This window comes from Salvelinus alpinus, chromosome 9 (assembly GCF_045679555.1).
Source record: "Salvelinus alpinus chromosome 9, SLU_Salpinus.1, whole genome shotgun sequence".
NCBI lineage: Eukaryota > Metazoa > Chordata > Actinopteri > Salmoniformes > Salmonidae > Salvelinus > Salvelinus alpinus.
This window is the reverse complement of record NC_092094.1, coordinates 35,709,641-35,781,729: the sequence shown is the minus strand read 5'-3', so window position 1 is coordinate 35,781,729 and position 72,089 is coordinate 35,709,641. Positions and strand designations below refer to the sequence as shown.

Here is a 72,089-nt window from a genome sequence, read left to right as displayed (position 1 = left end):
AAGGACTCACTGAGATGGAGGAAATGTGTTTGATGAGTTATGAGATGAGAATAAAATACTGGTGCCAAAGTATCATTCTTATTATCCTGAAGACAGGACAATTTAGCTTTTTATCATGCTGCCCGCCTGAGAATTTCTGTGTGTGTGTGTGTGCGTGTAAGTGTGCATGTGTGTGTGTGTGTGTGTACGTGTGTACATGTGCATGTGCGTGAGCGATTTAGGGGAAACATTTTACTTGCAAGTTCTGTAAGTAATTATTATGTCCCAGATTCCACTAATTTTCATATTGTGTTTAAGATTAAGAGTCTTATCTTAATTGCGATCACACATTTCTGGAGAAGAGAGAACACCAGAGTACAGTCTCATTCTGTCGACTTTGTTCAGATGATTCACATCACAGACGTCTGTGTAATGGTGTCTGTGGTGGGGTAGAGGGGGGCTAACTGCTTGGTTGCTCAAACGTGTTAGTAACATTATAACCATTCATAGGCCTGCAGTTGGACTGAATGACGTGTATTTCTATTACTATGTTGGTGGGCACGCTGCAGGTAACCATAGATAGTGGCATGATGACTTATTAAAAAAAGCAAACCTGCGGCTTGGCTTTTCTCATTACCTATTCCATTCCCAACCCATAAAGCCTATGGGGTTAGTGACAAAACTCCTGCCATGTAATTCTCTCTCCCAGCCTGCTTTCATCAGGCGATTTGGTGGAGAAATATGAAGCCGATTTTATCTCACTTTATGAATTCACAAAAGGCCCCTAGAGTGCCCCTGTGGAAGACATACCCCCATCACTGCCATGTGCCACCACTATCACTGATCAACTGCAATTGATAACGACGCCTCTCCTTTTTAATGATTTGACAGGCATCAGACGCCAGTCCTGCAGACACGCTAGGCTTTTTTAATATACTTTTCTTCATGTCATTGCCTGTTTACACCAAGGAGTTCAGAAGAATCAACATATCTGCTCCCATCTCCCTCTCTGAATGTGATATATATATATATATATATATTAAAACCTGGCATCGCGGCATGGTCTGTGATGTCAATGTGTTGCTATTCCTACTCATAATAAACCTTTTAATGCATGTACATTACTATTATATTCCATCTGCTAAATGCTCAGTGTTATTATAAACAGCTTGAGATAGCATTATATTCTCAATGTGTTTAGATGGTTTTCTGGACCGCAAAACACTCATTTCTCAATATTGTGTTTTTGACTTTCTTCACAGTTCAAGTAAGACACATTGAACTTTATGAAACAGTCTATTTATCAAATAACCAATCTTATATGTAGAATCCCTAAATATACTGAAAGATATATCAATATATATAATTTGACAATACACTAATATTGGGCAGTGCAATTACTATTTTCTTACAAATGGAATAACCACAGAATAACCTACATAACGACTCAGTAAGGTTTGTTGTTTCTTAGTAAAATGCAACAAACCAGAAGGTAACAATACAGTATTATGAATTTGTGAAGTTCGGCTAAAAACAGAACGTGTGCTATCAGTTTTTGTTTAAGTTGTGATTTTGACAAGATAGTGTAATCATATTTCCTCCATCGCAATTCATGACTCTCATCTGATTTAATTATGTGGTACCTGTCACTTTTAATGTACTCAGTCATATAACAGAGATTACTTTCTTTCCAATGTTTCACCTTTAGTGTCATATAGAAACACTTTCATCATATATATATATATATATATATATATATATATATATATATATATATATATATATATATATATATATATATATGTATGATATATATATAAATATATATGATATATATAGGTACCAAATTAATCGAAATTTCAGTTGCCTCAAAAAAGCTTCACTAAATCCGACTCCAGCAGTCACCTTGTTCCTCTTCATATCAATAATGCAAAGGCATCTGTACCCCTCGGAACAACATTGAATTCACAGAAAATGAGAATCCCAACTCAGAAATAGCACAAAATGATAACACCATGTATCATTAAATAACTGCTGGAACAACATTCATTATTTATTCAATATTAGTGTCTTGTGTTGTGTTGTTTTATGGACTTCAATGACTCTCAGATATGCGTGAGAAAGACAGACAGAGAGTACACTGCTGTAATTTACCAACCTGAGTAGGTGAATGATAATAAAAACAACAATAGTTATATTATTATTATTATTAATAATAATAATGTTAAAAATAAAAGAACATAACACTTTACTGTCATCCTTTTGCTTTCTAGCACACTCTGTGCAGCCCCCCCTTCCCCCCGGGATTCCAGTTCACAGGGTCTGGGTTTGATCAATGCTCCATGGAGCGATGCCTCCCTTTATCCTAATTAGATTTCCTTCATTAAAAAGTTTGATGATTGCACTTGATTTGGTTGCTTCTCTTTAAATATATCTACAAATATTACCTCTTGTTAACTCTTTATGGTTCTGCACAGCAATATGATTTCATATTCACCAATTTCATCTTCATACTGAACATATTATCTGCAATAAACATTGTCATCATGATTATTTTCTTAGTCTGTTGGTTCCAAATAACTCATTTAGTTGTAAAGCAGCTTCATCTATTTTGCCTATTCATTATTCTTTCCTATCATATATCTAAATACAAATCTTCATTTTATAACTGACAGCTTATTACCTCTGAGCACATGCTGATACATTTAATTCCAATGAGTTAGCTTCCATTTTCGGATCCCATTACCCACTAATATTGCATCATGGGGGAGAAGACCACTTAGCTGATATAGCATTTTAAAACAGAAAAAAAATGTTTTTTGTGTTGTTAAATTTACTTATGATAGGAAAGACAAGACAATAACTGTTTTAGAAAACAACTAACTTTATTTTCCCCTTATGAAATCTTACTTGAATAATTAACTATATGTAATTATTTACGTTTAATATTATGATTAGTAGTAGTAGTAAGAGTATTAGTAGTAATGGTAGTAATAGTAGTAATAGCAGTAGTATCATTGTCGATGTAAGTTAGTTAGTTAGTTATTTAAAGAGTGAAGTAAATGACATAACATAAACAAATCATAAACCAATCCATATAACACCAGGAACAACATAGGCTCCAGAGATATTGACATGACCCTTTTCAGCACAGACATGAGTCATCCTCCTTTTTTCACCATCTTCCTCATTATTGTTTAGTCTTTGATGCATTTGTCAGTTTGAGTGCCTATGTATTTCAGGTCTAAACCACCCAGCTTGAATGCACTCATAAAATGTCTAACAACTCTTTGGAATTAGCTGCACAGAGAGCACAAAAGTCCTGCTGCGTGGCAATGCTCTGGAATCCCGTGGTGAAGAGGCTTTCTATGATGGAAAGATGGAAGTGAAGTTGTCTGAAGTGGAGGCGATGCTGCCATGTAGAATGCCTTCAGTGGTGATAATGTTATTGTGGCCAACATTCCTACTGTAATGGTGAACAATAAACCTAAAATGAATAAGCCTCCTTAAGCATACACCCCCCATGAAAGCAACATTAGTGCACTGTTCGGTCTCTATTTTGATATTAAAGAAATAAAGGAACTGAACACTCTTATTATTTGCGTTGATGTTGCCCTGAATAGCACTCAATTAACAATGTGGCTAATGAGCCCATTAAGGATGAAAGGCTTCTCAACAGGTATGAGAAGCACTGAGTACTGCTGCAAAAATATCACAGTGCTCTTTCACAACTGCTTCACAAGCAAAGCCTCTGTGCTAATATCATGTGGAGAGCAGAATTAAATAAACATTTTACCAGACAATTTTCAGATGTATGGACGTACAGCATACCAAGACAATACAATATAAGGACGGCATCAATGCAAACTGAAAAGAGATGTTTGACCATTATGTCAAAGTACACATGATATACAAAATATGTTTTAAGTGAATTGAGATTAGGCCTACCTTACGTTATATAAGCTTACTTTTGAAAGTAAGAGTCTATCATAATTTAATTCCAAACGTGATAAAAATTATCAGGGGACAGAATTATAAAATGGATACCTGGGTAAATTACAATTGTATGTGTAACTTCTACTTTTTTTTTAACCTCTGATAGTCTGCTCACAAAACCACTGCCATTGATTTTCATTTTTGATGATAGCTGCTTGGACTTGTCTATTGCTGAATGTGGGAGACCAGTCTGATTACGAAAATGTGAGTGGAATGCATCATTTTAAACACCCGACCCCAGCACTTCAGCTAGAACACATCTCACTGTGAATGATGTCGCGCTGTGGTCCACAGGCAGCCTTACTCCTGGACCCGTTCCAGATTCTCTAGTGGTGGTGTGACTCAGTCTCTGCCGGGCAACATAAAAGCTTCTGTTTTTTGAGGGGTGGTTTTACACCCTCAAGTTGACCACAGAAATATTCAGACATCTAAGATATGTTCCGAACAAACAGTGCACGAAGGAGTGTAAGAACATTACTTTGTTCATTTCATTGTAGGGTTCTATGTAAAAAAAATAAAAAAAATAACTATAACTATATATATATATATATACTCCCTCACAATATTTTTGCAATCATTAACAAATCAGTGGACTACACATACATTTTTCACCAATTAAAGATATCAGCACAACACTGTAGTGTTTCTACACTAAAGAAGCCAAAGCCTTGTTACTTACTACATGCTGTTTCTGCATTCTCACTGTGAGGCAAGCGGCAAAATGTATTCTGAAAATGAATACATTCTGTTTGGAAAAGCAACAAAGTAATTTAAATGGCATTCCAAATCCTGCACCGTAGACACTAAAATGACAATAAATAAATAAATTGATACAACAGGATATTGAATGAATTTATCTAGATGTGAAAACCTGCTCGTCTAAAGAAGTTTTAGAATGTTATCAGTAGTTTCAGCTCAAGAATGGCTTGAGGTGTTTTGAGTGTGAATCCGTCTAAAGCTGCCAACACTGACATACACAGCATATGCTAAATACAGATAAGAGTATTTTTAATAGATCTCCAAAAAAAGTCCATCCAAATAGCTCAATGAATGTGCTTTGAATGTAGATGATAAATTGGCTTAAGCTGAATGTAGTGTCCCATGCAACATTGTGCTGTTGGGTGAGCCCATCACAAACTAGGCTCCCAGTTAAGACCGCATCCATGGTAGGGATTAGAGAAAAGCCTTAAAGATCAGCTTCATGCCTTCATGGAGTTTTGATCATAAATTGTCATCTGCTACCAAAATGGTAGACATCACTCCTAAACAAAGGAATGAGAATAAACGGTGCAAAACTGTGTTATTGCTTATTATTCAATTGATTATATAATACTTTTTTTATTCCATATTAACTTGTTTGAGGAATTCTATATATTTGCATTCTTTTGGCACTATGTAAACTCCAAAACATTGGTCTGTTAATTTAATTCAGAATGTCATTTCCAATTGTTCCTAGCTATGGTTTTCAACTGAATTTACAGAAGTAGGCACTGCTTACACTACCAGAATGGTCTTATAGTTGTAGTCCTCTCCCTCTCTTCAGTTTCTTTCTAAAGAGTTTTCAGCCAGTGTATGGCTGGGAGGGGATGAGAAGGGCAGCTAAGCCTCTTTTAAGCTTCCCAAGCCTCTTAGAGATCTGAAGCAGCAGCTTCTGTTGCTATACAGGAGGGAAAAGAAGCAAGTCATCTTTGTGCTACAAAATGGCTTCGCTCTCAGACATGTTCATTAAAATGATTCTACAGTATGTACATACTACATAACCAGGCTGGCATGGATGTCTTCTAGTATGCCTGGACAAATCATCTGTTTCAACCAATGAGGCTTTTAGACACAATAGGAGGGCCAATTCCAGTTGGTGCAGATTTTAATGTATATTACATGGGATACAGGTGATTTGTCTTAATGACAGTTGCAACAGCGTTGTTGATACCCTAAAGCAACACAATCATTCTCCCTGAACCCCATTATGCTGTTACTGAATATGCTTAGAACTGAAGACCTGTCAATAGCTACACAAATACATGCTGAAACAATGGGCTTTATGTCAGGGGAACACAATGTTGTTTTGGGGTTTCAAATAGGGTTTAGAACATGGTAGTCCCGACATAGTCCAGCTAATGTTTATTGTCAACAATCTCACCAAAGTTATACTGTGTAGTAACTTTTTGTAGTCTCAAATCACTTAAATAAGCTTCTTAAGAGGAAATAAGAATTTCTTTCTCATCCCTGAACTGTCCACCTCTCTCAGAGGTATTTAGAGTGAAAATCCTATCACTTCTCCAAACATGGGACACCGTGGTAGATTTCTTGGCTCATTATAGATGTCCGGAAAAAAACACTCCATCCCAGCTTAGCGTCTTTCAAGCAAAACATTTCAATACCAGAAAAAAGAGGTAGTAATATGGTTAACAGGATGCCCAGGGCAATATTTCTGAATGCTCAACTCTGCATGGTACCCATAGGCTACTCATCCATTTCTGATGGTTAATTGAAGTCCATTAAACTGAAGTCTCCATCAGAGCTGGTGTGCCAAAGCTGTTGTTTTACATTTTTGGACAGCAAATGTTTTCTTTGATGTCCTGTAATTTCTGGGTGGGCAATGTGGGCAATACGATTAGGGAGAATGGCTTCTGGCATTATCGTTGCTGTTATCTACCAAAGGGGTAGGGCAACGTGATTGGTGCACATGTCATACCAGATAGCAGCAACATCTGGTGCAGACAATGAGATTTATCTGAGGTTTGGACTGATTAAAAGGTATGACTGTTGTTATCCCACCACCTTCCACCGTAGGCTATGCTGTGTCTCTGTGTGGGTGGCTGTCAAGGTTAGGATCTCATAGTGAAAGCTTTTGGAATTCATAGATGAAAGTACATTTCCTAAGGGGGAAAGGTTTAATCATATTTTACTTTAATATAACAAACTGTTGATGATATTCATATCATACATACATACATACATACATTTACATCTACCTTTAGATGTTATAAACCATGTATATCTATGGCATTTCCAAAGCTGTAGTACTGTATGCTGTAATTGTTCATATTTTCCCACATTTCATTATGTAGTTAATTTTTTAAAACAATGAACATCTATGTAATCTTAGTTCAAATAAATCCAATATTGACTTGCCTTATAACCCTAATATTATCTGCCAATGAAATACAATCGTGGCTTGTAATTTATTCAGTAATATGGAGATGTCTTCAGTTCCAGCTAAATGTGTCATGAGGGCATCTCTTCTCTGCCCCCACCTCTTAATAAGGCAGCTCTGCAGGCCTCTACTGTAATATATTTTACCAATAAAGCAGCTCCAGAGCCAGCATGGCCTTTTGACCACCACTGAGAACATGGAAAGCAGTAGGCAGTCTGCTAACTAGGCCTTCTCTCTAATATGAGATACCTGTCCCCTGGCTTTGCAGAGGCTGGCTTAGCTCTTGGTATTTTCATTTGGGCCTGCCAAGATGCGACACCCCTGCTTTAATCTTGTGTTTGACGTTAAGCACTGTGTTCATGAAAAGCTTCAGTGAACTTCAACCTATGGGTGGTGCTGTCATACAAAAATGATGTGGTGGGGGAGTGGAACTGCCTCCTCTGTCCTTGACCTCCCCTATTGGCCAGCCAAAGCCTTTCCCCTGCCCTTTTTTAATCAGGCCACACATTGACAGGTGGGACCCTTCCATTTTAGGGTTGAATAAGACATCTTACTAACTGGGGGTGTGGGGGAGTTCCAAACACAGAAGTCCAGAGAAGAATATACTGTTAGATTGTTAATCCTGTTATTGTGTACTTGTTTATTGTGGAGTGACAGTTTTTGGTTAAATATGACTTTCTAATAGGGGTATGTACAATATGATTAGTCTTATAGTTCTACATATTTAGTTTTGTTCGTCAAAAGTAGTCATTTGCGACACAACTTGACCAGTACTAATTCTACTAGTCATTTGGGTTCCACATTTTGTGACAGTGTTGGCACAACCACTAGTCTATTAACAGTATAGTCACGTTAGTGGGGCGGTATGAAAACTTGAAAATAGAGAGGATGACATTAATTAAATTAGATAATTGAATTTATTCATTTTAGCAGGGTCCACTCCACATAATGACTCTGATGGGATAGTTTTAGTAGTAGGGTGATAAACTTACTCATAAAGACACACAAACATACATATGTATAAGAATGTCAATGGAAGCAGGTGTAGAACATGGTCTGATAGTCTATTTTTGTAAATAAACATATTGGTAGAGATTGGTGCACTGATGCTGAAATGTTGGATGCCCATCCATTTAGATGCTTCAGGTACGGATACCTTCTTGCTATCGTTTATGATGATGTGGGGGACAGAAAACAAGCCTCTTCTCCCTAATCATTTAGCTCAGTTTCTATGTGATCTGTTTGATGCAGTAAAACCAATTGTTCCCCATAGCATCAATGTTTGTCTATTACCATACTCTCTAGTAATGATAGGCTGTCCTCTGGCAGATTATAGTGCTCTGTCTCAAAGTAACAAAGAGTAGAATCTCTCTATGTGACCTGGTCTGGACTGTAATCAGAATATATTACATTGATGAAGGAGTCATTCCTCTCAAACTTCCTCTCAAATCATCTCTTTTTTTGTGGGACACAGTAATGCATTATTGTTAAAGTTGAATGGTTGCCAACTATTTCTCAAATTGCTATGCTATTTCAATGCAATCAACGTTGTGTTCGAAATGTAAAATAATGTTTATATATTATATTTGATATTATATTTATTCAAAAATCATCCTAAATATATTTGAAATCATATACCGAATATATATTATTCTGCTTACATTATAATATTTGATCCCCCCCATATTAGCGTCACATGGACGACTAAATGGTCAATTGTAAGCCCTGAGGACCAGCCAGTAGACATCCATTTGATATAGGAAATATGTTAGGCCTTTGTACATGTTATACATGAAGGAAATATACAATTTCAAGCATGAGCTGCAGTGCACTACAGACAAATCCGGGGGTTACATGTTATTACCAGGATGACAGGTGTTTTTCAAAGAAAGTACCTACAATTGTATCCCCTCCTGTAGTTGAGTTATTCATTGAAATGGGAACAAAAACCCTGAGAAGGCCTTACCAAGAAAAACTTCCAAAAGGACTAATTCAAGGTAGAAAGGAGTTGGAGCACTCAACAATTGTACAGTATGTGAACCGGTGACTGGCATTTCAACGTCCAGCTGACATCTTCTTCATAGTGACCTGCTCCTATTTATAGCCTAGTGGCCCATTGAGACACAACAATGTAAGAAAATAATAATGATAATATGTTTCAAGGTAAATGACAAATTATAGCACAAAATAATACTTGCTAATAATAAGAGAAATAGTGTGTCTTGTTAATCATAGGGCATGTCAAATATACATACCACAGGTGATATTTTCGGTGTCTGTGAATTTGGAGACACAGAGACCCAAAGAATCTATGCAACAACATGATATAAACGAGGACAGTGAAAAATAATAATGTAGTCCCTTAGGATCCATAGTGTCTAAGGAGTACTGACAGAATTCCTCTCTTTCCTTTAGTTTACGTACGATGTCACCTCCTCTTGGTGAAAAGAATGTCTCTCCTATTAACATATTGACCACCATCAAAAACACAAAACGGCAACTCCAATGAAAAGCCTCAAGATAAAGTAAACTAGCCTGACCCTCATTACATGCTACAGATGTAGTGTTGTACAACTATTTGATCATGTCTTTGTGCTTGAGTGAAAACTGCATGCTCGGTGGCACAAAGTGTTTCTCTGAGCTGACTAATTGAATAGACTTACCAATTTTATTAAGGTTTAATATAGCAATTGGCATTTACAGGTTGACCCCAATCATTCAAATGTGTTTTGTATCTAATTACCTACAGTGAAATTTGATTACCAGAAAATATGGTGAATATCAAGCGATTTCTTGCTCTGTGAAATATCAGTCTCTATAGTTAGAGTTGAAAAAAGATTACATGAGACTTTAGTCAAAACAAAAGCCTCTAGCTACTAATGAGAGTGGTTAGCGATTCTAATTTATGGAAATGTTATTAATTGACACCTATCTTTCATTTGTACCATTTGGTGGTGAAGTAATTAAAAACAACAATGAGAATCCCAGCAGTGGAAAAGCAAACAAGATCAAAGGAGGCAAAGCAGGCAGGAGAAAGTCCCTTATCCTGATCTGGGCCTTGCCATGGGCAACAGGGCCTCATTAAAGTCAGAAACACTCTGTTGATCACCAATTAACCTGATTTGTTTCCCTTCTGATTAAGGCTTTCTAGAACACTGGCTTTCCTCTGCTCCTGAATGACAAGGTTTATGGACAATGTGTGGCTCTATGTTAGCAAATAGAACATAAATCCATGGTAATCTGTGTCTTGTATGATACAACAACTTTGTAATGTGGCTGCAATTACTTTTGATTTGATTTCAGGCCAATGACACTTGAGCCTTTGTAGAGCGAGAGAGAGAGCAGCCTTTTGAACATAACAGGGGTAGACACCATAGCTTCTATCATCTGACCTGAATCAGAGCATTAGAAATAGATATGGAGAGATCAATCGCACTCTCTGGTGTCCCATCCTTCAGGATATTGACCTATCCTTGTGGAAGACCCTCCATTTGGAACAGCACAGCAAAGATGTTAGAAAGGAAGCAGAGAAGCACTTACTTCCTGCTAATAACATTCAATGGCAATGAGTAATGGCTGTTCAAATCACTGAAATATACTACACGATGGTCAGGATGAAATTAAATGACAGTGTCCTCAGTCCCATGTTTCATAAGCTGAAATAAAAGATCCCTGAAATTTTCCATATGCACAAAAAGCATATTTCTCTCACATTTTGTGCACACATTTGTTTACATCCCTGTTAGTGAGCATTTTTCCTTTGCCAAGATAATCCATCCACCTGACAGGTGTGGCATATCAAGAAGCTGATTAAACAGCATGATCATTACACAGGTCCACCTTGTGCTGGGGACAATAAAAAGCCAATCTAAAAATGTGCAGTTTTGTCACACAATGTCACACAGTGTCACAGATGTTTCAAGTTTTAAGGGAGTGTGCAATTGGCAAGCTGGCTGCAGGAATGTCCACCAGAGCTGTTGCCAGATAATTGAATGTTAATTTCTCTACCATAAGCCACCTCCAATGTCGTTTTAGAGAATTTGGCATGTACATCCAACCGGCATCACAATCGCAGACCATATGGCGTTGTGTGGGCATGTGGTTTGCTGACGTCAATGTTGTGAACAGAGTGCCCCATGGTGGTAGTGGGGTTACGGTATGGGCAGGCATAAGCTACGGACAAAGAACACAATTGCATTTTAACGATAGCAATTTGAATGCACAGAGATACCGTGACGAGATCCTGAGGCCCATTGTTGTGCCATTCATCTGCCGCCATCACCTCATGTTTCTGCATGATAATACACGGCCCCATGTCGGAAGGATCTGTTCACAATCCCTGGAAGCTGAAAATGTTCCAGTTCTTCCATGGCCTGCATACTCACCAGACATGTCACCCATTGAGCATGTTTGGGATGCTCTCAATCAACGTGTACAACAGCATGTTCTAGTTCCCGCCAAAATCCAGCAACTTCGCACAGCCATTGAAGAGGAGTGGGACAACATTCCACAGGCCACAATCAACAGTCTGATCAACTCTATCTGTAGGAGATGTGTCACATTGCATGAGGAAAATGGTGTTCACACCAGATACTGACTGGTTTTCTGATCCACACCCATACTTTTTTTTAAAGATAGCAACAGATGCATATCTGTATTCCCAGTCATGCAACATCCATAGATTAGGCCCTAATGAATTAATTTCAGTGGACTGATTTCCTTATTTGAATTGTAACTCAGTAAAATATTTTTCATTGTGCATGTTGCATTTATATTTTTGTTCAGTACACAATAGTCTTTTACATAAGATGACCTGACAGGTGAACTGTTATGGCATCTTTACAGAGATTTGAAAGCTATATGTTTTCTGATGCAGTCTTTCAAAGTAAATGCATCTTAATCATACACAAATTATACACTATACTTGCTCTTTTAATAATAATAAATCCATCAGCTCGGTATTCGCTTTGTGTTACATATTCATACTCTAAATTGCTTTTAATCACCACTTTCCACAAATAATTATGGGATTTGCCAGGCGTGAGGTAAGTTTTAAGAATACTATGTGGTAGATTAATGACTTGAATAGAATCCACCTTCCTGGACCCTTTTCCAAGCCTGCAATTTGTAGCTTTGGATGATGGAAGTGATACAATGTGGTTTTGTGCATTGATTTGATTTGGAGAAAAGTTTTGCTTTATACCAAAGTAGCATGGGTAAAGTGATGATTACCTGTGTAGCAAGTACCAGAAGGTTGTATATCTTAAACTGTTGTTTTTATAAACATTTTACATTTTAGTCATTTAGCAGACGCATAACTATAACATAATATCCAGAGCGACTTACAGTAGAGTGCATACATTTTATTTAAAAAAATTACATACTGAGACAAGGATATCCCTACCGGCCAAGAGCAGACGCTCTTATCCAGAGCGATTTACAGTAGAGTGCATACATTTTATTACATTTTTACATACTGAGACAAGGATATCCCTACCGGCCAAACCCTCCCTACCGGCCAAACCCTCCCTAACCCGGACGACGCTATGCCAATTGTGCGTCGCCCCACGGATCTCCCGGTTGCGGCCGGCTGCGACAGAGCCTGGGCGCGAACCCAGCCCAGCCTGGGCGCGAACCCAGAGACTCTGGTGGCGCAGCTAGCACTGCGATGCAGTGCCCTAGACCACTGCGCCTAGACCACTGCGCCACCCATAAAGCCACACATTTTTTACAAGTAGCCTATAAAGGAATTGTAAACACAATGTGCTGTTCACAGTCATAGTTAGACTTTTTTTGCTTGGTACCTAAGTGGCAAGGTCATGTAATATAAGGTTATGTAAGTGTACACATGTTGTAGAGTCTAGTAGTCCTCTAAAGTCTGTTGGGAGGTAATGAATGCATTGCCAGCTCTATATTTGATACATAAATGTAGTCTTTGATATGATGAGTTATGCCATCCCCAGTGCTCCAGGTCTTCACTGGGTTTACTATAAACTAATGAGTTTATAATAAAGTCTGATATTCACAACTCTGGTTTACACTGCTGACCATGATTAAAACTGAAGTATCTACCGAGATAATTTACTGTAAACTTTGAAGTTAAGAATATGCTTCAGGCCAGACAATATTTTTCACTAAACCGAGTTGCAAACAAATATAAACTAAGCGTATAAAAGCTATATGGAGAACAAATAAAGTACTGGGACAACAAATAAGACGGCCAATCCTAGCAGAGGATGTGAGGGGTGAAGGTTATATAAAATGAGAGATTAGCTGCTCATCACAATATTGGTGGGTTATAAACCGCCTGCAATGAAAGCAAATCCTGGCTCTGGGTCGATAAGGGTTTGACTGCATTTCAAATTAATTTTCCTCAGTTTAGAGAACCACTCCTATCTCACTATTGATCACACTGTTAATCCATAACCAAGCTCATCCCTTCCCCATGGAACAAGCAGGAAAATAAAATAGATCATTGGGTAGGAACTCTTGACTTTAAAAATAAGTGGGACAGAGTTAGGAGTGATTAGAGCTCATTGTTTAAGAATATACTCCCATACCATTGCTACTGTGAGTCAGTCAGTCATTTGCACATTTTGACCTTGATTTACCATGGCAGACCAGAAAATCCTGTGGATTTTCAGAGTAGGTTTGTTTGTGCTTGTTTGTGTAGTGGTATTCTATTCATCCACTTAAACATTTTAACTCTGTAACTGTATGAGTGCTTGGTGTTTTTATGTGTGTGAGTGCACCAACACACTATCACAGCTTATTGTGAAATAGACACCAATTACTTATTCGAAATTCGTGACAGGCACACGAAAAAGTCCACTTTTTCATGTGCGTTACACGATTTTCATCACAACACATTTTGTGTGTATCTGACGATTTTCTTTCTTCATAACACATTCCTGTACATTACAGAAATTCCAATTTGTTGTGGCTAACGTTAGCTAGGCTAGCTAGGTGGCTGACATTAGCTAGGCTAGGTGTTAAGGTGAGGGGTTATGTAACGGTGGTCCTCCTCCTCTTCAATCGAAAAGGAGGAGTAGTGATGGAACCAAGGCGCAGCGGGTTGTGAACACATAATTTATTAAAGAAAACACGAAAACACGAACTTGACTAAAACTAACAAAACAACAAACGGTGTAGACAGACCTGGACGACGAACTCACATAAACACGAAGAACGCACGAACAGGGAAAATAGCCTACACATAAATGACATGAACAAATAAACCGAACAGTCCCGTATGGTGCGACAAAACACTGACACGGAAGACAACCACCCACAACGAACACTGTGAAACAACCTACCTAAATATGACTCTCAATTAGAGGAACGCCAAACACCTGCCTCTAATTGAGAGCCATACCAGGCAACCCTTAAACCAACATAGAAACAGACAACATAGAATGCCCACCCAAACTCACGTCCTGACCAACTAACACATACAACAAACTAACAGAAATAGGTCAGGAACGTGACATAACCCCCCCCCTAAGGTGCGAACTCCGGGCGCACCAGCACAAAGTTCAGGGGAGGGTCTGGGTGGGCATCTGACCACGGTGGTGGCTCAGGCTGAGGGCGAGGTCCCCACCCCACCATAATCAATCCCCGCTTCTTTATCCCCCTCACAATGCCCACCCTCCAAATAACCCCACCTAAATTAAGGGGCATCATCAGGATAAGGAGCAGCACCGGAATGAGGGGCAACACCGGAATGAGGGGCAACACCAGAATGAGGGGCAACACCAGAATGAGGGGCAACACCAGAATGACTGGCGGATCCTGGCTGGCTGGCTCTGGACGCTCTTGGCTGGCTGACGGCTCTGGACGGTCATGGCTGGCTGACGGCTCTGGACGGTCATGGCTGGCTGACGGCTCTGGACGGTCATGGCTGGCTGACGGCTCTGGACGGTCATGGCTGGCTGACGGCTCTGGACGGTCATGGCTGGCTGACGGCTCTGGACGGTCATGGCTGGCTGACGGCTCTGGACGGTCATGGCTGGCTGACGGCTCTGGACGGTCATGGCTGGCGGAAGGCTCTGGCTGATCCGGTCTGGCGGAAGGCTCTGGCTGATCCGGTCTGGCGGAAGGCTCTGGCTGATCCGGTCTGGCGGAAGGCTCTGGCTGATCCGGTCTGGCGGAAGGCTCTGGCTGATCCGGTCTGGCGGAAGGCTCTGGCTGATCCGGTCTGGCGGAAGGCTCTGGCTGATCCGGTCTGGCGGAAGGCTCTAGCGGCTCCTGTCTGGCGGACGGCTCTAGCGGCTCCTGTCTGGCGGACGGCTCTAGCGGCTCATGGCAGACGGGCGGCTTTGCAGGCTCATGGCAGACGGGCGGCTTTACAGGCTCATGGCAGACGGACAGTTCAGACGGCGTATGGCAGACGGGCAGTTCAGGCGCTGCTGGGCAGACGGGCAGTTCAGGCGCCGCTGGGCAGACGGGCAGTTCAGGCGCCGCTGGGCAGACGGGCAGTTCAGGCGCCGCTGGGCAGACGGGCAGTTCAGGCGCCGCTGGGCAGACGGGCAGTTCAGACGGCGTATGGCAGACGGACAGTTCAGACGGCGTATGGCAGACGGACAGTTCAGGCGCCGCTGGGCAGACGGGCAGTTCAGGCACCGCTGGGCAGACGGCAGACTCTGGCCGGCTGAGACGCACTATAGGCCTGGTACGTGGTGTCGGAACTGGAGGCACCGGACTGGAGACACGCACTTCAAGCCTAGTGCGGGGAGCAGGGACAGGGCACACTGGACTCTCAAAGCGTGCTATATTCCTGTACCGGCACTGGTGGCACCGGGCTGAGTGCACGCACATCAGGACGAGTACGGGGAGAAGGAACAGTGTGTACAGGGCTCTGGAGACGCACAGGAGGCTTAGTGCGTGTTGTCGGAACTGGAGGCACCGAACTGGATACACGCACCATAGGAAAAGTGCGTGGAGGAGGAACAGGGCTCTGGAAACTGGTGGGCACTGGTGGTACTGGGCTGGGGCGGGGAGGTAGCGCCGGAAATACCGGACCGTGCAGGCGTACTGGCTCTCTTGAGCATTGAGCCTGCCCAACCTTACCTGGTTGAATGCTCCCGGTCGCCCGACCAGTGCGGGGAGGTGGAATAACCCGCACCGGGCTATGTAGGCGAACCGGGGAAACCATGCGTAAGGCAGGTGCCATGTATGCCGGCCCGAGGAGACGCACTGGAGACCAGACGCGTTGAGCCGGCCTCATGACACCTGGCTCAATGCCCAGTCTAGCCCTACCAGTGCGGGGAGGTGGAATAACCCGCACCGGGCTATGCACACGTACAGGAGACACCGTGCGCTCTACTGCGTAACACGGTGTCTGCCCGTACTCCCGCTCTCCACGGTTAGCCTGGGAAGTGGGCGCAGGTCTCCTACCTGCCCTTAGCCCACTACCTCTTAACCCCCCCCCAATAAATTTTTGGGTGTTACTCACGGGCTTTTCGGGCTTCCGTGCTAGACGCGTCCCCTCATAACTCCGGTTCTTCACTCCGGTAGCCTCTGCTCTCCTCAGTGCCTCCAGCTGTTCCCATGGGAGGCGATCCCTTCCAGCCAGGATCTCCTCCCATGTGTAGCAACCTTTACCGTCCAATACATCGTCCCAAGTCCATTCCTCCTTCTTGCGATGTCCCTTACTCCGTTTACACCGCTGCTTGATTCTGGATTGGTGGGTGGTTCTGTAACGGTGGTCCTCCTCCTCTTCAATCGAAAAGGAGGAGTAGTGATGGAACCAAGGCGCAGCGGGTTGTGAACACATAATTTATTAAAGAAAACACGAAAACACGAACTTGACTAAAACTAACAAAACAACAAACGGTGTAGACAGACCTGGACGACGAACTCACATAAACACGAAGAACGCACGAACAGGGAAAATAGCCTACACATAAATGACATGAACAAATAAACCGAACAGTCCCGTATGGTGCGACAAAACACTGACACGGAAGACAACCACCCACAACGAACACTGTGAAACAACCTACCTAAATATGACTCTCAATTAGAGGAACGCCAAACACCTGCCTCTAATTGAGAGCCATACCAGGCAACCCTTAAACCAACATAGAAACAGACAACATAGAATGCCCACCCAAACTCACGTCCTGACCAACTAACACATACAACAAACTAACAGAAATAGGTCAGGAACGTGACAGGTTAAGGTTAAGGTTTAGGGGTTAGAGTTAATGGTTAAGGTTAGGGTTAGGTAACATGCTAGCTAAGCACTTAAAAGGTTAAGGTTTAGGGGTTAGAGTTAATGATTAAGGTTAGGGTTAGGTAACATGCTAGCTAAGTACTTAAAAGGTTAAGGTTAGGGTTAGGATTTAGGTTAAAGGGTTAAGGTTAGGGTTATGAATTATGAGTTAGGTTAAAGGCTTAAGGTTAGGGTTAGGGTAGGGGTTAGCTAACATGCTAAATGGTTACAAAGTAGCTAAAAAGTAGTAAGTAGTTGAAAAGTTGCTAATTAGCTAAAATGCTAAAGTTGTCCGTGATGAGATTCAAACACACAACCTTTGGGTTGCTAGACGTTCATGTTATACACCCAACCATTTCCCCCAACCAACCTCCCTGCTATTATTTCTGTTTTAAGTGACCTGATTGTAATTCACTTTATATGAAAGTGTGTACTGCACACAAAAATATAATTCAGAATAATCTGTGATACTGGGTTGGAGTGCACGTGTGAGGTGAGAATCCATTGAACGGTATGATTTTCCCGAATGACAGCAACAGCTCCTCACCTCTCTCTGTCTTTTCTGTTTTTATTTTCCAACTGAGTCACCTCTGTGGATGAAATTTAGCCCTGACCTTTCACCTCTGGGGTTCAACATTTGTCTCCAGTCCAATGACCACAAACAACTCCTGGATTGCTGTAAATGTCAGTGCAGTGGTGTCTCCGCCCTCTCCCATATGAACCATAGGGCTGCGCTCAACCTGCACAAATGGAAGGCTTTCATGACACCCCTTTTTTCAGGACTGTCTGATTTCTTGTCAATTGTCCTGTTGCTCCTATTTAAAATACATTATTAAATCAAGCACTAACATAAGAAATTACAGCATTAGGTTTTCCATATATTTTTATTGAAGACATTTTAAATAGTGCTGGACTAACAACTTCTGGTTCAGAGATATTTTTCTTTACATTTACCAAAATTGGACCTAGTGAGTATCTCTCTCAACTCGAAGCATTTCCATCTCACGTTATGTATGTCAGTGAGCTCCTGATGAATGTAGGATTGATCCCTGAGAATTACCCATCTAAACAGTGCACCTGATAATGGTTTTAAAAGATGCATCTATTATGGGATAGTATTTCATTTTCAGAAGAAATTGGTCCTAATGAGGGTTTCTCTGCAAGCCCCCTTCTCCTCCCCTCTCCCTGGGTCTCCCGGGGTTGCTGTCTCTGCGTTAAGACTCCATTGTTGCCTACTGGCGGATAATGTCCTTATTAATTGTACCTCTTTGTAAGGTGTCAGCTGCAGCCTCAGATTGAGATGGATGGTTCCTCTGGAGTCTGCTCCCTGGCACTCCACAGCCACCCTATCTTTAGACAGCGCACAGGTGCATGGTTTCTCAGCCAACGTTCCCACAGCACTCACATAATAAAAGTGTGACAAAAATATGGAAAATAAATGTTCATGCTAAATAGATAGAGAAAAGAACATACAAGTCATTTATAAGACTACATGCCTACATTTTAGACAATGTTCTGTGTCATCCAGCTACAGTTGATGAGTCAGACAATGAACTAGCTAGCACCACGAGTAGTTGTTAGTTATTTAACTATTATAGTGTTTAATAATAAATCTTTGGATTGCACAAATTCATGGATTGCACAAATTGTGTTCACTCTTTCTGTTGCCTTTTTCACACATGACAAAGGGTCAGTGACATTTCCGATACCAATAGAAGGAAAAGGAAAGAATGGATGGAGTATGAGGACTTGTATAGCAAATTTGTCCTTTATTACCAGGGCAAAAAAAGTATATATATTTACTTGTTGCTTTTAAGATGGTAGTAAAAACTGGTATTAATGAAATATATTTGTATTGATTATTTTAGTTTGTTGAGAAAATACCAGTTAATTAAGTGGGTTGAAGCCTCCGTGAGATCAGCGGCATTAACATCAAATCCTTTCCCCCTCATTAAAGGAAACAGAGTCAATTTAATTAATGCATATTAATCCCCGCCGATGCTCATTTTAGCGTTAAAAAAAAACATAGCATGGCTGGTTGGACTTCAAAATCGTTCATTTCAAACATGCAAGTTTGAGCGTTGCCTGAATTTGTCGGCGCCACACACAGGGGCCTCAATGTGAAACATTTGGTCAGCCTTTTGGATGATCGTCTGCTGAGCTAATTAAACAGGGGGCTTAATCAGAGCTTCTACTCCTCAGACGTCACCAGTGATACAGGAAGCTAAGGGATTCTGATTCACCTGTGGAGGGTGAGTTAAGAGGAAGGGTGGGTGGCAAAATAACTCTCGCTGACGAAATGTGCCACACAATGTTGGTTAACACTTTCTATGTACGAAGGCAATGTTTATTTAACAATAAAGAAACTTTTTTATTTAATTCCATTGTCATCCAAGAGCTGAATCTCCTCTCTAGCTCAGTTTGCTCCTCAATTCATGCACCTTCGTTGGAAGTGAGTTAGCGGCAGTGATCTCTTCCTTATGAAGCCAATGTGAGCGTTATGAGCATTGTAATAGTAAAACATAGTGCCATCATTAAGGCTTCATAATAACTCACAGCTATCTTTCCTGACTACTCTTTCAAAAGTATGATGTCAAACAGTTTGCCTTGTTAATCTTATTCTCTTGCTTGGAATGAGGTGTAAGGTTGTGTCAGGGCTATTCTGCTTGCCCTGGTCTGTGTTTCATGAATGGGGCCCTTTTTGGATAGCCAAACCCAACACATTATTTTCTCTGGTGACATATGGAAGCAAACAGACCTTCTAGATGGCAAACAAGACCAGGGCTATCTTTAAAGAGCAGTGATATGCACGAACTAGGCTAAAGAGCAAATTTTGATACTCTCTTGTATCGTTATCTTGCTGATATCAAGTCTGTGAATGATCAACAAAACATTGACGTCAAGTGAAAATGAAAAGGTAGCTACCTAAAGCGTGCTTTGAAAGGATATCTGCCCTCACTGCCCTTTTCTTAATTCCTTTTCAGTTTATTTGATTATTAATTGTTGAAAGTAGTTAAAGCACTTGCTTGAGTTGGAATTTTTAACAATGGATGAATGTGCACCTGATGAGGTAAAAAGAAATAACCACAATACTGAAATATTTTGCAACTTTGAAATAGTCATTGTACATCTCTACAAATACACACGCCTCCAACACAATCATCAAGTTTGCAGACGACACAACCATAGTAGGCCCGATCAATACGGAAGTGGTCAGATGACGCGGATGCTAAACTACAGGACTATTTTGCTATCACAGACTGTAATATGTTCCGGGATTCATTCAATGGCATTGCAGAGTACACCACCTCATTCATCGGCTTCATCAATAAGTGCATCGATAACATCGTCCACACAGTGACTGTACGTACATATCCCAACCAGAAGCCATGGATTACAGACAACATCCACATCGAGCTAAAGGCTAGAGCTGCCGCTTTCAAGGAGCGGGAGACTAATCTGTACGCTTATAAGAAATCCCGCTATGGCCTCAGTCGAACCATCAAACAAGCAACGCATCAATACAGGATTAAGATTGAATCGTACTACACCAGCTCTGACGCTCGTCGGATGTGGCAGGGCTTGAAAACGATTACGGATTACAAAGGGAAACCCAGACGCAAGCTCCTCAGTGACATGAGCCTACCAGACAAGCTTTATGCCTTGTTATGTTCGTTTCGAGGCAAGCAATACTGAAGCATGCACGAGAGCACCAGCTGTTCTGGATGACTGTGTGATAACGCTCTCGGTAGCCGATGTGAACAAAACCTTTAAACAGGTCAACATTCACAAAGCCGCTGGGCCAGACGGATTACCAAGACGTGTACTCAAAGCATGCGCGGACCAACTGTCAAGTGACTTCACTGACATGTTCAACCTCTCCCTGACTGAGTCTGTAATACCTACATGTTTCAAGCAGATCACCATAGTCCCTGTGGCCTAGGAAGCGAAGATAACCTGCCAAAATGATTACCACCCCGCGGCACTCACATTGGTAGCCATGAAGTGCTTTGAAAGGCTGGTCATGGCTCACATCAACAGCATCCTCCCGAACACCCTAGACCCTCTCCAATTCGCATACCGCCCCAACAAATTCACAGATGACGATCTCAATTGCACTCCACACTGCCCTTTCTCACCTGGACAAAAGGAACACCTATGTGAGAATGCTGTTCATTGACCACAGCTCAGCGTTCAACACCATAGTGCCCACGAAGCTCATCACTAAGCCAAAGACTCTGGGACTAAACACTTCCCTCTGCAACTGGATCCTGGACATCCTGACGGGCTGCCCCCAGGTGGTAAGAGTAGACAACAACACGTCTGCCACACTGATCCTCAACACTGGGGCCCCTCAGGAGTGTGTACTTTGTCCCCTCCAGTATTCCAGTTCACTCACTACTGCGTGGCCAAACACAACTCCAACACCATCATTTTAAGTTTGCTGACGACACAACAGTGGTAGGCCTGATCACTGACAACGATGAGACAGCCTATAGGGAGGAGGTCAGAGAACTGGCAGTGTGATGCCAGGACAACATCCTTTTTTAAATAACATTTTTAAATTTCACCTTTATTTAACCAGGTAGGCCAGTTGAGAACAAGTTCTCATGTACAACTGCGACCTGGCCAAGGGAAAGCAAAGCAGTGCGACACAAACAACACAGAGTTACACATGGGATAAACAAACGTACAGTCAACAACACAATATAAAAATCTATATACGGAGTGTGCAAATGTAGTAAGATTAGGTAGGTAAGGCAATAAATATGCAATAGTGGCAAAATAATTACAATTTAGCAATTAAACACTGGAATGATAGATGTGCAGAAGATGAATGTGTGAGTAGAGATACTGGGGTGCAAAGGAGCAACAAAAAAAATAACAATATGGGGATGAGGTAGTTGGGTGGGCTATTTACAGATGGGCTGTGTACAGGTGCATTGATCAGTAAGCTGCTCTGACAGTTGATGCTTAAAGGTAGTGAGGGAGATATAAGACTCCAGCTTCAGTGATTTTTGCAATTCGTCCCAGTCATTGGCAGCAGAGAACTGGAAGGAAAGGTGGCCAAGGGAGGAGTTGGCTTTGGGGATGACCAGTGAGATATACCTGCTGGAGCGCATACTACTGGTGGGTGCTGCTATGGTGACCAGTGAGCTGAGGTAAGGTGGGGCTTTACGTAGCAAAGACTTATAGATGACCTGGAGCCAGGGGTTTGGCGACGAATATGAAGCGAGGGCCAGCCAACTTGAGCATACAGGTCACAGTGGTGAGTAGTATATGGGGCTTTGGTGACAAAACGGATGGCACTGTGATAGACTACATCCAATTTGCTGAGTAAAGTGTTGGAGGCTATTTTGTAAATTACATCGCCAAAGTCGAGGATCGGTAGGATGGTCAGTTTTACGAGGGTATGTTTACCGCTTGAGTGAAGGATGCTTTGTTGCGAAATAGGAAGCCGATTCTAGATCTAATTTGGGATTGGAGATGCTTAATGCGAGTCTGGAAGGAGAGTTTACAGTCTAACCAGTCACCTAGGTATTTGTAGTTGTCCACATATTCTAAGTCAGAACCGTTCAGAGTAGTGATGCTGGACGGGCGTGCAGGTGCGGGCAGCGATCGGTTGAAGAGCATGCATTTAGGTATACTTGCATTTAAGAGCAGTTGGAGGCCACGGAAGGAGTGTTGTATGGCATTGAAGCTTGTCTGGAGGTTTGTTAACACGGTGTCCAAAGAAAGGCCAGAAGTATACAGCACCTCTCTCTCAATGTGAGCAAGACATAGGAGCTGATCGTGGACTACAGGAAAAGACGGGCGGAACAGGCCCCCATTAACATTGATAGAGCTGTAGTGGATCGGGTCGAGAGTTTCAAGTTCCTTGGTGTCCACATCACCAATGAACTATCATGGTCCAAACATACCAAGACAGTTGTGAAGAGGGCATGACAAAACCTTTTCCCCCTCAGGAGGCTGAAAAGATTGGCATGGGTCCCCAGATCCTCAAAAGGTTCTACAGCTGCACCATCGAGAGCATCCTGACTGGTTGCATTACCGCCTGGTATGGCAACTGCTCGGCATCTGACCGTAAGCCGCTACAGAGGGTGGTGCGAACGGCCCAGTACATCACTGGGGCCAAGCTTCCTGCCATCCAGGACCTATACAATAGGCGGTGTCAGAGGAAAGCCCATAAAATTGTCAGAGACTCCAGTCACCCAAGTTATAGACTGTTTTCTCTGCTACCGCACGGCAAGCGGTATCGGAGCACCAAGTCTAGGACCAAAGGCTCCTCAACAGCTTCTACCCCCAAGCCATAAGACTGCTGAACAATTAATAAAATTGCCACCGGACAATTTACATTGACACCCCCCCTCCCTCCAGTCACTTCACCCCCACCTACATGTACAAATAACTTCAACTAACCTGTACCCCCACACACTGACTCGGTACCGGTGCCCCCTGTATATAGCTTAGTTATTGTTATTCTTATTGTTTTACTTTTCATTATTACTTTTTATTTTAGTCTACTTGGTAAATATTTTCTTAACTCTTCTTGAACTGCACTGTTGGTTAAGGGCTTGTAAGTAAGCATTTCACGGTAAAAGTCAACACTTGTTGTATTCGGTGCATGTGACAAATAAAGTTTGATTTGATTTAATTACCAACAATGACGAGACAGCCTACAGGGAGGAGGTGAGGGCCCTGGTGGAGTGGTGCCAGGAAAATAACCTCTTCAACAAAACAAAGGAGCTGATCGTGGACTTCAGGAGACAGCAGAGGGAGCACGCCCCTATCCACATTGATGGGACCGCAGTGGAGAAGGTGGAAAGCTTCAAGTTCCTCGCGGTACACATCCCTGTCACGATCGTCGTACGAGAGAGACCAAGGCGCAGCGTGGTATGCGTACATTCTCTTTAATGAATGAACACAGAACAAAACAACAAAATCAACGAACGAAACGTGAAGCTATACAAATAGTGCAAACAGGCAACTAAACATAGACAAGATCCCACAAACACAAAAGGGAAATGGCTACCTACAAATGATCCCCAATCAGAGACAACGATAAACATCTGCCTCTGATTGGGAACCATATCAGGCCACCATAGACATACAAATTCACCTAGATAACCCACCCAAGTCACCATCACGCCCCAACCAACACAGAGAAAAACAGCTTACTATGTTCAGGGCGTGACAATCACTGACGATCTGAAATGGTCCACCCACACAGACAGTGTGGTGAAGAAGTCACAACAGCGCCTCTTGAACCTCAGGAGGCTGAAGAAATTTGGCTTGGTCCCTAAGACCCTCACAAACTTTTACAGATGCACAATTGAGACCATCCTGTCGGGCTGTATCACCACCTGGTATGGCAAACTGCACTGCCCGCAACCGCAGGGCTCTCCAGAGGGTGGTGCGGTTTGCCCAACACATCACCGGGAGCACATTGCCTGCCCTCCAGGACATCTACAGCACCCGATGTCACAGAAAGGCCAAAAAGATCATCAAGAGCATCAACCACCCGAGCCACAGCATGTTCATCCCGCTATCATCCAGAAGGCGCGGTCAGTACAGGTGCATCAAAGCTGGGACCGAGAGACTGAAAAACAGCTTCTATCTCAAGGCCATCAGACTGTTAAATAGCCATCACTAGCCGGCTACCACCCGGTTACTCAACCCTGCACCTTAGAGGCTGCTGCCCTATATACATAGACATGGAAGCACTGGTCACTTTAACAATGGAACACTAGTCCCTTTAATAATCTTTACATAATGCTTTACTCGTTTCATATATACTGTATTCTATTCTACTGTATTTTAGTCAATGCAATTCCGACATTGCTCATTCTAATATTTATATATTTCTTAATTCCATTATTTTACTTTTAGATTTGTGCGTATTGTTGTAAATTGTCAGATATTACTGCACTGTTGGAGCTAGGAACACAAGCATTTCGCTACACCTGCAATAACATCTGCTAAATATGTGTATGTGACCAATACAATTTGATTTGATTTTGATTTGATACTGTTAGGATCCTGACTAAAAAACAAGAAGTCAGCCCACATCCTCGATATCCTCCCATAACTGCCGTAGCACCTGATGTAGCATTATGTAGCAAGGTGATGGAAAAGGTGTTTTACTAACTAAATAGTCATATTTTGATAGATTACTATTGACCAGTTGGTACTGAGAGATATTCATGAATATACCAATGCCTTTGAAGCCTGGATTGTGCAATTGTTGATGTCAGTCGGGGCTCGCTCTGGCAAAATGTATCCCAAATAAAACATATGTATTCTGCATCAAACAAAACATAAAATCATGCAACAACATCAGTGTTATTTCCCCTGTGAATGACACATAGGTTTTATTGATCACATGTCTTACAATGTCTGCCACATACTCTCTCTTCTGGTGCTTTTATGTTTATTACTATGAAATAAATATAGGCCTACACAGGTGTGCCCCTCATCAGCAATTTTCCTCACTCCTGCACTTGGTACCTGGTCATTGCAAAAAGAAAAAGCATATTGCTCAAAGACATCTTTCTGCTATCATACCCATCAAAGATACTCAGTTTGATGCATATTCCATGAGTGAATTTATCAGTGTGTAATGCACTCTGCTTTTTAAGTGCTTTTGCTAGCATATTTGGTGGAATAAACATACATGGTGAACTGCACTGATAGGATGTAGAGAAGTGGAGGAGCCTTAGTGCAGGAAGAGGAAATCCCTCCCTTTAAGAAAGGCGCTGCACTTTTTGTGATGTGTCAATTGTTTTTTCCCTCTTGAAGTGTAGATGGAATGTTTGAATTCCAGTATTACTGTAGAGCCTGCTGAGTTAAATTATGGTCCATGGGCCATGAGGTGGGAGTAATCAATAAGAATACACAGGGCAGTGTGTAATGTGTCTGCTCCTAGCAGCAGGGACACTGTCCCCCCTGCTCTGTCCCCCAGCAGGTTAGATAAATATGATACTGAAACAGGGCACACTGGATTATATGATATCAATGCAGAATCAGGAAAGTGCTATTACACTCCCTTGCCTACTGTGAGCACTATTGACAAGGTTGGCTTTGAACATGATGATGGTGTATTAGACCCTGACTCTCTCTCTCTTGCTCTCTTTCTCTCTCTCTCTCTCTCGCTCTCTAATGTGATATGTGGGCAATGTGGGAACCATACTGAAGAAGTGAGTATAAAAACCGAGAACCAATAATGGAGAAACAGCTTTAGTAGGCATACAGTAGAAAATGACTATTTTCATATCAAAGTATACATGGATCAGGGTTTATAAACTTCAGAATGACAACTTTAGGATTTTTGATTGAACTTTAGGTACCTAAAATATTATCTGGGGAAGACATATATTCCCACTGTAGACCTATTGTTTTCACTTTGATAATTTGCTATAGGAATGATTGTGTTTAATTGAGATTTACAGATATTCTTACAAAATGTCACCACGGAAGATGAGCTTTTAACTGACAGGACTTTGTGATCAGCTATTTGGATTTCAAGAATGACATAGATTGTGCTCTGACACGTACATCTTGATAAATGGATGACCCAGTGAAAAGACTCAATTAGCCAGTTTACTGATCATGCTTGGCAACTTCCAAGCTGGCCATACAGTAACCTCATATCACTGAGCCACTCACGTTATTGATTACCTCACTTTCTTAGCCACTGAAAGGGTTCAAACATGACATGTGTGAAGGGCTATTATCAGTGACCACTTCAGATAACCTGATACAACCCGATACAACCTTTTCAGGAGGTTGTAACCTCCATGCCCCCTCTGGCCATCATTATTTAACATCTCTCTCCCTCTCTCTCTCTCCTTCTCCCTCCCCACTCTCTCTGTCGTTGTCATTCCTGTCTTATTTAAGTGTAAATGAAATGCAGATCAGGCAGAAACTTTTTACCTTTGATGTTTGTGAGCTGCTCCACAGCTCTAACCTGTGTAGTCACCTACAGGTCTCTCTGGGGGCTTGTTGGACAGAAAGGAGTCTGACTAGATAGGGTTAGCAGTGTCTTGTTTGTGTAATGTTGGGACTTTAGATACAAATAACCCCTGAACCTCAGCTGCAGAGCTCAAACAGTGTTGCGGGTTGTGTGGACTGATGTAACAAAGCGCACTGGAGACCAGAGAAGGCCCTGATGGCCCGAGGCCTGCCATATCTACACTGTGTGACACCATCACATCACCTTGCCTTTATCACACTGCATGAGTATATTATCTTCTTTTTTTCTGTTTTCAAAGCTTGTTTCGCTTAATGGTGAAAGTGATTAATTTGTTATTTGATATTTTCAGTATATAGCACTATCATGTAATGGCTGTAAAATAATATAAAATACATGATTTATAAATTGTTATACTGCATATACCCCTTCTATTTATTTTAAGTTAAGAATGGCCTGTACAAAGTCTCTCAATGCAGGTATTAGTAAAAGTGAGTGAGTGGTATTTTCGCTCTTTCCACAAAAGATTAATCAGAACCCTATTTGCATAAGGTCAGAGCCTAGCTCCTGATGGAAGTTTTGCAGCATCCCTGTCTCTTAGCAACACTCTTGCTCTCTTGGTCTCTGTGTTAAATTGACTGGTCCATTGCTTTCTTCCTTTTCACCAAGAAGCTTACAATAAAATACCACCTCCGACCTGCGTCTATCACACAAAGCCACACCCCTCTCTTTTCCCAATACGCCAATATTCTATTATTCTATGATCTATACTCTAAGTAGTAAATGAGTGCCTTATCTGTTTGTGTTTACTTTAGTTTTAATTTAGAAAACGTGATACGTTTTCAGGAGGTAGTCCACGAGCATTAGCATTAACGTAAGGAAAATGAAGCTGCACAAATGTTGGCAAGATAAGAAGCAAATTGGAGGCCCCTGCTAAACAATAGGTCCAGTGGAGGGCTGATAATGTGGAAAGAGATGAAGGAAGAGAATGAGGGCCTGGGTCGCCCTCTCCATCCATTTAGTGGCGCTGGGGATACACTTAAAAAGGAGAGGGATTTGGTATGTTCAGAAAATGAGTTGCCCTGTCTGCCTCCATGTCTGGAATTGGTGACAGGATCCAGATGCTGGAAAGCGGTGTTAATAGAGGGTCAAATTTGGCACAATAGTATCCATCACTGCTTTCAGAGCTCCCTCTGTCATCCAAGCCATCTCTCCCTGCTCTATCCAGCAAAATTGTAGAGATGATTCAATTACTGTCTTTTTGGCAAGGCAGTCATACACAATAATTACTATTCCACTGGTGATCAAGAGGTTTTATCACCTTGACCACCTTAGTAGCCATCCTCTTTTAAATTGGATACATTGATTACTTTTCTAGAAAGGTAAACTGATATCAATCTGTTAATATATCTTAACATAATGAAATAGGTAAGATCATGATGCTTGTTGAAAATATCATCATCATACTGTATATAGTGTAGTACAGTAGTGTCTGCTGAATTTTACCAAACAGAGACACACTCACGCTCTGGATGTAGATACAAGACCATGATAGGCTACTCCCATGATGACTACCTATTTATTGGAATTAAAACGTGACGTTATCAAAACAATCCTTTGAAATGCATGACATACAAGCTTTATTCTCACTCTAATAATACATTATAAAATGTAATTGAGTTATTTTATTGCAGTTATTGTAATTTTTTATTACAGTGATTCAGTTTATAGGAAAAATCTCCATAATATTATGTATCGTTCTTGTAGGCTATTGGTCACCACATGCTTTAATTTTCAGTCAAATGAAATTCATTTTACAGTAATATGTAGATTAATCAATCACAAAGTAAGAAAAACTACAAGCATCGAAACAAGCACAATGATGGAAATATCAAAATAATACGTAGCGCCCTGCCTGCTTCAAAAACGAAAGAATAACAACAGAAGGCATTATCAGTGGGCTATATCATACACGTTTCTGTCTATATGTCTTTATAACAGGGGTATTGCACAAAACTACCCAAAAGAAAATGCATCCCCATTACACAACAAACATGAATAGAAAACGTATAGTATATTGGCCTACTGGAAAGACAAATTAACAAAAGTGGTTAGAAATTAATCTAAAGAGTATGCTATCTTCCTGTGCTCTGTATTTGACATTATTGATCATTTCTAGATATGGCATGTAGCTTGCCATCGTTGTACAGCTGCAGGTATCTAAAAAGCATGTCTTTAACAAGCATAGCATTGAATGACTTTGACTATGTGTTAGTACCCATTCTATATATTTTCTACAGTTGCTCTGTCTGTTGGATTTTTCTCCGAAAATTGTCACGCGGCACTCGGGCATGATGACCAACGATAACTAGGCTCGAATTTCCTTTCATCCTAGAAATTCCGACGACAACTACATTTTAATCTCTGGGGATCTACATGCTATTCGTTGAAATAGCTCATCTTCTGTCATACACTATACCTTTGTATCTCAAATAAAGTTTGCACTATCTAAGGTAGATATTACTATATTATTATTGTAATTATTATTGTTGTTGTTGTTATTATTGTTATTATTGAAATGAATTATTATTTTGTTGTTATTATTTAATAATGTATTCATGAATATGTGTTTGTTATAACCCAATGTGAATCTGTTTCAAACAATGGTTATGTTCTGCATAGTATAACCAACATAATATTCGAAAATGTGTGAACTACGCAGGGTTATAAGCATGAACTGTGTGTTTATTAACATTGTTGCGGGTTTATATGAAAGGCTGCGCAGTTGAGAGTAAAAAGAAAGCGAAGGTGTTCCACTCTCCGTCCCTTGTACTTAAAGGTGGTTAAAGGGTCCCCGAACATCTGTTACACACAGTATTACACCTGTGAAGTTTTCTACTGTGGAGACTGCAGGAGAGAAAGCACTCTTCTCTTGGCGCAAAGCAGCCTGAAGTCAGAACAGTGACCCCTTCAAATTTTAATTAACTGCAAGCAGATGCACCGGAGACAAAGGTTCAATAAAGGACAAATTGAGAATCATGAAGGAAAGGAGAGAGGGAGGTAAAGAGGTGGGAAAACATCGACTGAGTCACTCTGATCGGTTTGCCCTTTAAACAAAGACCAATGTCTTCATGAACCCCAAAATAGTGAAATTGGGCAACAACATTTAAAGAAAAAAAATAATAATAACTGCGTTGGACTATTATATTTAAAGAATAATGTAAATTTATTTATAATTGTATTCTCATCAACAGAGGCTTAGCTTAATTCTAGTAGTTAAGTAGGCCTAGAAAAATAACCCTGCATGTCAAGGCAAAAAGCCCAAACGCAATGTGGAATTATTCTAAATAGAGATGTGCTATAGCCTATGGTATTTAACACGAAATGGTCACACATTTTCCGGAAGTGGACTAGTAAACTATACCCATAGCGATCTTAGTGAATGTGCACCGTTTGGGATTTATCCCCAATTGCCTCATTGTTTGTGTAATACGTGTCGTGTACCATTGACACCACCCGTTTGGAGAGAATGGAGTTGTCAGGCGAGATCCACCTGCCTCAAGAAACAGGAAGCAGATGACCTGTCTAATTGGCTGTTACGTCGAGATAGACTGAGAAATTCTCACTACATCTGTGATGAAAAATGCATTAATGCATCCATCAACCTTTACAGTAAATACATATAGAAATGTGCAGGACAATATCACTATGTTTGTTACTGTGCTAATGATAATGAAAATAACGGAATAAAATCGATGCAGCATTAACCTTCATATTTGACAGACGTGTTTCCCTTATCGAAGGGCATCTAAAGGGTAGAAGGGGCCAAACAAAACGGCTAATTGGTGCTCGGTAATAGCGGATTAATTGACCCTCACATGATCCTTGGTCCCACTCGAAATAAACCAACACAACTGCCTTGGGTTAGAGACCTTTTGTATATCCTATCGATTTATGCGTCATAATCGCATGTGCATGTGAGCGAGCGAGGTGCAGATAGATGTGAGAGAGGCCTTACCATTTCTCTCCACCAGTTGGGCCTACAGGCATCATCATGACCACTCAACGAATAGGCCTCAATTCTAAAACATCTATCGGGATATCTCGATATGGATCGATATCAGGAGCAAGCAAGTAGATGGCGTGTTGGCTCGGCTCGGGTTGAGTTTGTCAATGCGCTACTTGCGACGTTTATACCAATCTACCCCACTAGATAGTAATGATGGAAAACCCACCGTCTTAAAGCGCTGATTACATCAGAGAATCCCGTCTCTACCTGTCATGAAATCTCCAGTCCTCTTCGGTCTGCTTCCTAAATATCTAGGGCATTTCTATTCCACTTGTAATATCCCCGTGCACCCTGTGTCCCTCCTCAGACTGCCATAACCTGTAAAAAATTGATTTTTTTCTGCAAAGACTTGAAAGTCCAAAGGGCATCAGATCTATTTCAAACTGTCAGAAGATGAGAACGCGGGACAACCTTTAGTCTGCCCCCGTCTCCGTTGACCCTTTCTTCCCCAGGCCATCAATTTGTCTTTCCATCTTTACTTTTATAATCTTTATAGGATTTATATGTTTTTTTTTAAACGCCTGAGAGCTGTTTACGACCTGATACTATGCAAATGTATTATTCTATCTTCTGAAATCAAAATTGTGATGCCATTATATTAATGGAATCAGAGTAGGCTTAGTCTATAATGTGTGCTGAATGTGTGTCTGTGTGTGCCAGTGTGTTTCTGGTTCATGGCTCTCCTCCTCTTGACATGCTATGGCCCCATCCCGCAGAGATGTGGAGTGCAAGTGCGGGAGACTCCTCCCTGCAAATCCGTGGAGATGATGTCATCAGCCAGTGCTAACAATCGTCTGTCTTTGATATACTTCATATTTTGAGAGGGAAAAAATTCTAAGACCCCCTTCGCTCTGAATTTCATTCTTTCTTTCTTTTCTATAATATAAATATTGAGTCATAATGAATATACCTTTATTGCAGCTTGAAATGATTGTGATAGTTGTTGTTTTGTTTTAAAATGTAGGAAGCTCACTGAACATAAACAATGGTCCAGTGAGGAGGGAGGTGTCTAAAAGCTGGCACTAATGTTGTGCACCCCCTCACAGTGTTGAAAACATCCGCTCTATGAGGAGGGTTCCCACCCATACCCTGTGACCCCCGTGATTCCTCCTAGACAGTCAACCACTGAGACAGATTCTGTATCTCACACAACAATGCCCTGATGCTTTTCTGCCTTGTTCATGTACTGCCCTTTTAACAAACTTAGTGCATCTCTTCCTCTGGTTAAATCTGGGGCATAATGCCTCATGTGGAGAAGCCTCTCATGACCATGCCTGACTGTTTCTTCTTCTTTAGCAGCAGAGATTATATCAAACTGCCAACAGTGACACAATTCCCAAATGAATTGCTTTACAGTATAACATTTCATCTGAATCTGTCGCAATGTTAAACCCAAATATTGTCCATTGTTGGTAAAGAGGGTCAAGAAACTTGTGAGCACTGTAGTTCAGGTTATATCCCCTAATCAAGTATTCATGAAGCAGCAATGGAAGCAAGGTATACGTTTACATTACATTGGTTTCTCAGCCTGCCTCAGTCCCCCTGTGTAATGTTCTGTTTCCCCCACTGGCAGACAGGCCATCACTCCTAGTGTGTACTTCCAGCAATGATATCAAAAAGGTTTTTTGGTCAAGCTAAAGAGAGGTCACTCTAATAATACCCAAGGTCAGTGGTGGGAGTCAGTGAGTCTCCCAGTCATTTTTCATTTGTTCACAGAGTTAATGACAGTTGCAGGGGGACGAGAACTTGGAGTCAGCGGCCATGTGATGTCACTAACACATGCCAGGGGATTAGAAGGGCAGGCAGGGGACAAGTACTGTGGATTATAAACAGTGGAAAGCTCTTTAGTTTCAGATGAGTTTGTTATGGCTGCATGGAAATGCATGAGTTACGCACAATATATAATTTTTTATTGTTAATGCAATCTATATATATTTGCATATCATTCTCAAAAAGATTTTTGAGAAGACAACAACTATGCAGCTTGAATATAGTCTGGGGACTTATTTGCATGTAAATCAACTAGTTTCCCTTCCTCAATCTTATCCAAAAAACTTACATTACAACTAATACATTTCACATTATGTCTGACCAAAACATAATTAAATGCCCATTTAAAACCAAGCAGTGATTCAGGAATTGTACTACTTCCTCCCCCAATAGTAGTACATCTCTGCATTACCCTAGAAGGAATTAGTCCAATCCAATCACCTAAAGCGATCAGAAATGCAATTGTAACTCACTGTGCAGTCTGTAACATATGCATAGGGCTAACCTGGGCCACATTAACAGCTCGATGGATTGATTTCCTGCTGCAACGTGAAAGCAACATTTATATAAATGTATTTATATAAGTGTAGCTTTTGCTTGTGTATATTTAAGGCATTGCCATCTGACTTAAACAGTAATATGTCACACCTGCACACACGCTGACAACATCCCATCATGTTACACTTGCACAAAATGTTCCATAAGTCATGTTTACTCCATTCTGGAAGGTTCAAATGTTAGGACATTTATTGACCAGGTTACTGTGATCAATCCTGTTGATATACACTCAGTGTTACACAATATTAGGAACACCTGCTCTTTACATGACATAGACTGACCAGGTGAATCCAGGTGAAAGCTATGATCCCTTATTCATTTAATTTGTTAAATCCACTTCAATCAGTGAAGATGAAGGATTTTTAAGCCTTGAGACAAATGAGACATGGATTGTGCATGGGTGCCATTCAGAGGGTGAATGGGCAAGACAAAAGATTTAAGTGCCTTTGAACAGTGTATGGTAGTAGATGCCAGGTGCACCAGTTTGTGTCAAGAACTGCAACGCTGCTGGGTATTTTAATCAGTTTCCTGTGTGTATCAAGAATGGTGCACCACCCAAAGGACATCCAGCCAACTTGACACAACTGTAGGAAGCATTGGAGTCAACATGGGCCAGCATGTCAATAATAGGGAGGTGTTCTTAATGCTTTGTACACTTGGTGTATATCTTACACCAAGGGATAGAAGTGACCATGTGTGTTATTCTGTGTCTATGGTGCCCTGTAAAGTGATTCATATGGGAGGTGTCCTACAGTGAATTTTCAATTCCTTTGTACCTACCAGACACTAAACAATAGACTACTCCCAGATGTCCAAAACAGAGGGACCATTCATTCATTTTGCGTTCTGGTGTCTCGGTTTTTACATATAGCCCACACACAAGTTAATGAAAAGATCCCTAAAAGACAGATCTCCTTCCTCTTCCAGCTTCCTGATACATTAACCTCGCTGTTCAATGCCATACAACATATTTCCCTTTATCACAAATGAGTCCCTGGTGTCTTTGACCTCATGCTGCACTTAGTCAAACTCGTTTGTTACCGCTGTGAAGAAAGTGTCAGCCTCATATTCAGGAACGTTTTGGGCTTTTCCACCAGCGCTACTGTACTCTTCTTACCTTTCCAGTTCACATCTGTTGAACAATTAGACTGGTAAGAGACATACATTTCTGACAAATTCCTTCTGCGGTATTATCCTCTCCATAACCCTTTGCCTTGATTACCAGCATGTAGATACAATAGATCCCCTCTTTGTGCACAAGGTCACAGAGTATAAATATGAATTGCATATTGCATTAATTCCAGATGAGTGAAGCTGTCAGACCAATAACAGTAGCTTTCAGTCCCACATTCTGCCACTTCTCCCCCATTTTTGGCCATGGGGTCATGTGTAAATTGAAAGTGACAGTTGAACCAATGTCCAACAGAATAATATTGTTAGAGTAAGCTACCAAGTCATGGCACAGATCAGAGCTATATAGCAGCAAGTATCTCCAAAAGGTGTTTCATAATTTTGTCTTTTGGAACCACCAAGAGTCCTAATGAAGAAATGAGTTACATCCTCTTTTTGTATATTCATTTTCATCTGGTCATTTTGATCTCGAAACAGGTAGACCGCCTCCTGAATCCTCCAGGAGATGCTAGGTGCCAGAAATATACACAATACATGTACAATAAAGGATTCAGAGCTGTCAGAGTCTTACTGAAATATAAGGAATTCAAATAATATTTCAGAAACACACACTGAAAACTTTTCCCCAATTACTCTTCCTACTATCAACATCAAGGACAAAATAAAAGTTTTAGCCTGAGAGTATGAGAATGGAGGGTCACATTTCTCCTGATCATTCCCTTATCCCACAAAGGTAACATGCTTGAAGTTATAGATGAATGAAATCTCATGATATACCATACAATTATTTGAATGGAATTGTTCATATCATATTCCGCCTTTTCCATGGGTGATTTAATGAGCACATGATGCTGTCACATCAAAGAATTTCTCAACTTCTGTTTCTGCTCATAAATATTTTCCCCTGTCATTTTCTGTTTATTTTGTTTTCTGCTTTGCTCCAAACATTGTCAAAATGAAGCAGCTCTCCGTCATCTATTTGAATGGTAATAAATAAGGTCATTACTACCACTTTGTCCAGTCTTTGAAACAGCGGAAAAAGAAAGTGTTTTTGTCAGGTTTGAGAATAACTTCTAGTCCCTGCTCTAACTTCCTGCTGAGAACCCTTGAATATAATCATACAGCAGTGCAGAAACACATGAACATTGAAAGGCACTGATGGTTATAAATCTGATGGGATTAGCATATTTTGCCTCCCCCACAAGGAAGCAGGGGAGAGAAAACATGAACTACATATATGAAAAAATTGTGCCAGTCAGAGATTTAAAAGGAGATTTATTGAACGATTTTGAGAGAAGGGGATAAATGAGATAAATATTTTTTTTCTGCAATAACATTGTGAGTATTCTTGTCTTTGTCTTTCAGCTCGTGGGGTTGAAGCATTGTGTTCCAATTTCCATGTGTGAATATTACAGCTGAGTTGATCGATTAAAATAATGACAAATGTTCAGCAGATTGAAGAAATATGAAAAATCTGAGGATGCTATAATGTCAACCAGGCAGCATTACAAAAGAATTCTGATCAAAATATCAATATTAAGTCACATGCTATGACAAGGGTCAGGGTCCATGTCTCCATCTTTACATCTGGCATGATAGGTCCTGCCAAGAGACTCCTACTAGTGTAATGGGCCTCCGGGCCTGTCATCTTCTAATAGACCTGTCAACCAATGCCACTTCCTCTTGTTGGGGCATATTTGGTGTGTCGAGGGCGTATTATAGCCAGTATCATATAGGCCTATAAACTATTTGGAGAATGAAAAAAGGAACATCGCATTTCCTTTTTCGAACTGTTATTTGAATTGTAATAATATGATATTTATTCAACTCTTAACGATATGTAATCATGTAGACTACAACATTCATAAAACTTGAAATGCTTACAACAGTGTCATGTCGAGAGCATTGTATTGGGAATGTTTAGATATTGGACCTGTAAATGTCTAATCATTTCACTGCTAATTCAAGTACCATGGGGCGCTTTGACTAATCGTTTTTCCAAATATGTATTTATTTCTGTGACAACGCAATAGTTTGTCCCGTTATCATATGAAAACGCAATTTACAATTGGTAATTCATTTTAAGTAAAGAGGCGGCTGATTTTCCTCTGTTATCAATATGTTGAAATTAACTTTAGGCCTACCCGTTTTGGGAAACAGCGTTAATGTATCCCTTTGTTGTGAAATTACATAGGCTACTATCAAATTAATAGGTACTCAAAACAATTACAATCGGGAAACATTTGAGTTTTGAGATTGCTTCATGGCTGTATCTCCCAAAAGTTCACTAGAAGTTACAGAACTGCGTATTGTTAATTTATCTTGTGGACGTGATTATACTGTTATTGTCGCATTATTACAATCTTTTGATATTTAACTTAATTTGAGTTAACTATTACAGGCATGCCCTGGTCTTAGAGGGGGAAAAATAACTCCAATGCGGACAATATAATACATTTACTTCGTTTTCGTTCTTCGAATTGTTTTCCAGATAATATGAATAAAAGTGATGAAAGACTAATGGCAACGCCAGAAGCTGGTCATAAATCAAAGAAAGAGGTGTACTGGTACCACTCGCGTCTACTAATCTCACTCAATTCTAACTGATGCTAAACTAAATTACAGGGTTCTGAAATTCCACTGATATGTCTTACGCCTTTTGGTTCCATTAAAACATTTTTGGAACATTGACCTATACAATATATTTCCTTACATATATAACTATTTATTAGTTAAAAATGCTGATTATGTACACAAAGATAGAACTATGAATTGGTTGGAAATGGGTTATTCAATTGGTTGATATTAACTGGAATGCAGAACATCTTTTGTGTACCAGAGTACTGCTAACTGATGTGTAATGTGCCATTCAAGTAGTAGGCCTATACAGTAGCCTGTTAATTACTGAGCCTCTTGTGGTCTTAGTTCTTGCTTGATGATCTTACTGCAAATCTATGCTTTTGAAAAATGTATCCACAATAATTCAGTTAATAAAGTATTGGTTTCGGTGTGAATCATTATTTAAATCTTAGGTACATACCTCTTAGGAGGTATGTAGAGCTGATTTTCTATAAACACTTTTTCACACATTAAACACTCATACAGACACAAAGAGACATCATTAGAGACAGTGTTGCTTTAATTGTGTGATCCATGTTTAAAAAGTAACAATGGTATCTTCTGTTCCACGCCTTCCTCTGAGGGATCAGGTAAAGGCTTGTCTCCTGTCTTCCCAAATCACTAGTCCCATGGCCATCCCAACATCACAATTCTCCAACCCCTGTTCTTTTTTGTGATTCCACTCATCTGAGCTTGAAATGCGAAGGCAGCAAAGCACTAAGCCTTCAAACGTGTGATTTTTTCAAAAGATTTCTGGAAGCAATCTCAGCCTGGCTGACCCCTGACTGCTGTAGATCTCTTTATTTCTCTCTCTGCCGGCACTTCATTTGGTAGAAAAGCTCTCAGATTCACACCTCTGGCAGACAGCACAAGTGTTTATTATGTGCATACACACAGAATACCCCATAGTGCACACCACACACACAAAAAAACATGCAGCATGCAATCTTTAAATCATATCTATACTATGCTGTTTCACGATTCAACTGTACTACCCACCATCTCCTTGGATGCTCTCTTTTCTGTTACTGTCCTGTCTTTTTCAAATGAATTCAACAATATTTCCATATAAACTGACTGTACGTGTATTCTGTGTGTGTCAAAGAAACTGCATGGAGACTCATACTTACTATTCTGTTCAGACACCTTTAAGTAGACCTCTGATGCCGGCAAGCCAGAAAGGGAAAGGAAATCTGTCCTCTCACTTTTTAGTGAACCATGAAGGAGAAAAGATGTAAGCATTGTTTTGCATTTTACACCCATATTTCTCACGTGAACTCCTGGGAAATAAAGAAAAAAACTCTGCATTTCCTCCTGGTGTTTTTTATTGAAAATCACATTGTTAATTTGTCAAAGATCTGAAAATCAAGCATCACTGTTCCTCCACCAGTTAGACATTTGTTTTTAATGGAACTGTCATTTTTCCTTTGACTCACAAAAATGCACACAGGAAAGTATTTTGGTTTTAGGCCAATTGAAATGTACATGCTCACACTTACACTCAGAAAATACTGAGAAAGACACAAACACATAAACACTAACACACAACTCATTAACAATGAGATACTTGTTAATTTGCAGTTTGCCTTGATTTTATTTGAATGTCACTTTTCCCTCCCTCATTCTAGTAGTGTACGTGCTGTTAGTCCCTCCAGCTCTTGAAATGAGACTGCAGGCTCTATCATTAGATCGGATGGCAAGTCTTTATACAAAGTGTTTTGCATAATTACATACCAAAGCCAGAATAGCCACCCTCAAATTTTATGGGTCACAAAGCATCAACAATTGCCACATTATTGTCCACCAAAGTCCAGCCCCACCAATGACAAGGAATAAATAAAAAATCTAAGTTTGGGAGATTGAATTTTCATTCCAATAAAAAGCAAAGAAGATTATTTCCAAACTGACAACTTGTTTACATATAGTTGTAGAGTTCAGAGGACTAGCTGAGACTTCAGGGGACACGATTAGAGGCTGCACACTCAGTCCTGCACATAATAAAGGAAGCATATAAAAGGCTAGATTTAAGTCCTCTTTGTCAGACCAGAGTCCAGTCTCTACCTTTGTGTCTAGGTAATTAAGATATTCTAGAATGGATAGAGGGCTTGTCTGGTAACTGAATCATATTATATTTTTACTGCATGTGATGATACACATTATATTTATGGTACCTCTAGACAATTTGTAAAACATAAACATGTCCAAAACTCCTATATATTGCATTGAAACCATTGTAATATCAATAATCTGGCATTATTAATATTATTATTATTCTAAAAACACATTTTCTCACTATGTATAGAAATTGCCATATATTTTGGAAATACATTTTTTCATCCATGAGTTCTAATTTAAATATTAAATTACATTTACAAAGTTTGAAATAGGTATCGTTGTTTATGCACATTAACTAAGCGTAAGTCGTTTTTATCATTTCAACTGCAACTTCTGTATCCCCATACTGTCGTCACTTTCCTTATTGAATTAACAATAATTTGTCTCAAGGCGAGTTCAATATTCAAATATTCAAAATTGCAGCAATGTTATAGAGATGTAGGTGACCGTTTCCTTTAATCAATTTTGACAGCTTTAAATTGGTGTACGTTTGGTCAAATAAAGTTCTTATCGACACACAGGGTAGAACAGGTTTTTATATGAAAACAATGCTCATCACATTTCCCTCTCAGCAAATGGACCTCTGGCTAAGAAATACAACTGCAGTGAAGTCTATTTGCTAGATTGTATGCATCTATATTTAAACCAAAGTTCTATAGTTTCCAGTCTTCTCCAAAAAATGATATTCGTTCGATTGAAGTCCTTCAACTCCTAGAAAAAATACTTTATAGTCTACATACAGAAAAACAAGCATGTGAAGAAAACCTATTGTTTTCGGATTTTAGATGCTATAAAATGTAATTCACTGTCACAGTTAGACAATGGGGCATAAATACATATAAATAAATATAGGCCAGTATATTATTATTATTATTTAAATAAAAAGAGAATCCCAATCTTAGAATACGAAGATAATAAGAAAGACAAAATTACAAAAGTTCGTGTGAATTTTTGTGTGATGCTCTTCAAACTACATGAACCTGAAGAGATCATGCAAACCATTCTATGGCAATAAGAAGAGAAACGGGCTGCTTTGAATCAACGATGCTGTTGCCTAATACTACGTGGAACTTTGAGGTACAGTATATAGTAAGATGTGTGTCTGTGCTGTGTGTGCGTGTATGTGGCACCGCCAGAGAAATCGTGATTGATTTACTTATTGGCATTTACTTTTTATTTCAAATACTAATATGGCTATGGAAACAATAAAGTATTACCTAGAAACAGGTTAGAATGAAACTTAAAAACGACTTAGGCCTATGCCACAATTTGAGCTGAATTGTCTTTCATTTTAATCACCAAATAAAATACTACATAACATATATTTTTGTAGGCTAATATTGGACCACCATACACACATTGTAGCCTATATAGAATATTTTAAATGAATAAAACATAACATTACTAGCCTTCTTGTTAGTAGTAGTAGGCTAGTATTACAAGACATTATTCAAAATGCTGTCCTGGACTCTTCTGCTCCATAGTCTCAAATGTGTTGCCTTCGACACGAAAAGCGTTCGACAGTCCTTATAATCTCTCTCAGGAGGAATGAGCAGACAGTATTTTGAATGTAGGCTACAGTGTATTATGTCAACAACATTTAATAAGTTATATTTTATGTCATATTAACCTTTACTTAGATATTTAATTAGTATACATTTAAATATAAACGCATAATGACTTTGATCATCTTAGAAACAAAGAATTGGATTGGGATATGAAGTCCCCACCTACATGCATTGTGGTGGTTGGTGTGCAAAATAGCGCCATCTCGCTTTTGAAGTGAGAAATTCACTACAGTTTTGTGCTCAGTCCTTCATTGAAAACCCACCCCGTATGGTTTTAATATATACTCCATCTAAGGTTGGACAATAACCAACGCCAGTGATTGTATATATTACAAATTTGATGATACATAGTTTGGTTGAAATATGTGTGTATTTGAAAGGATGGTCGTTTATATCAAAGACCTAAGATAATTCAAATAAATTATGTTTTCAACAAATGCAGCTCAAGTTGTGTTCTTTTCATCTGTATAAGTTTACCAATTTTATGTGTCATATATCTTAAAGCTGTAATTCAGATTTTTTTTCACTTTATTTGCTGTATTCCCCTGGTCATTAAATATTCAATGTCCAATGTACTGTAGGGCAATATACCTTCTTTACTACATTCAGAGGACATATAATTAAACATCTAGCCATTAGTTTACAAGCAGTTGCTTTCGACTTCACAGATGTCGGTGTGTAACTTTTCCGCAGCACTTGATAAGATTGGGTGGTGGCTAGTGAAGGAGCCTACTATAATCATCAGCATAACCACCTCAACATGTAGGCCCATGGCAGGGAGGTTTGGGGGGAGAGTAGGGGGGAATCAGAGCGAACAACCATGTAAAGATGCTGAACATGTTGCTCGAGGGGCCTGCTAATGATTGCAGGATAAGAAAGGAGGAACCAACTGGGCTCAGACTTCAATTCAACATCTATTTTACATTTGGTTGAGTTGTCAACTAACTTGAAGTTAACGTGAAATTAATAAAACGTTCCACAATTTCATTGGAATTGGGTGAAAAAATTGAAAATGCCCTTATGTTGATGTCTTTTTGCAAATCAAATTCGTTTTACATGTTTATTCAACATCATCACATTGATTTTAGGGTTGAAATGACCTGGAAACAACGTTGATTTGACCAGTTTTTGCATCCCTCGCTATCATTAAAGCAAATGCCATTGCTGTCTGCTTACTCCTTCAAAGTAGGCCATCAAACTGTACAACTCTCTGATGTTCAGGTACACTGGGGATATTAGGTGTTGCTGTCGACATGGCTCTGCCCTCACGGAGCTGCCTCTTTGTTATCACAAAAGGGGATACAAGTCCTTCAGGGAATACTAGTTTTTTTTACCACTACAACTTGACTACTATACCAACACCACCACCACCAATATCAGCTACGTCATTATTATTATTACTAGTAGCAGTAGTAGTAGGAGGAGGAGGCTACGATAAAGGTACGTACAGTCAGGATGCTTACATTTCTCTAGGTTTTGCTTGAGTTTAACCCATTATATTTGGTTCCAAAGTTGTGAAACTGTCCTCCAAGTAAGTATTTAAATGTTCTACAGCAAAACTCGAATAGGCCCTCATTAATTTGTGATATCTTTTTTTTGTCTAAGAGATGCCGGGCATTAAGTTGATTATAGCGTTTTTAATGTCCTTCTTACAGAATGAAACACATAGGCTACTCTATTTTAAGTTATGATAGGCCAATAAAGTAACTATTAAAACATGTAGTGATATAACGTGTAGACCTATAACCCTTCAAGCACCTTCCCCACCATATTTTCAAAATAATAATGTATTAATCAATTAACTTCTCTTACCATCAATAATATAGCTGCTATCAATGATATGTCATGACATGTCTTATCTAAAACTAAAATACCAATATAACATACCTAATATAACCTAAATACTATTATTTGCACCATGCCTGACTAGTGTGCAGTGGATATGAAGGAGCATTGCCAAGTGCGCGTTTGACATCTCATGGTCGCGCGAAAGGTGTTCTTCGACCTCCGGGTTGTGGTGCGTATCTCAAGGAGGGGCCTAAATCGGCTTTGAGAGAGAGATGGAAAAACAACAGTTCGATCACAAGCAGTTGGGTACAAAGCTATGTGTATGGGTGACGTCTCCATAAGAATACACGACGTTGAGCTGATCCGGTATAGGCCTACATGGCATTCCATCCGGTCTTTCTGAAAATAGGCTATTGAATAAGCGACAAGTGTTGAATTAGGCCTAGTTGATAACTTTTTATATGGACTAATGAGCAGCAGTGAGCTAAATTAGCTAATTTTGTGAGGTATATCACGACCATTAGCTTATGCCACTTGTTAGTTACATTATCATCAGCCTATTATTATCCTTATCATCATTGTTAGCGCGTCAGGTTTCTTAAATCATGTCGCAATGAAATGTATTGAATTTCATGCTGTGTGTATTTTAACTTGCCTCTATTAGCAAGAGAACTTCATGTGCCTTTTCCCCAAAATCCAACAGACCCAGACACAGTTCAAGGTCATTTGCAATTTCTAGCCATTACAACAAAGCAACAGTGCTCAGCACGCCTTTAGAAAATAGCGAACTCGCCTTACTTCAAGGCCTATATAAAAAGGGTAGTTGTATATAGAGACATGATGTCCAAAGCGTAATAAAATCGTGATATTACATATTAGCTTGATGTAGCCTAATATAATTTTTCCCCAAACTTATTCTCTCCCTCATTTCTCTCTCTCTCCCTCTGTCCCTCGCGCTCTCTCTCTCTCGCGCGCGTGCGTGCGTGCGTGCGTGCGCACACACACACACACAGTCAGCTGGTAGTTCAACCTTGCATTACTTTAATGACTTCAATTTTAACGGCTTAATAAAAAGTCCAGTACACTGAACAATAATCACGAATAATAACAACAACAAAAACACACCCAAGACAAATAAAAAAAATCCAATCCAATTTTAGACTGGACCTTATAAGAGTGGATGGTTATTTATTATTCTCCAAATGTTTCGGGAGTCTATATGCGCGCAACACGAAGTAATATGCTACACATCCAGACATTCTTGTTGCTATGCTTAATTACACATGCCACGTGTTGTAATTCAGTGTATTAGCCTACAACATTTAAGCTATAACTTCGAATGTGATACATAGTGAGTATTAGTTTAATTAAGTATGTTACCTATATCAAACGTTTTTATAAACTAATACATATCAATACATTATCAATAAATAATCCATAAAATATCCATACACTTCTATTGTAAGACAATAAAAAAAGGTGAGCTAGTTTGAGGATGCTGTAGCTTATATGCTACATTTCGAACACCATAGATGTGACCTTTGTATTCTCTTTTTGTATGTTGATCAAATCGTCTCGGTCTGTTAACTTCATCTTACCACATGCCATTCCTCAGTGTAATCAGTGAGGCTCCAAGTCCCATCACTCCCCATTGGCTCCGCGCTAATTATACTTCATACTCAAATACTTTAGGAATGGTACATGCTTCTCTCTCTCCATAAAACATTAAGGAAGTGCGTTTTCCGTCTTCTTGAAATAACAACATTCTGTGCTTACTTGTCCAGTTGTTTTCCGGTTTCCCGCACCCGCTCTTGTTCCTACATTTGTTTGTTAGTCCTCTATTATATCAGTATAACGGCAAATAATGTTCTTGTGTTCAGTGTTCCATGTACAATAGCAAAGTTTCCCAGACCATGACCAAGAGCTTGTGCGTTGTCAGCACAAGCGCCTCAAATAAAATCTTTAAAACACTCAAATATAGGCTATACAAAAAACACACTCTCACACTCCTACCTCAACTGCAGTTGTCGTTCTTTTCCCTCAATTCTATAATCACAAAGCCTTGTGTCCCTTTGTAAGTCGGTGCAGTTTTTTCGAGATGAACTTTGCCATTTTGGTGTCGACTGGCCCCTTTTTTGCATTTGCTCTGAGAACTCACTTTTAGTGCGGGGAAGAGGATTTCGTGCAGAAGTGAGTGTATAAAAAGTTCAGAGAAGCACGTTTACAATATTACTAACGGGACTGATTTGCAACATTGCCTGCAACTATGTAATGTACCCTAATGTTAGTACTGTATCAACGTCGTTGGAGGACACGCTACATCGTCATTCAGCTATCAAGTGTAAGTTAGGCACGTGTCACTACACAGCTTACATTGGCAGTTAAAACTGGAGAATATGCCAGTGATTGTCAGGTAGACCTATAAGGTGCTGCACAGAGCTCGACGTACGTGTAAAATAAATGCGAAGAAATTAACCCATTCGTTAAACGTGTTGGGTGTCAACATTGTGAGAGTGAGAAAGTGTGTGAGAGATCTTATACATCAAGTCTGATAGCGTTAGAACAATAAACGCACTAGATGTTCAATGTTATTTAAAGTTGTTCATTGCAATCGAGGGGATGGTATAAAGCGAAGCCTCTCATCAGCCTCGTTGGTCTCTCCCTTTGTGTTAAAGTTGTCTCGAGGTCTCTGGAGGGCCTGGAAGTGACAGTTCTGTGAATAGCGGGTAGATGGCACAATTTTCTAACATTTAGAGCGAGAACGCAGGAAGCCGGGAGCACCAAGTCGATTTAAAAGCACTTTATTGAAAATAACAAAGATAGCTGAGAGGCAGTCGTAATACACAATTCTCTATGCAAGATTTTAGAGAATAAGCCTAATTATGGCTTTATTTACGACAAAACTTAGTGCATGTTTAAAGCGGAGTTGTTTTGGAACAAATGTTATTTAGAAAAGAGCATAGGCATATACGTAATTGTAATCTCAATAGGCACAGGTCTGAAGATAAGACTATAACAATAATAATAACAATAATAATAATATTAGTCTAATACTTTCCATCTCTAACTGTATTAAAGTTTATTTGACATTTATTATATTAGCATAGGCCTACTATCAACAGGATGGTGACAGGTTTACCGAGGTTTGTATGTTCACCGCTTGAATGGAGACGATTTCAAATTTCTTTGGGCCGCACAGGCTCTGAATGACTGGGGATCAGTCCTAGGCTCAAATTCTGGATGGACAATAGCCCATCAAATGGCCAGAGGAGCAGTATAGTAAATGTCACAGTACTTACAGAAATGTAACAAACATTTTAGATGGACCGATTTGTCATCAAGGCCTATCTCTGAGCCTGATTCATAATCAAGTCAGTGGCAGATATAGGCTAAGTTACACGCTCTCTCTCTGGGGGTCAAAATAGTGGGTTGCCGGTCGTGCCGGGCCATCACATTATGTATAGGCTACTTTATCAAATTACCTGCAATCTAAAGAAAAGTCCAAACAAACAACAGAATTAAAGAGTGGGACGGGCATGATTATGAAATCATCAGCTAACTATTGTCTCGCTCTTTCACATTTTGTCCAGGAGCGTTTTGGAACTGGACGGTTGCTTTGTAGATTTGGACTAAGGTTTATGAGCAGCACCTTGATAACACCGTGATAGTGATAATAATAGTACGAAACACAGTTAAGTCTATAAATCATGCTGTAATTTGACTTTAAGCGCGGTCATCATTGGGTACTTTGCCTTGACGTAGGCCTAATGTTCCCACGTGTTTCATCACAAACATGACATTTTTACATATAAACGATACACATGCACACGCCTTGCTCGCACGCAAGCACACAAGTACGCACAGCACGCACACATGCAAATACATAACTAGGCCTACACACAGCCTATGCAAACAGAGAAACATATAACATACAAACATACACATATGCTACATAAATAGACTACAGACATACATATACTGAAGAAGAAGAAAAAACGTTAGGAATCTCACAATCAATGAGATTACAAAGCAGTGTTGGTTGTTCGTTTGCAGAGCTCATGCAGTGTTTGCAGTGCTCGTGCAGGACACAGGCATATCACAGGCATATTGACTGACTTTCAGGAGACTGTTGTAGGCTTGGCCTACGTGGAGCCCACCGGAGTTGGATGTTGACCTGACGCCAGCCTCTGTTCAAGACCTTTGTTCAGCCCAATAACTATATATACTTATTTGTTTTGTTTTAAAGCGTTTTTGAGAATACATGTATAATGAAAGCGCTATATGAAATAAATATATCATTATTAAATCCAAAATGATTTTTTTTTTCACGAGGAAATAAATAAAAGTGACATTGTACTGAGGGAGACCTCATTAGTTCGTTGTCCAACGCTAATAAATGAACAGAAGTGCAAATGATAGAGTTCAGCCTCAACACACGCTCTGTCAACTAAAATCAGTCCCGTGAAGCCGTGATCCGAATGACTTCAAATGTATTCCTACCGGGCTATCATCGTAAAGCAATTCATTAAAAATCCAAAGAAAATAAGACAATTAATATTGCCCTTTTCATAAGATTTCTGAGTTGTAGGCCTAATGACTTTAGTACTATTACATGTAGGCCTAAGATATTTAGTGACATAAAACGTGCAAGTATATACAGTATATTCCCTGTACTGTATCTTGGCCTATGGTCCCAGATCTCAAAAGGTTGCAAAGATACATTGACAGGTGGAATGTCTGCATCAAAAACATTTAAAACATTTCGTATAAGGCCAATCATAAACAACCCTTTCATTGTAGTCACAATTTAGTAACACTAACAGGGGCACACGCAAACTGCATGGAATTACAGCATAATTAGATTTAGTTCACGTTCACCATTAATTAGACAGAAGCATGGTGGGATGGCTTTCCAATCGGAGAAATAGAAACGTCGTCAGAAATTAGATTTATTTACACAAATAAATCCTTTCACTGTGTTGCACAGTATGGTTCAGGCTACACTTTTATATCCTTTACCTGGTGCTGCATATTTATTGTAGTAGTAATCTGTAGGCTAGTAGTAGTAGTGGTGGTAGTAGTAGGTCTAGTGGTAGTAGTACTACAACTAATAATAATCTCAAATGTAGTATTAATACAATAAAGCATCAAATATAATTTACCTATAGGCCATTTTTCTTGGATAATATGAAATAGCCTATTGTTTAGTATTTTTTCTTACAGAAATCGTACACAGAATAGGTCTATTGAACTTAAAACGTATATATTTGAAGGTGCTGCGCATTATCAAAGTAATGAAATAATCATCAGACTTTTGTCAAATTCTATCATGAAGACAACAATTCATAATTCACGATTCTGCAAGATACTCAGTGCTGGTTAGGCCTACTAATCATGGAATATATAGTTGAATAACTCCGATAGTTTTATTGAGGCTCTGGGTCTCGATGAAGGGGGTCTATTTCTTAAGCAATGTGGTTTCTATTATGGAAAACTGCTTTGCTCCGGGGAGCCGTAGCATGCGTTGGATTGCAAGACGCCATATTGACTCAACTAATAGGACATCGAGTTAAAGTGCGCTTTAAGGCTGGGGGATCGCACGCTTGATCTCGCTTTACACACAACACAAATGTCAACTAATACGCAACTAGAGAGGTAGAGGTGGTACTTAGTGTAGTAAAATCAAGCAAATGATAGCCTATGTATTGTCTGCTGCTTCCGGTGAAAACATAGGGTAGCCTATAAATATAGTATTTCGGACATATTTTTAACGTCCACTGTAGCATTTTATTTATGAACTCAAGTCAGACATGCCAGTACCTACAGGGTTGCTTTATTCGTCGAGGTGTTATAAGTTCACTAAAGGAATTTGATATAATGTGCTAAAGCACCAAGGCTATGTACAAATATAAATGAAACCTACATACGAACAGCCCTCTCCTCTGCAATGGTACACATAGGCCAAGTTCACTTCAATTCGTGATGCCATACTCAAAAGTTTCTCTCTCACTCTCTGTCTCGCTCTCTCTCGCTCTCTTTCTCTCTCTCTCACGCACACACGATTTTGACGGATTAGTAATAAGAAAACATGGAAATACGTATTTTTTTCAAATTCATAAATTATAATTTAATACCAAGAACAAATTTACAGCAGAATGCTTGTTTACAATAAGCTAACACAAACAAACAAGAATTGTGTTCAACTATAAACTTCCACACACACTCACATATATCACTTGCAATTAATAATCATAATAATCATAATCATTAAAAAAAAGTATCTATACGTTATCAATACCCTGCAGTCATATATTTTTATATATTTATATAAAAACGTGGGTCAGTTTAAACTGTTCATAATTACAATCATGTATCATTCTCTGGTCCATATGTGGCATGGAAACAGCCAAAGAGCACTGTTCAATCAACTACACAATATGATCCCTTTTTATCCAACCACAACATGGTGTCTCTCGTGTGTTGAAGAAAAGCCCCAAAAACAAGGACACATTTTTTTCACACACACTCTTACACACTCACTCTCTCTCACCTACTCTCTCTCTCTCTCTCTCTCTCTCTCTCTCTCTCTCTCTCTCTCTCTCTCTCTCACACTCACACTCACACCCACACCCACACTCACACTCACACCCACACCCACACACACACACACACACACACACACACACACACACACACACACACACACACACACACACACATACAAGGCATTTGTCACAGACCAAAGGAGCAGAACACTAAGTCAAAATAGCTTTCCAGACCAGCTCACCCTGTTTAGTCTTAGCCTATTGTTGAACATTTTGTTTCTTTTTTAAATACAAGGGCTAGTGTACTGAATGCACAGATTATATCTATACAGTCAAAAACATTTACATTTATATATATCAAAGGTAAAATAGGTTAGCGACCTGTGGCCATGCATTCACAGTCTAAATACATGAAAAAGAAAACATTTTTGTCTTAATATGTATATACATTACAAACATAACTTTCAGTGATACTAGCTAAGTCTGCCACTGAATTGAAGACGTTGTATTACCGAAAAAATAGCAAACACAGTTTTTCTTAATCACATACTTTGTATAAAGGAAAATTCATTGAAATGAATTGACCTATATTTACAACAATACTGCCTCTAATTAACGTTTTTCAAGTGAAATACACAAGCATAAGACTGAAGTTTCAAATCTAATAGTGTTCCCAAAATTGTATACTGAAACAACGTTTTGATTAGAAATTACTTCGCGCTTTTCAGGCACTTAATGCTTGCAGTGTATAGAGGGTGACATTTCAGGGATGTCATAATAATACTGCTATTAAACACTATTCCAGCTGTACTTAAAGGTATATGACCCTTGACCTTTCCCATTTCAAAATAAGGTATTGTATGGCTAGATGTTTTCATTGATGTTTAGGCCTACATTGCAAGACACAATGTTATATGCATTACCTGCCTAAATGAACATAATAATACATTTGCATCTACATTTACAAGCCACAATCACCCTTCAATAGCTAGGCTTCATACATTTTTTGAACTGTCTTTAAATTGATGCAAAAGATTTCGAACTGGGTGCATGTGGGGATGCACAAAGTTGAAATGGGTTCATAAAGCATAGCCTACATACTGGTAACCGATATCACACACTGTTCAGCAATAGCTGTTTTGCCTTGAATCTTCTATGAAACGTTAAGAGCAGATGTGGTTCGACTGGCTCAACTAAGCAGTGACAAAACAGGGCAACCCTGGAACATAACGTCTATACTCAATTGGAAAGAGCAATGATTTAGCTGGGTCAGAAAGTTGAACCTGAACTCCGAAAAAACACCCTTGTCCAGTTTATTGTGTGTCATTTTAAGAGTAAGTGCGTTTGCAGCATTAAGCATGTAGTTATAAGCATTTTCCTATATTGCTGTGGATTTAGTTTTAATTCTTGAAGAACATTTTACATTACTTAACTGTTTCAAAAGAAGTCATGGTTTTAGAAAATAACACCACTTGTACTACAGAACCACATAGGCCGGTTTGGAACCAGAAAGGAGGAACAAAAGAAAAGTACAAAAAACAGCTAGATACATGGACACAGGACAAGTAATTTGGAAAAAGAAAACGTACTTTTTTAAATTTTCTCCTAAGTTTTTCCAAATGTTCATTTTAAATGCACTTTATAGTTTCCATTTTCCTTTTGAGGATTACCAAAATCCTTTTCCTTATTTTTTTTCGTTTTCTTTTTTCTTAAAAATGGATAAGAAGCAAGTTGTTCCGAATGACACTGGGAGCTTTTATCTGCATTTTGAAAGTTCGCTGAATGTCTCAATTTTAAAATTCACAGTCATTTACAACAATGTCTTTCTTTGTGAAAGCAAGCTCTTGTAACAGCCGTTTTCCTTCAACAAAAGAAGCGCTAACCATTGTAGTCTTACCCCCTTTGTTCATTCCTTCTGCTTACTGAATTGACATGTAGGGCCAGTTAAAACTGCTCCCCGAAAGCAACATATCCCTGATGAGGGTTTCAATTGGGGTTTTACCTACCAATCGGACGAAAAACAATTGCTCTATGACCGATGAAGAGACTGTGCGCAGCGAAGGCAAGCGAAGTAACAACTTCCCAAATCGTGTAGGCTGGTTGGGATACTGGCTCCGAACATATTCCTCCAGGGCGCACTGTGACTTCTCTTGCAAACTTTCCACATGGGCCACATCTGAGAGGCCACAAGCATCTGGGGAAAAAAGCAAAATAACTACAAATACATCACACATTTATGACAGAACACTAATAGAAATGCTAAAGACCCCTCTCGTTGGCTATACAGTATATTACGTGACAGGTGCGCTTAAAAATGTTTAGTAATTTAGGCTGTTTGTAAATTTCAAGAAAACACCCCCCTTTTTCGGTGTTAAATTTGGTCGCTGAGGTGTGTTACTAGCCTATAACATAACCTATTTTATGTTGATTAAACAATAAAAACCAATCGAACTGCATGTGATTACCATAATCAAACAGCAAGTTCTGGCCACTAATATCGCCATCATTATCGTATTCAGTAGGCCTACATTGTTTAATTGTTAAAGAAGACACCATCTGTTTGAGAACATAGGCTATATTTTGTTGAATTTACATTGCATGTACCACAGTTTCTTGAGAAACTGTCTCATAATCAATAGCCTATATCGTGTGATTATTAATGTCACTGTAGCGCGGTGTATAAGAACAGGCAAAGTAATTATTTGTTGCCTTATATTTGGAAACTGTAGGCTATTGTTTAAAATAAACTGGACAGGCACTGAACTTAATTACAAATGCTTACATTTAAATAGGAGTTTGGGTTAACACACACACACACACACACACACACACACACACACACACACACACACACACACACACACACACACACACACACACACACACACACACACACACACACACACACACACACAAACGCACGAATGCACGCAGAGAGGGAAAGAGAGTTGTGACATGGTGACCCCTGTATTGCGTTTTGATTTGGCTTGAAGAAGGGCTTGAAACCGAAGCTACCCCTAACATGGATAGTACTAACCAAGTCACCGTAATAACCAAGAAAAATGGCGGTCAATGATATGTAGCAGTGCAAACTCTAAATATTAATTGAATACATTGAAAACATTTACTACACGCAATATAATTAACATATATTGTTTAAACCGCCCAGGTATTTTTGTAGAATAGGCAAGGCCTAAGCCAATAGCCTAGTTTGTAAAATGTTGGCTATATAAAATAATACAATGTTGTAGGCCTATTGTAAAAACAACTTACCAATTAGATTAGTCATTGCCTAATTCTGCATAGGTCTGTATTTTCACAGACCTATGTAATGTAATCATATAGCAGGGAAGTCTAGGTCATGACCCAGTTCTGGAACAAGTCAAAAAATGCATTGGATCCCTAGATCTCCCTAACAGAACAGAGGGGATTTGAAAAGTATTTTCCCACAATAACTGAAATGTCCGTCATGTGATCAGGCTAAATGTGGTAGAACGGCAAATAGTTGTTATTATATTAATCAAACCGTCAATAAGATAAACGATTCCGTACCATTTCTGTCCCTCCCTGGCGTGAATAGGTTACGTTGTATGCTGTATGCCAGGGTTTAACAAATGGAGCATTAGGCCCGTCTTTCCTTTGCTATACCCCTCCCCCTTAGAGCGTGACATCATTAATATCTGTCAATGCATTATAAATACAAACAAGTGATTCCACATAGGCTATACAATATATCTTAAAGGTAAGTAAATTATTCTCAAAATATAATTTTCAATAAAATATCGACAGTTTGTTTGTGATGGCATGTCTTTACTGAAATACTAGTTTAGTGACTTTTATGATGTGGGTCAAAGTTATCTTTCAGAGCAGCCTATTTTGTTGACAGCGTGTACTCAGAATGTACATTTCATCAAGTGTGTGGCTATGCCTGACCAATCAGTAAAGGCAAATGATTGGCCATTTTATGACTAATGCCCAACAGTGCATTGATATAGGCCTACAGGCGGTTAGTTGATAGCTTATATGCTTTTTTTCCTCTATGGGATTTTAGGACAGGCCAGGCATTTGCAAACTTTGCTCTGTTTATATATTTCATTGCATGCCTAGCCTATATTGTTTTCAAACCGGGAAAGTTCAAGCACAGTGACCTAAACACATTCTCATACTGCATAACTGGAAATGTAATATTCTGATGCAATTTTGAGTTTACCTGATGTGAAGAGCACAATTGCCTTTAAGCAGCTGTATTCAGCAGAGTCAACGTGCAAAGCTTTCAGCTTTTCCACTTGTTCTTGGAAGATCCTAATGTGGTCCATAAATGCAACCACTCTGTCCGCAGACATGGGAGAGGCATGTAGGCCAGCCGCCGCCAGAAGTGGAGCCACATGGAGAGGCATGGAGCACTGTGCGGCGTTGAGCACAAATAACTCACTCCAGGTCAACCGCAGAAGAGCCACCTGGTCAGTAATCTGAAGGTCTGGAAAGAAGGGGATATTCCTGGCCCACTCCACGGCGCTGAACAGCATCCTGGCCGCCAGTTCACATATGTTCTCGATGCCCATGATGTTGTTGGGTTGCATGCATTGACTGCCATACCGGGACGTTGGGTAGGGCTCCGCTCTCAGCAGTAGAGAGATATATCCGGATAAGTAGGAATGGCAGTGGAGTGGGTCCCCATTTGTCAAGGCGAACTGACCATGGTGTGGCTGTGTGGGTGGCATCCGTCCCCGTTGCACCGCTGCAGTAAAAAGAGAAACTGCAGATATTGATGCCTGAATTCTACACATCAAGAGACATGTAACCCTTCTGACAGGACGCTATGACAAATATTGTTACACTATAGCAGTTCGAGGAATACACATGCTGAATACGAGTTTAGACATTGCTTTTGCTATTCAATTGCTATGATGAAATCTATGGATCCAACATTGTAAACAAAAACAATAAGCCTACATAGGTTACATAAATTATAGCCTAATAGCCTAAAGATGTAGGCTATGCAAACAATGACTTTCAATTACTGTAGAGATCGATACAAGCATATTGCCCGGAAAAGTCATGATGCTCTATGGAACATTTTATAAGTACAAATCTGTATTTAACATTCTAATTTTGTTGTTGGACTACAACAACATGAGCTAACTGAATAGAAGCACAAAGGCAAGGCAGTTACTGCATGTTGTAACCCTTAACCTACTTAGCAATCTATTCGGCAAATTTTATATTGACTACTATTTTCGACTGATCATTGAATAGAACAATTCTAAAGATACACATTTGCCATTTTCTATATACAGCTCCGTTTTTTGGTCGAGATTAACACGACACATAGTGTGGGATCTAAACACGCTGTCTATTCACTCCACACTCGCCATAACAGCGCTGTAGCCTCTATGTGCTTGTATTCAAATACAGACGCATATCCATTTTGTCTCTTCCAAGGTTCAGCTCTAATAATCTACATCCAAACTCGTATGACTATTGTTTCTGAAGGCCACATTATTAATAGGGAGCTTAAGAAATATAACTTTTTAATCGAACGCGAAAAGGGAGGTTTGTTATGCTCGGTCTAGAGCACTAAATGCAGTCGGCTCTATTGCGTGCTTCGGCCGCACAACCCTGGGAAGAAGAGTCGGGGAGAGAATATGGGAGACGGCCACACATACAATTATTAATTAAGATAATACATTCATCGCACGACATACAGGACAAATACATCAATAAGAAAATAAAAATTCCAATACCTTCCCGTCTCATGCCAACTTTCAGGCATTTTTTGAGGCGGCAGTACTGACACTGATTGCGATGGTGCTGGTCAATGGGACAATTCCTGTTGGCACGGCATGTGTAACTGAGGTTCCTTCGTACGCTCCGTTTGAAGAAGCTTTTGCACCCCTCGCAAGTAAACTGGCCATAGTGTTTACCACTAGATTTATCCCCGCAAACCACGCATTCTATGTGCTGTGGCTGCTGTTTCTCCGACTGCGTCGTCTGGTTTGTCGGCGTAGACTGTACAGTGTTGTTCGGGGGTCCTTGGACTGGTGTCTGAGGGGTCGGAGGGGCGACCTGAGAGCCTGACAGATTCAACTGAGGGGTCGGAAGGGATAGTCCTCCTTGAGATTGCGAAGAAAGGGTACCTTGGGTCTCAGCCACATCGTCCTGGGAGCCTCTCCACACTACCATTGCCATATCTATCAGTCAACGTAAGGAAACTTTTTGTCTGCCGTTTTTGGTTTCGCCGTGCTTGTTCTCTCAAAAGAATGCAGCACGCTGTAATCAAAATGAATAGTCAAATAAATAAATAAATGACAAAAGCCTACGGATGTCGATTGTCCGTTGAATCTGGCGAAAATGTCAAATTGTATTGCTGTTATAGACGATGCTAAGCACACGTTTTAAAACTGATGTGATGGCGAGCTGATTCGCAGCATTGCGCTTAGAGGCCAAGTCCAGGGGCGCTTGCAGTCAGCCATTCAGGAGACTCGAAATGGAGAAAAAAAAGAGCAAATGATTGCAATAATGAAATGAGGTAGCCTATTCAAGAAACGAAGCAGTAAGTTGAACGTATAGGCGACGTGACAGCAGCATAAAACACACAATTGATGTAGGCTACACACTAGCAGCAGAGCGCTATCAAGTTCCAGCTCAAGTCATGAAGAAAATCATCAACTGGTAAAAAAAATATTGCTGCTTCTCCCTTTTCTTGTGAGGTGGTGCGAGCAGCAGCGCGCAGCTGAAGCCAATGCTATGAAGTCAACTCTCCGACAAGCAAGTGATAATAAAACAAAAAGATCACAACTTATAGAACCTCCTTCATGCACGGAAAAATAATTTGAAAAAGAACAGAGAATCAAAGTGATCAAATATGTTAAAAAGGGTGAGGTTAGGAAGTGATTGCGAATTGTAGGAGCTGGGCTAGCAGAATGCTTTCTCTCTGATCAGCTCACTGAGCTCTCTATATAGTGAACTTTGACACGACTGCTGCAACTTAGCACACGTTACCATGGAGATGGGCTGCCATATAAGGAAAGTGACTGTGTTTGACTGGTCAGAGCTCACGGACCTCCCCCTGAACCCCATTGGCTAGTCGGCACTTGTGCTACTTGGTGCCTTGCCAAAGCAAGGATAGGTGTCGAGAAGATGCTTGGTCCTAAAAGGAGACCTGTTAAAGGAGAGGACAATGCTTCCAATTCACCGATTTTCATGAAATACACATATAAAGTTCTAAATGTTCAATGATTACATTCTCTGACCACGTACTGTTTCTTGGTATATGAGTAGTCTAAGTGAGTGGGTTGCCTAATAAATGTTTGCCTGAAATGTAATAGTCTTGAGAGATGTGAGGATGGTATTTTTGCGTCTGATATATGTCTGATATTGCCTCTGATATAGCCTATGTCTGATATATATCAGACACCAAAATACCATCCTGACCTCTCTCAGGTGTAGCCTATATATTGCGTCTGATAAAGGCTTTAATGAGATGCAGTAGCATATAGTGCTCCTGCATTTAACTCAAACTTCTGTATCTAGCCTACCATTACATTAGAAATAGCCGAATGCAATAGAAGTAGCCTATCAGAAGTTAAAATGAACCATTATTATAGGTTATGGCTTTGTACAAAATAAATTATGAACAATTACGGCATACAATTGAATGCAGGATATGCATCTGTAAGTGAAAATGATTGTTAAACCTTATTGAAAATTGAAAGTCCTCTCGTTGCAACACATTTGTCTATATGCTACATAGGCTTTCTAAATCTATCGTGTGCTGTATGAAAGGTGTTATACAAATAAAGTTAGGACTATTATTAGTATTGTATTAGGCTGATTCAGGCATATTATCAGACAACTTAGCCTATGTTCAATCACAGTGTTGGGATGGTCAATTTTCTTACAATATAATCTTATTTCCGAACAGGCTACATCACGGTTTCTTTCAGTCAACTTAGGCAAATGCCTATTAGTAGACTATTTCTGACTGACAAGATGGTTGTTGATACTTCTGGTTATGATGATTATGAATACGTGTAGGCTTCACATTTGCAAATATATGATAAAATTGCTTTTCATAGAGTTACAGTAAAGGAAACCCAAGCACGAGGGATTTTAATCATTGATATATAAAATATAACATAGGCTATCCTATATGAGCGTTGAGACCTCTCTCTTAATTTAGAAAATCCCGAACTATGATGAGCTATTGTTTAACTTATTGGTTCATGATTCTAGGCTATAACAACATTCATGGACTGTATTGAAAATTGTTAAACTATATCATGATAGTATAGGTCTTAATTAAATGTTTCTGCCCCAAAAATAAAAACTCAAGGCACTTTAATTATAGGTATATCCTAATCTACAATTTGTACATAATATCACAAATGCCTGAGTGAATGGTGTTTCATTTGAAGACAAAGCATATCTATGAAGTATATAGCCTAAAGTGGCCCCTATGTGCTCCTATAAGTTTCTAGTCTGAGCATTTTTAGCTGGTACTTTCAAAATCACCAGGGTCTGTCAAAGTTGGGTCCTGTGAAAAATGTACACAGCTAAATGGAGCATATGCTGTCAATACAGCAGGCAGGATCTATTACAGTATCTGAGTGCCCCCTAGCGTATGTATCGTTTCTGCCTCAAATCAAGATTCAATTCGGAGGAGCCTTCCGACATGGAAACTGCCTGGGTCTCTCGTCTCTCACAGTGACCAAAGTAGCGTGCGCCCATTTCTAACTGATTAATGTTTAAGAAAATGTCTTCTTATTGACTTGGACTCATCGAGGTATGCGTGTTGGTCACCGTTTCGCCTTTTCATAAACATAGCCTGAGCTCCGTAGGCACAGGTATGTTTTGAATTTACATTGATTGATATAGGCTGATAATTGGTCTTGAGCGTAACACTTTCATTCTAAAGCAAACTGCATGGCCTAAATAATATCACTGTCTGCAATTTATTGTATTATTTTATTGTGGATTCTACTTGAACACTCCATTGGTGAGTATGAACATTTTGGCATATTTGTTTCATTAATGAAATGTTTGAATGTGAAAACATGCTTGGCATTAGGCAATTGTCTCGGTCGTAAATAAAACCACTATCAAAATGGATACATCAAAAAGCTGTTTAGTCATAAAACACATTTTGAGCATAAAACATCACAAAAACCTCATGAACCTTACCAGGCGCAGGCATAAAGATACAATAACGCATAACATGCTAATTATTGTCTAATTAAATGTTAATTGGAATACATATTGAGCAGAAACACATTATGTATACGCCTAAAGGCACCTATATGTGTTTCAAAATATATATTGTGAGATTATTGTAGACAATAATGTATAGGCTATTCTCACAAACGTACCAAATGCATAGGTCGATTCGTCCGCAGCGTGATGCATCTTCTGTCTTATCAGAATACACTAGTCTTCTCTTTCTTTTCGATATAATGTCGAGAATAGACGGGAAAGGTGTCCTTTCCACCAGATGGAATGAATCACAAAAATACTTGAGTTTATTTGAAGAACAATAAGCAAAAAACGTAAGACTGACAAAGGATTAATCACAGTCACTACATTTTTAAACGTATGTGCTGAACTTAAACCTTGTAATGTAAATGGTCTTGTCTTCATAACATAAGTAGCGGTTGTTATGGCTGTCTTTAAAAATGACAAAAGTAAAACAGCAAGAAAATGCTCCTGTGCGTCTTTCCTTTCTGTCCTACTGTAGGCTAGGCTATGGGTTAAAACGCGCCTGTATGCCGCTGCTTTTTGTGGGCTGGATGGGAGGGGTGAAGTCAGACTACATATAGTCAGACACCTGTCTGTTTGTATTGAAACTAGGGATGCTTTTATACATTATCGCTTAATTTATGTTAGAATCATGAATCAATTTGACAACAATATATTATGAATCGATGAGCTGACAGAAGTGGATAACCAAAACTTGTAAAATGTGATATAGCAAAATGGCAATTAAACACATATGTTGAAAGCTAAATTAATTAATTAAATGAAACATAAATAAATATCAGTTTTAGATGGCAGATGCGGTGACACAAAAACTATTATTATTAGGCTATAATTATTATTACAGCAATGATACCGGTAACAATTGCAATTATTGGTAGACCAATTATTGCTGTTTTAATATTATGACTATTACTATTTTGTTGTTGCGGCTGACAAAACACTAACTGTTGATATTGAACAGGGGAAGGAGAGGATTGCTTTCAAATAGGCGCATTTCAATTGACAGATATAGCTTCTCTGATAGTAGGTTCTCGTCCTCATATGTCTACAAATGTACTTCCATTAACACACAGAGAGAAAGACAGGGAGGGGAGGGGGAGAAAAGGGGGAAAGAGTGTGATGTGACATGACCTCTACAGACAGAGAGAGAGAGAGAGAAAGAGAGAGAGACTAGATGGTTGTAGATATGCAGTTTTTGATCCTAAAACGGTGAAGTTTACGTTTTGATATGGCCTTATTTGCCCTTCACGCATTCATATATAAACCGTTACTTTTGTAGATCAGCCGGGATAGGCCTATAGGCTCATGTCTGGACAACGAAAGTTGTAAAGAAATACAACTAGTGGGCCAACATTCTATGTGGTGTTTTGTGAGTTGAAAAGTAGGCTACTAAAATCTTTGTCCTATGCTTTTTCACATTCTCTGGTTAAATGTAGGCCCTATGTCTGTGAAGAATCAATGATAGAGTTACAAAAAGCATTTTCTTTCTCTGTGCTGGTGCACTTCTTGGGTAAAATGCTCTCCTCAAGACAGAATCTCAAGCATAGGGGCACAGGAAGCCACTATACGCAATAGCGCACCTACATCGATTAGGACGAGACTCGAGGATGACGCTGACTCGCCACACTAAATAGTTACTGATCACTCACAAATTGCAGGATCTTTAACGATTTGTCATGCTCATAGCACGGAAAAGCGGTAAATCACTTTATTATTGTTTGTAAAACAATGCGCGCACAGATGAGCGCAGTTCGATAGAGAGTGAATGGCCGAGTCAGTGGTTGAGATTCATGGTCGTCCTTTGAAAAAGCTTTCACTCGTGTTACAGGTTAAACTAACATATTAAACAACAGTACACCTTTTGTTCACTAAAACCAAGTGTAGTCAATGAATTGACGGACATTTTGAAAAATGTGTCGCCTACAACCCTACTTGTTGACGGAGCTGCACTCAAACACAAAAGTATATGCATTACCTCCTAACTTAACTATATTTTATAGAAAAGGGGAATCTATTCTGAATAATAATGTAGGCTTTAAGGAGTCGGCAATACTGGAATAGTGGGATCAGGCAGGGGCAGGTTAGCCTCCGTGCATTGGGGAGAGGCGGCAAGACAAGGATGAAAGTTCACTTTAATCTTATCTTTGCCTTCAGCAAGTCCTTCAGAGGGATACTGACCTGAAGGTCTCTGAGATCCCAGCCTGATTAACCCCTCCAGACCCGACTGGGTGCAAAGGTTAACCAGGCTAATCAAGTTGAAGAGGCTGATTGAATTAGATGACAAGGAGTCAAGGGGGAAACAACTGTCCTTCCCCAAAAAAGTCAGAGGCCAACCACTGGCAACACTTTAGTCTGTGTGAATCTCACTCTATAATTTATAGGCCTATCAGCAATCCATAAAGTTGAATAAACAAATGTCCAGTTGAATCTCCACAATAATTATGCTAGTGGTGAAGTATTTACTTGGAAGTTATTAATTAAAATGTATGCATAGTCATAGCTCTGTATTACAGAAACAAGTAATATTTTTTCGTAGATTGTGTAGTTCCTTATGTTCTCTTCACCTAATTTCTGAGCATACTATCTCCTAGTGTAATTTTTTATTTAACTACGCAAGTCAATTATGAACAAATTCATATTTACAATGTACTACCTACACCATCCAAATTGTACACCGCCCTATGGGACACCCAATCACAGCCAGTTGTGATACAGCCTGGATTTGAACCAGGGTATCTGTTGTGATGCCTCTAGCACTGAGATGCAGTGCTTTAGACCGCTGCACCACTCGGGAGCCCTGTGTTCTAATGTCATTTGTCCTGGGATCTTGTATTTTTCCCTCGGCCCTCATTTCCCTCCAACAGAATTGACATTGATTCAATGGCTCTCTTCAGTGAAGCAGTTTGACAGGTGGACAGACAGCCCTCACAAATGCTCTAATAATCTGTGACAGGATAGGAGCTCTAGTGGCCATGCCCTTTATTGGTCTTTCTTCCTGAGTGACATGTCAACAGTCCTTAAAAACAAACATGTACATTTCTCAACTTTCTCTTAAAAACATAGTCATGCAGTCTCACATATGATTCTAATCCCACTATGATAACGTTTATAATGGACCATTCAAGTGGGGACGTTATGTCAAATTCATGCTTCTCAGACTCATTTTCAGAATATTAACTTTGTAGATAAATTAGTACATGAAAACATGAAACATGAAGTCCTGACGCTTTTGCTATACGTAGAGTGCAGCATGAGAGCACATTGTTCTGTGAAGAACGGCTCTGCCTCCGTCTCCATAATTCCCAAAGCAGCAGAGTTGTCTTAATGCTGAAGGTAATGTTGTTGAACAAATTACAACATATTTGGGCATCAAGCCAGACTTCTTTGCGGATAAAAACATGATTTTATTTAATTTGGTTGTAACTGTATTATAGGCTTTTGAATAGTTACAAAGATTAGAGGAATTACTTTCAGGGATTCTTAGTGTGACTCATAATGCTATGCTACTTCAATTATTTATTGAAATGTTGCACTTATTTATTATGCATATTTGAGATACACAATCTACTTGCAGTGTCATTATATTTGTCCGGGTTTCTACCATTTGTAAATGTTTTTCTACATTAAGCATGATTACAAATTATCATTTTGATTACATTGATTATGAATATGTGTACTTTGTTAAGGCATCTTGTGTGCATAGCAATGTCATATATACACCAACATCTTAAACATGACTGATCTCATGAATTTAGCATTAAAGCAGTGTTTACTGCAGTTCATAAATAGTTTGTTGTTGAATATTCATTGTTTAATAGTCAGCAGATTATTTGTCCATCTTTAATAAAACAAATCAGATTAAAGTAAAACTTCTGTTGCTTTTAGGTGAAAGAGGAGATTGTGGGTTAAACACATGCCAAAATGGCAAAGAACTGGGCAAAATGACAGGTAAACAACATAGCAGGCTACATGGGCCCCTTGAAAGACAGCATTCGTCGACGTTGTAAGAAATCAGAACACGTAGTGGTTTAACATTACATTTGAGGAATGGTTAAATCTCATTTGGGGTAAGGAAGTGTAATTGAAAATAAAAATACAGTTGCAGTATATGTTATAATGAATGTGCAAAATGTCAACCACTTGGTGTGTTAACCATCAGCAGCACACACACACAGTTTCATCTTCGTATGTGATGTTTTGTAAAACACATTCTTATTCAATGAACAAGTACTGTATATCACTAATGATTGACTCTGAAGTCATAAATTATAGTGTTTAAAGGCCTGCTCAATAAGCTGTGTGTGTAGAGTACAGTGTATGGGGGGGCGGGGGGGGGGGGGGGGGGCGTTCTGGGTGTTTATGGAGTTCATTCAGCAGTGTAGACTACTCTCTTTGCTCTCTGTGTCTGTTTGCCCTGCGGGCCAATCTAAGAAGGCAGCAGTTTCAAGATAACTCACAGTGTTCGATTTGCCAATGATGGATTACCGTGTCAATTTAAACAGCAATAGATTCATTTGTTTCAATGATCTCTCTTTAGGTGGATTGCAAGGGTGCTTTCTCTCCCATCCACTACATTTCCTATAAATGTTGGCTATAGTTGAAATCATGATGATTATGATGTATATAGCCAGGAAAAGAGTTAACCTGTTCAAGTGTTGTTATGGTCTTTGGAAGCCAACAACCAGCTATGCTCTTTGTCCATGCTACGACCATGTTGCTATTACTATGTAATAATAATATCTGAATGTTTAATTCTCTGACCAAATGTAAGCATCACAGTTTTTGTTTCACCCAATGTACCCCCCCCCCCCCCCCCACCACCACCAGGCGTTAAAGGCTTCCAGCACTGCTGCACCATACAGTGGTGACCTCCAGTTGACAGATCTGCTCCTGGCTTTCCTGAGTGTCAGACTGCTGAGACATGGTAGGGATGTGGCCACCTATTGAAATGCGATGGTGAAGATTAAAAGGATTTGTCAGTGTTGGGAAAAGTGTGCTTTGGTGTACATTCACTTTATGCCAAAAGAGATTGATTACAGTCATTTTTTTATTTGAAGGCCCAATGTGGCCATTGACTAAACTTTTGACTAAACTAAACAAAATTCTGAAAATCATGTTAATTGATGAACGTCACTGAATGATTCTACATGACCTGGTGTAAATAGTGTACACTTGATGACCTTTTGCAAAACTATATCACAGATAATAGATTATGATGTAAAGATTTGTAAAAGCATTATAAATTGCTTTATTGCAGATCTTATGTTTCCATGTTTTAACAGAATGTATAGATTTACACCAATACTAATGAATAATAATATCTTTAAATTGTAAATCACAAATTTAAGACATTAATAAAATCTACAAAGCAACTTACTTCAGCTGTATTTGTCTCGTAATGTTGAATTGATTCACAATTATTCTCATTCTCATGTCTGTCGTGAAGGCCAGATGAAATTGGCGACATTAACAAACAATTAAAAATGGCTTCTTTTGTTATGACTTGCACAATTTATGTTTATCTTTAACATGAAACGATAGTGTAAAAATTCTTTAAAAAATTATTTGTACAAGCTTTCAATATATATTTATTACACAGCTGAAACTGAAATTTTTATAGCATACATTGCAAGGTTCTATTTGGAAGCAAATGTGAGCACATACAAAATATACAATGTTTTCCAAGCATTACCCCTCTCTCGCTGCCTTCACCGTCTGAGTCTGGACTTAATCATGGGCCATTGGACTAAACTCAAGTTATTAGGAAATATAAATATTTTCTGAAGTAATCAAAGAGTGAGGGAAGGAAAGAGATTGATTTGGCTTGTGGATTGTACTCTAATTGGAAGCATGTTGTTTTCTATTGAGGACCGCTTGGAGACATGGACTGAGGTTTGATTCGTCCTGTCCCTGGACAGTCTTTCAGCAGGTTGTAATTGTATATACCTGTCTGCCTTTTACCCTTTTCCTACCAAAATTCCACTCTAGTGAGTTATACCTAGTTTGATAGATTTGACCTTTCATAATCCTCTTAAGGATCGGACCCTTTTTTTCAATTTTCGCCTAAAATTACATACCCAAACCTAACTGCCTGTAGCTCAGGCCCTGAAGCAAGGATATGCATTGTCTTGGTACCATTTGAAAATAAACACTTGGAGGTTTGTGGAAATGTGAAAGGAATGTAGGAGAATATAACACATTAGATCTGGTAAAAGATAATACAAAGAAAAAACCAAAAGTTTTTTTGTATTTTTTTGTACCATGTATTTTTTTGTACCGTATTATTCCAGCCCAGTCCCAATTTAGATATTGGCCACTAGATGGCAGCAGTGTATGTGCAAAGTTTTGGACTGATCCAATGAACCATTGCATTTCTGTTCAAAATTTTGTGTCAGGACTGCCCAAATGTGCCTAATTTGTTTATTAATAACTTTTCATGTTCAAAACTGTGCACTCTCCTCAAACAATATCATGGTATTCTTTCACTGTAATAGCTACTATAAATTGGACAGTGCAGTTAGATTAACAAGAATTTAAGCTTTCTGCCAATGTCAGATATGTCTTTGTCCTGGGAAATGTTCTTGTTACTTACAACCTCATGCTAATCGCATTAGGCTATGTTAGCTCAACCGTCCCGCAAGGTGTAAGTTTTAAACTGTAGACTTCTTTCCAGAATCTGAAAATATTATAACAATACATTATTGTATCAATGGGCTTTTGAGGTAACTGGTCTTGCATGTAAATAAATCTAACATTTCAGTCATGACACTATAAAATGCTCCCTTTCACCTTTTGACACTTTCCTTACAGAAGAAGACCATCTTCCTGACTCACGATCCACCTCATTACAGAGGTCCCCCTCTGGCCTTCAGCTCATCAATTCAATTAATATGTTCATTTCAATAAAGCCAAAATGGAAAATTATCCATTTAAAAGTAAGGCACTTTCCATTGAAACAAGGGAAACCCCACTTTTTGTGGTTGAGCCATGAATCATCATACTGCATGTGTGGCGATTGCATTTAGAGAGTGATCAGAGACAGTACCAAAGACTGGAAACATCCCATACTCGGCACTATATTTAATGAGTGCTGAGTTGCAGTATTTACAACAGTGTCAAAAAGGCTCAGCTATGTTCAGGAAGCATGTGAAGTGTCTGCAATGAAAAAACATTGTCAAACAAGATTTGGGAACAATTACATAGACAGGTAGTGTAATGTTTATATGATCCCTCCAAACCAGAGCAGCTGCAGTAACCAGACCAGCAACATGACCATGCCCCATGTGACTACGTCTTTCATCTATTTGAGAGGCCAGTAGTTTGTTTATCTTACATCAGTTCTCACAATTGATCATGCCTACACTGTAAAACATTTCAACAATTGTATTTACATTGTGGCCAAACGTCTTGAACTTCAGATGAACAATTTGACATTGCTTGTTGTTGACTAGGGTAATCACTAGCTACCATGCCAGCAGCTTTGGCTATTATGTTTCATTGCTATTTTAGAAGTATCCACTGTAAGTTTCTCATTGCTAGCTATTTGAACTAACATTAAGGGTAGTCTGAGACATCCAACCTTTATGGGTGTGATGTGATATACTAAATACATTGGACATAAATGTGTATCATTTTGTATCCGGGACAAAACATTATTGTGACGGTATCAGCTATGCATGCCGGAGAACTTTCCGCAACACAGTTGTTGGCAAAAATGTGGGTTTAACACGTCATAAATATCACCTATAACAGTTGAAGTAGCAGAAATGTGGACAAAACTAGGATGAAGTTGAATATCTAAATCAATTACTGTACCAGGCATTGGATAGGTAATATATTGCAAGTAACTAAAGGTATGTAAAGGTAAAGCTACAAAATAACAATATTTTAAACTGTCTAGCTAACCATGAAACTCCCACACATCTTGTTCTAAATGGCAGCTCTATCAAGATAATCATCTGAATGAAACTGTTACACCACAACCTATCAGGCTTGTAATTATTCATTGAGACCCTTCAGGCTAAACCAAAGTAGTGAATGACCAGGAAGTAACCTTATTGTCTATACAACTCATCATATCAGGTCATGTACTGGCTAATGCCTCAGGTCATATGCTTTTCTTGTTGTAACATTTGTTAACGTTAGCACCGCTGAACACATGAGTAGCAGCAGATTGCATAGCTTTTGTCCAAGCCATTTCCTTATTGTGCAAGAAATAATCCTGTATTCAATTTATGTCTGAGGAGGCTTTTTAAAACATATTTTCACAAGATCAGTAGACTGTTCAAGAGTGTTAACTAATACCACCACTTGGCCCTCTATGGTCTAGACTTTCCTTCACGGATGAAACATTAGCAGAGCTCACTGCTGAGAAGGGTGTGGCTGTGGCTATATCCCTGGGAGAAGGGCACAGCTCCTGACAGAAAGGTAATGCTGTTGATACCCTCATGTCTAGGTCTCAGCACTACCAGACCATGGACCTCTTGCTCCCCATTTATCCCTCTGTCAATTTGCAGATCATGCAAAATCAAACACAAACTGCTGTGAGAAATGTCTCAATATATTTAATCCCTGACTGAAATTACAAGTCAGGTTGGTTTCTCTCATGAAATCTTACTCTACATAATGAACACAGTGGAAGTCAGCATTCTCACCATAGGTAAACATCCCAATGACCTTATTATACATTTTGACTTTGTCAGCTTCCTTTTTTAATGAACTTAGTGTCAATGACTAATGTAAACTAAGGGCATGAATAGGAATATCAACAGTACACAAATAGGATTCATTACAGGATTTGGGTCACACTGCTCATAGACTTAGGGCTCTATTCAATCCGCATCGCAGAAGTTCAGCTTTACAGCGTCAATTCAATTTAAAGGCAATGTTCCCGCCTCAGCGGAGACTGCATTCACTGTAAACACTGCATCAATCAGAAATTACCTTTACATTTCTATTGCGGAATCTGTAGCGCTTCAGCTTTACATATTCAATAGAGCCCTTAGGCTGTTACTTGTTCAAAATGTACAAATCAGGTCACGCTTGAAAAATGTCTTTAAACAAAGAGAAATGCTGAACTTTGTCAAGCACCATGTGTAGGCTACAATACCCATTCTTACATAGCAGTTGTATTCTGCAATTGCGTAAATTATGTTGACCTGTAGATGAAAAAACTTTGTACAGAATTCCTGTGCAATGAGTCATCTTCTCTCATGTAATTGTTTCCATATTAGACCCCACTCACCCCTTCTTGCAAACACATCCCTCCCAAAGGAATACTTGTGTTGTGATTTGTTTACAATCACTCTATCCAATTCCACCTGCTGACAAGAGGTACCTCAGGGTACAGTGTTGTTACCCTTACTATTTGCTTATCCACAGCATAACTCAGACACATTCTGGATATGAACAAATATCAGGTGTTTTCCTTATATACAGCTAGAGTTACAGACTGATCACTAGAAATAGACAGCGATTTCAGATTCTGAAAATGTCCCGAGAACAATTATATATGCCTTCCTCTGTGCTCACCAAAAAAATGAAAAACGATTGCCCAGCACTAGAAATGAACTCTCGATGCTCAGAGCTGGAGCTCAATTGCAGTTCACACAGATAACCACAAAACACAGATGGCGATTTCCGGAAGTTTAAAAAAAGTTCAGAGAATACGGATTATACCTGATGGTAATAGCGCATCATTTTAAATGATTTGGTTTTAAGCCTCCCCAAACCATAGCCCTGACCATAACCACTCGGTATTAATACCTAAACTTAACCCTTTGAGTTGTTTCTGTTTCAACCCTGTAACCACGCAGAATTAATGCGTCAAAAATAGATGTTGTTCATACATATTACGTTGAATTTCAAAGGGAAACTATGAGATCTTGTTGAGAGTTAGGTCTATATCTGGAGGGGATCATCTTATTTGTGGTTTCACTGAGTCATTCCTCTTTGTTGTAATGGCTAAGGTTTTGGATTGACAATCTCAGAGACCCAGGTTCAAGTCCCAGTAGGGCTACCACTGAATTAGCTATAATGTTGTCAGAAGTGGGTTGGCACTGCTGGGAGACCCATTGGTACGGGAGCAAGAAACTTGTGCAAATTAACACCTACCGACTTTGTTAATTGTTGTACAAGATCTACCAACTTCGTCGGTTGTTGTACAATACAACACCTACCAACTTCGCCAATTGTTGTTTGCAATATTTTCCACATAATTGTAGAAACCACTCAGCACCTAGGAACAGGACAGCTATTATAATAAAACTGTTATGTTTTGTTTGTGAGTCCTGTAACAAAAAATTATTCCAGGCCTCAGCATTACTTACACAAGGCTGTTAAAAAGGTCTTTGTCACTTTGGCACACTGCACCTACACAGTATTTGCCAGCAGCACCACCATCATCATAGGATCTACTTTCTTTCTTTCTGTTTCTTCAAGTTTGCATTGGGAATTGACTGTGCTGGTCATGAGCTTGTGTCAGCCAATGCAGGACAAAGCCCCCATAAACTATAACACCACTTCCTGTACGGCTAAAGGTGAAATAGTAGCATAAACTATCAGACACTTCATTATAATATCGGTTTACATATCCAGGACACTAAAAAGTAGGGGCCATTTCATCAAGCTAATTGCCTGTTGGTAAGAGGGAGCAAACTTTTCCACCATCAGTCTATTATGGAGCCTGTTTCTTAATCACAAATAGAGCCTTTGTATCCCAGAGGAACTTGCATTCTAATGTATAATTGAACCAAAGACCAAAGCTATCAATCTTTCACAGACACTTTAGTTATTTTTTTCCTCCTTGGTGTAATTGTGGTGACATACAGTAACAACAAACAACACTGTGAAAAGGCTGCTTCCACAGATCTGTGGAAAGGATGGTATTCCTTGTTTGTTATGTACAGTGCTTGCATTGTAGAGTGGAACCAGATACCCTATCAATAATAAAGATCAAGGTGTCCAGACCTCTATATGACCAACTTTAAACTTTAAAAGGACAGGAACTTTGGCCTTTGGAATCCAAGAGCAGCAATCACTCATCTAAGGATCTCTAAAGGAGAGAGAATGTTCTCTGTTGCATGGTCAATATTAAGTAATGGCGCTGTAATACATGTGGTACCGCAAAAAAAAAATATATATGTGATCAGGATTTTGGAGAAGCTTTACTATTCTGGTGTGCAGACCAGTGTCTGATGACATGAAAATGGCTGAGTTGACAACGTAGACCAACAAGACCTGTAACTGCCCCCAGGGATTATTAAAGTCTCCATCAGGGTGCAGGAGGGCCTTGGTCACATTCCTCACTGCAGTGTCACCGCCCCTGCACAACGCCTATGGTCCCCTTGATGCCTTTAATGATGAGTCTTGTCGTTAATGAGTTAATGCAAAAACTCTCAATGTCATCGGTAAAGATAAGAGAGAAGAAAGCAGAGCATTGTACACATAATGACAGGCTCCCCGCCTGCCTCTGAGATGTCACGGGTCAGCCATGTTAAGAATGTGTGTGCCCAATCATCTAGTGATCTTTATCTAGCTAGCCTGCAGCTAAGCAAGACATGGGCCCAATCAGGGGTGCTGATGAATGAACAATGAGGCCCTTGAATTGTTCTGCCTGCCACATGACTGCTTCTATACTAACACATGATGACATTAACAATCAATATACCGATTACTGAACTTATGGAGGATCTCTTCAAGCCATCGTTTGTGCTACAAGTGTTTTGTACTCATGTACGTAATGCAGATATGCTCTATTTGACCTGATCCACATGATCTTTCCAGGATCCAAACAACGAGTAACCAAACTCTGTTTAATTTGCTGGTTGGCCACAGATATTGCTATACAGACTGCTGTTTGAAAATCATCTGGAAAAGCATGATTTTCACTACATAAGGCCATTGCAGAGCTCACTCTGTAGTTTATATTTCCTCTCTGGCCCTAACAGTTGTTTGTTTTTGTTTTGGAGGACTGAGGGAGCCTCTTTTTGGAGGACCGATGGAGTATCTTTGCAGGTGCAAATTCAAAGAAGTGCAACAGGTGAAAAGATTGGCATCGAGCAACGTTTATGTTCTGGTTTTGTATCAGTAGTGATTGTGTTTGTTGCGCAACCACAGGGGAAACTATAGAGTTCTCCTTAGATGGGTCCTGGTGAATGATGGTGTACAAAATGACAAATTAGGATCTTAGATGGCTTTTCGTGGCGTAATGAGATGGAATTTAAAAGGTTAAGGGGATGAATTTCAGCTGTCACAGACATCATAAAACCTGACAAATTGTATTATAACAGTCAGTGAAATCCACACTGCACTGCCGTTTTCTTCTCTTCAAGCACTCGCTGACATAGACTGTCTCAGATTCAGGTCTCCAACTCCAGCCAGGCTCAGACAAAGGGCCCCTGCCAGTCCAGTGGCATTTGTCTCGTTCAACATTATCTGAAATCAAATGCTCTATTCTACTCCCACGATTCCTCATGGAACGGTCAGCCCAGCCCTAATGTGGGAATGTCTGTAATCCTCACAAAAGGACACTGACATTTATACCCAGCAGAAATGAATTATAAAAGACAAGGCCAGGATTCCTCCAGCGGCTTTGTGCAGGGTACACAAGACTGAGGGCGGATAGATAATGACTCTTTATTGTAGGGTCACTACTGCAGGTACCTCTTGATGACAAAAAGGCAGATCCAGTCACATGGACAGCTGCGAGACAGGTGACCCAGCATGTTAACACAAATAGGGAATGAGTATTAAGGGAGAAATATATTCAATGAAGCCCGAGGGACTGATCCACAAGACCTGGTGCCATCAAGACGTTGCCAAGATAGACACATCGTAATCCTAGTGAGAGGGAATAGGCCTAATTGTTGCATTTGTCATAAGGAAAAGAAAGTGAATACATTACAACAAAAGGACCCCCCCCAAAAATCTGCCTTGGATATTCCATGTCATAGACTTCCTCTTGGCCATTGCCTACGGGCTCCTGAGTGGCGCAGTGGTCAAAGGCACTGCATCTCAGTGCTAGAGGCGTCATTACAGACCCTGGTTCGATTCAAGGCTGTATCACAACCGGTAGTGATTGGGAGTCCCATAGGGCGGCGCACAATTGGCTCAGCATCGTCTGGGTTAGGGTTTGGTTAGATTAAACAAAAAAATGATGTTGGTGTAAGTGTATTTCGTAGCACTAGAAATAGTTAGGATATTCAGACTGTTATCTAACACCTTGTCACAGGGCCAGCCGTTTACCCCATGAGATAATAGGCTTCAGTAAATCCTATAACATGAGATTAGGCCCTTTGACCTCACTGACGAGAAAATGACATTAGCTAATGTCTGAACACTACACAACCTCTG

General features: G+C 39.7%; 1 protein-coding gene and 1 long non-coding RNA gene across 3 annotated transcripts; one reads left to right on the top strand and one right to left on the bottom strand.

Moving 5' to 3' along the window:
• Positions 1–49,037: 49,037 nt before the first annotated feature.
• Positions 49,038–56,471, bottom strand: LOC139584711 (COUP transcription factor 2-like). Of its 2 annotated transcripts, none has more exons than XM_071416859.1 (3): positions 55,226–56,471; positions 53,692–54,237; positions 49,038–51,675 (listed from the first exon to the last, which is right to left on the bottom strand). In XM_071416859.1, the coding sequence occupies exons 1-3, from the start codon at positions 55,668–55,670 to the stop codon at positions 51,401–51,403; spliced, it is 1,266 nt and encodes a 421-aa protein (XP_071272960.1). In that variant the 5' UTR covers positions 55,671–56,471; the 3' UTR covers positions 49,038–51,400. The 2 variants fall into 2 exon arrangements, with proteins under 2 accessions (XP_071272960.1, XP_071272961.1); XM_071416860.1 differs by having other exon boundaries at positions 53,692–54,219; positions 55,226–56,469.
• Positions 56,472–57,699: 1,228 nt separating this feature from the next.
• On the top strand, positions 57,700–64,112 carry LOC139584712 (uncharacterized). The gene is made up of 2 exons (XR_011676814.1): positions 57,700–58,327; positions 63,564–64,112. It is a non-coding gene; the product is annotated as an uncharacterized lncRNA (long non-coding RNA).
• Positions 64,113–72,089: the final 7,977 nt, after the last annotated feature.

Bases quoted from the DNA above. Each gene is read 5' to 3' on its own strand.
- LOC139584711 (XM_071416859.1), bottom strand. From the start codon at position 55,670: ATGGCAATGGTAGTGTGGAGAGGCTCCCAGGACGATGTGGCTGAGACC. The intron at 54,238-55,225 runs GTATTGGAATTT...CAATATCTGCAG, and splicing joins AGTTGGCATGAGACGGGAAG to TTTCTCTTTTTACTGCAGCG. The intron at 51,676-53,691 runs GTAAACTCAAAA...TTTTTTCCCCAG, and splicing joins AATTGTGCTCTTCACATCAG to ATGCTTGTGGCCTCTCAGAT.